Source organism: Nicotiana sylvestris, chromosome 7 (assembly GCF_000393655.2).
Source record: "Nicotiana sylvestris chromosome 7, ASM39365v2, whole genome shotgun sequence".
NCBI lineage: Eukaryota > Viridiplantae > Streptophyta > Magnoliopsida > Solanales > Solanaceae > Nicotiana > Nicotiana sylvestris.
The window spans coordinates 6436226-6508314 of NC_091063.1; the positions used below are offsets into that span (position 1 = coordinate 6436226).

Consider the following 72089-nt stretch of genomic DNA (forward strand, 5'->3'; position numbering starts at 1 on the left):
CCTCCATGGATGACCTCATTGAGGACTTCTCTAAGCTCACTGAAAGATTCTTCCTGATGCCTGATACTTTGCTCTTGAACAACTTCCAATTGCTCATGTCGATCAGTGAAGCTGGAGATATCCATGGAGATCTTATGTAGAGCACTCACAACTTCATTCATTTCACTCGCCATAGATACACAGAGCCAAGAAAGAGCTCTGATACCACTGATACGAAGAGGCAATCGAACAATAAAAAGAGAAGAAAAAGGCAATGAAACAGTAAAAAGAAAGAAGAAAACTAGGGCAAAACAAAAGAGAATGTTTTTCTGATTGATTTTCGGATAAGAGCAGAAATTACAATTACAATATATAGAATGAGAGAGGAAAGATTCCATAGCTGGCACTCGAGTGTACTCTGCCATTTCCTAACCACTTGACCTGGACCTCTCGTATAAGAAACAAACAAAATTGTAGGGCTAATGTGTAATTACCTGAAACTATAACTTAAAATATAAATGGACTAAACTAAACATCTTCCAAACTTTTTCTCAGCCTTCATACCAACTAACTTAACATCCTCGTATCACTTAACAAGCATAAGGTACCACTTTCGGAAGTTATGCGTATTATCACGGCCCCTCAAGATAAAGCTTCAGTCATCGTTAGAATCCCGAGGTGGGCCAAATTACATAAAGAAACTTCAGTTTTATGTTGATTTACTGTGGATGAATATGGAGAAGCTAGATCTCTAGCCAAATAGTGATGGTAATTCTTCAACAAGAAAGATAGTAAAAACCTCACTTTTTCTAGCTCATAGAATATATATTTTACTCAACAGAGTATAATTGATAATTTTTAGTTTTTAGATCAATAGTTGAAAAGTAAGAAGTACTGAAGTAATACTATTTAAAACCGCAAAATCAACAATGCAAATTCCACATAAGCTACAACCAACAATAGTGAAAAATGTACTAATACTTTATACCTGTAAACCGACTAAAATGGAATCATTGACAACCAAAAAAACGTTGAAAGAGCGTGTTTTCAACGACAAATCAAAGCGATGACGATCGTAAGTGTAAGCACGTGATTTTTGCCCTATATGAGAATTACTCCCAAAAATTCCAAAAATAAAATAATTTTTTGTTTGTTTGCAATTGTTGTGAATTTTGTGCTATTTTTCTTGTATTGTTTGCATTTGTTTGTGCATGTTTATTTTCTAAATTAATAAAAAATACAAAAATATGTCGCATTTGTATTTAGGATTTAATTTTGCAATTATGAGTAATTAATTTTGTTTTACAAGAATAAAAATTACAAAAATAGGCATCTTTTGCATTTTTAGTCTTTAATGTCCAAATTGTGTGATTGTATTTTAATTGTCATTTCATTTTATATGATAATTGTTGCTAGGAATTAATTAGTATTTTTAATAAGTTAATTTAGTTTGTAACTTAATTTAGAATTTTAGTTTTAGAAAGTAAAAGAAAAGAAGCAATAAAAGAGGAGGAAAATCGGATCGGCCCACCTTCTAATTTAAATCAACCATGGCCCAAATCAAATAAACTCCTACCGGATCGACCCGACCCGGTCCGCCCCATAACCCCAAGCAAACACCTCCCACCCTTTCTTCCATTTGGATTTTGTTTTGAAAAAAAAACCCTAAAAAACCTAAAAGCTACCCGCCCCCCTCTCTTCTTCTTCTTCTCCAAACCAACCCCCATAGCCCCAATGACCCCTGCCATGGCTGCCCTTTCTCCTGCAACAACTCCAAACGATCTCACCTCCATAGTTGCCCATCATCTCCCATGGCTGCGTTGCTGCTCCTTCTTCTTCGTCACGTCCAGCAGCTTCCCCCCCCCCCGCTGCTTCTTCCATGCAACCAACGAACAGCCATGAACGACCTCAACAACCACCATCACTGCTGTTTTTTCTTCTTCCTCCCCCTCACGTCCCAAACGACCATCTGCTGAACGACCTCACGTCCAAACGGCCCCCAGCCACGCCGGAAAAACCAGTGTCGCTGCCCTCCCCGTTCGCCATTAACGAGCAGCAGTGCTGCTGCGTTGCTGCTCCTTCTTCTTCGTCCCCAGCTCAACCATGAAAGACCACACATAGTTGCTGCTGCTTCCACGACCATACGCACACACACGGAGGAAAAGCGAAGCAGTCCGGTTAAAGTCACATGAATCCTATAGGCATGCTTTCTACTCTTTTATGCAAACATTCGAATATACCCGTTTCCCCAATTTCACTAACACCCTGAATTGTTTGTTATTACAAGTTATGACAGGCCCAAAGAATATTACATGTGAATAAACTACAGGCCCAAGAACAAGGCCTAAATGAAGAATAACCCAGCGATTTTAACAAGCTCAACTTCCACAACTAGCATGCCCAGATCCAATAATTTCACAAACAGGAGACTATGCCCATAAGCATAGCCCAAAGTCACAAAGGAACTCATGCCTAGCAAAACAGTTACACATGACCCCAAATAAATTATAGAATCACACAAAATTCACTTAAGCAACCCAATTTGGCCATTCAACAGGTAGAATGAGAAAAAAGCTAAGTGTTAGAGATAGCTTAAGTCCCAACAGCAAAGAAAGTGACCAAAAGACCCCCAAATCCTAGTGTGTCAGTGTTCACAGGAATTTCAAATGGACCCCGAGTAGTGCTCACACTAGGGAGGTCATTGAAGTCGAGATCCGTTAGGTCATTGGCAGTCTTGGTTCGAGTTTTTCGTTTCCGTTCGAGTTCGTCGTTGGTCATTTCCGGTTAGTTGGTTTAAGTTTCATTTCTGTCCGTATTTTGTTTGATATTCTCGGATCTGAAATCAGTATATGTTTAATTCTTTTCTTGTTCGTTATTTATCATCTTTGATTATTTCTTCAGTTTGTTTTATGTTCTTGTTTAGTTTAATATAGAAATTATTGGTTGTAATGTTGTTAGATTTAATTTGAAGTTCAATTGATTATTGAGTTTAGTGATTTGAATCTACTTGTTTGTTATGTTCAATTTGTTACTGTTATTGAATCTGAAAGTATGTTTGTTGTTAAAAATGTTGTTCAGTCAAAAATATTGAGTTTCTAGCCTAAATTTGTTCATAAAATTTGATTAGGAATTGGTTATAGCTGATGTATTTTGGTTAGAATTGATTAGGTGAATTGGTTATAGCTGATGGGGTAGAATGGTAAATTGCAGTATTTTCAGTGGTAGAATGGTAATTTCAGTAATTTCATAGGGGTATTTTTGGAATTGAAAATTTGAACAATTATTTAATCTGAGTGTTCCGTCCACTATGTACTAATAATATTAAAATAATACGTAGTGGGGGACAAGACATAATGGTGGGGAATTTATACATTGTTTAATATAGTGGGGGACAAAAAATGTGGTAGTGGGGCAATAAGTGATTTAAATAAGGGAAAGATATGTGTTAGTGGGAATTAATACATTGTTTAATATAGTGGGGGACAAAACATTAGGTAGTGGGAAGTTAAAGGGGGATGGGTAGAAGATAGTGGGATTTAATTTTAAATGGTAGAAGTTGGTAAATAAATAGAGGAGCTTGACACAAATAAATGGGGGATTCCAAAAATATTGAAAGGGGGTAGGAGATTGGCTGAATATTGAGAAAAATTTCGAAGGAGATTCGAAAGAGAGTAGTATACACCCGATATACAATTTGCATACACTATACATACAGAGGGGTCAAGATTTAAGGGTTAAACATTAACTAGTCTTTCAATCTAAAAAGATTCACTTTGTTTCTGCCCATTGATTGTTGTTGGTGTTTCGGGATTTTCATTTGATTTGTTTCCTTGAGTTTGGTTGGTTATTTGCTACTACTTCACTGGTTGTTGCTGGATTTCTGCTCGGTTTTTTAAATCTGTTGCTGGGTGTTGCTGTTGTTGTATGCTACTGCATTTCTGCTGATCTTCCTCTTCTTTTGCTTCCAATATCAGGTACACAATTAACACGCTGGTTACTGTAAACTGAAACATGAAGCATGAATATGAAATGAAGAGTTGAAGTTCTGAATTATCTTAGTTATATTCTGAATTTTATTTGTATATGTACATTATTTAGCTTCCTAATATCAGAATCATGTAGTTGTTTAATATATATAATGGAATATTTGACAGTAGCTTAGTGGACGAATTGTCTATGTATTGCTAAAAATAAATAAACGGTGTAGTAACTCTGTCCAGTTAGTTCGTTATTGTTTGATGATTATCATGTCTCAAAAAATATGTTAGCTGATTTAGACTATTCTTAAACATTCAACAGTTAGCTCATTAAACGAATAAACCGTTTCGAAACTTGTAGGAATATTGTTTAGCTAGATATTGTTGGTTAATTTCAGCATGTAAATGGTTTAGGATTAAAATTAGATTGCCAAGTTTTTTTTTTAATTTGACAAACTGTGAGCATGCATAGTATAATGTAACTAAGTAGTAACATGTGAATGAGATGACCCAGGTCCAGTTTTGTGCTATACACGTTGGGCCTGGGTCCACGTTGGCCAATGGGCTGTCCATATTATGTTTACATTCTGATTTAACAAATTGCGTTCGGAACCCGACTATAACAACTCGTAAGCATGTAAATAAATTAGGACCCTTTCTCTTTCATTTTTTAGAGACAAATTTAATAGAAAAAAATGTAGGCACTTTAGGATTATCCTTTTAAAATAAATGAGATGAGCCTCGCCCAATAAAACGCACAAATTGTGGGGCCCTCGATAAATGTTTAATTGAATACTTAGACTTCGGGATGGGCCGTTTAGCCAATTTCACGGCCTTCCCCAAAATAATAAAGTGTTAGACTCTTTAGGCACGATTTTAATAATATTACATCACTAAACTCGGGTGCGCATTTATGCGACCCAAATCCAAATCTCAACGGAGTCAAAATGTGTCAACAACCACGGGTGCATTGATTGCGACGTGGTTTGAAACGCAGTTTTACGACGTTGCAATTCTATTAAAAATAATAATAAAAGCGGTTTAAAGTTGATAAACGCACATAAATTATAATATGTATTAAAATCAGATATTTAGTCATTACAACAGTTTAAGCTATCGTGCTAGAACCACGGGATTCGGGGGTGCCTAACACCTTTCCTCGGGTCAACAGAATTCCTTACTTAGAATTTCTGGTTCGCAGACTTCATTTGGAAAGTCGAATATTTTCCTCAATTCGGGATTCAACCGGTGACTTGGGACACCATAAATCTCCCAAGTGGCGACTCTGAAATAAATAAATAAATCCCGTTTCGATTGTCCTTTAATTGGAAAAAACTCCCTTCCGCGCCCCTTTTGCGGCGGCGCGGGCGAAAAAGGAGGTGGGACAGCTCTGGCGACTCTGCTGGGGACTATACCCAGAATCTCTGGTTCAGGGTTCAGAATTCGAGCTTAGATAAATTGTTATATTTGGCTTTATCTGGTTTTGTTACATGTTTGGGCCTAATGTGCAAAATGCTGCTTTTACCGCATTGATATTATCTGAACTGTATATAAATTGTGCCGACTCCTTTCTCTCTTCACCTACGGGGATGTGCTTACTGGTTGAGACTCCCTATTCTGTTAGTGTCATACCTTGAAATAAGAAAGATGCTCGGATAAGTTACTAAGCCGGATGGCCTTTTGGTTCCCGGAAAGTTGCCCCCTCTTTGGCTCGAGTTGTCCGTTCGGGTAAGCCAGGTCTAGAATAAACACCCAGGATAAACCTAGTATAACAAAACCTCATGTCGGATCCCTAGTATGAACGTTTATGTGCATCATGTTGCATTTGACTTAGGGGACTCAACACAGGGGTTGGGTCCGTCTAGGACAAGCAACCTGAAATGAAAAAAGACCATCCTGCTGCATCCTGTTTGTTTTGCACATTTATTTGCTTCAGATCTGCATGTTGACCGGCTTCAGAAATCGGGAATTTTTTGAAAAATTGTGAAAAAAATATATATAGCAGTATAGGGAGATAACTACTTATTTTTAGAAAAATAAAACCAATGTCCAAGTAGTGTCAAAATCCTGCCAAAATTTTGAAAAATTGTCATTTTTAGTTTGATTTATTTGGAAAAAAAGAGTCTTGTTTACAAGATTCAAAAATATTTTTCTTTTCTTTTGTAGTATTTCTTTCATAAATTCAGGCTAATAGTCCAAAATATTTCCTTTTTATTTAGAAGATTTTTCGAAATGTCAAAAAAAAAGAAGAAGTTAAAATTCAAAAAAAAAAATTCTTTAGTCGTCGTTTCTTTTCAAAAAAAACAAATCGAAATCCAAAAATATTTTCTCTTTTCTTTGTAAGTATTTTATTCGGAAAAAAAAGTTAGTTTATTTCCTTTATTCCTGATCGGCCCGAACTACGCCGGTTGATTCTTACAAGATGTGAGATACGTAGGCAGCCCTCATCGGGTCCAACCTCCCCTTTTGCTAAAATAGCCAAAAAAATATGTCAAATTTTAATTTAATCATAAAGAAGTCGGGTGACGCTGTTTTGTCAAAACATGGCCGAATGTTCCCGAAAGGGACGCCGGAAGGCTGACTTTGCATAAACAACCACCTTTAGGTCATTTTTTTAGATTTGGTCCAATTGACCCACACAGCCTTAAAATTCTTCGTCCCCGAGGCGCTGAAAGGTCGTGTTTGCAATATTGAGTTTTCTATTTTGAAAAACAAGAAAAGGTCATAAATATGTCGGGTTACGCTATTTTGTCAAAACATAGCCGAATGTTCCCGAAGGGACGCCGGAAGGCTGACTTTGCATAAACGGCCACCTTTGGGCACTTTTGACCGATTGACCTACACAGCCTTAAAAATTTACGTCCCCGAGGCGTTGAAAGGGCGTGTTTGCTATATCGGGTTTCCTATTTTGAAAAACAAGAGAAAGAGTCATAAATAAGTCTGGTGATGCTATTTTTGTCAAAAATAGCCGAATGTTCCCAAAAAAGACGCCGGAAGGCTGGCTTTGCATAAACGGCCACTTTTGGTCATGTTTTTAGGATTTTGGTCGGTTAGCTAATGCAGTCTTAAAATCTTCGTCCCCGAGGTGCTGAAAGGCCACGTTGGCAAAACCTGGTTTTTTATTTTTAATTTGAAAAAAAAATAGTAAGAAAAAGAGTCAGTGGTCAAGAATACCGTTTAGATTTTTGGTCAAAATAAGCCGAGCCAACTTTGGCGGTGTCTTAAACCGTTCTTGCCAAGATAGCCTTAGAAGTATCTTTCAGTTTTTAAAAGGCTATTTTCGTAAAAGAACGGACAAGTTTGTGAAATGTCATAAAATAATCTTCCCGGCCTCAAAATTCATGTGAAATTGGGAAGGGGCCATGTTTGCAAGAACAACCGTTTGGTCAAAATTGGCATATAGGGGAAGGAATCTGTCATTTTATTTTGCTTGAGTTTGTATTTCTTTTGATTAGAGAATGTGGGCTGTTTGACTTTCGAGTCTGTTGTTCGTCTTTAAATAATTCCAAAAATGTTTTATTGTTGTTTACCTTTTATGTGTCCGAACTACGCAAGGTCTGATTCATGCGGGGACATGATACGTAGGCAATCAACATAAGATTCGACCACCATTAAAAAAAAGAGCACAATTACAAGAAGCCGGAATGACGCACGTAACTGAAGCAAATGCATGATAGAAAGGGTTAACGGCCTAGTTACATTGCATCCTCAATGTGTGTTTTTCCTATCTGTGAAAAACCCTAACGCTAACCGGTTGCTCTCATTTTTGTTCCCTTTTCAATCTTTAGAAAGATGGTTGGTTGTGGTTCTGAAAGTAATGCTTCCCTGCAACACAAAGGCAAAAGGCAATGGCAGAGAACAACAGAGCTAAATGGGTTGGTACCGATGCCCGAAAGCGGCTGGCTGAACAGGACTATGGATTGGTAGAAGAGGTAAAAATATTGAGACAGCATGTGGCAGACATGTATCAGTCATGGATGACTGGGAAAGCACCCCCCCCCCGCCACCGCCTAGCTTCTTGAACTCTGTCCTTACCCAAGCACCCAACACCATAACGGATGATCCCCATACTCTCCATCTCAACCCACTTATGATAGCTTTCTCAGCCACCCGAGTAGCTCCATCACTCATCAACGCTACTCCCCTCCCCAACGCCATTTCTCTCCACGAAACTCCCAAAGACATGCTTCGCTTTCCAAATACCCAGCTCCACAAAATGCCTATCCACCCTCACAAGCCTACCGAAAGCCCTCTGGATCAGGTTTTCGGCCCAATCAAGCATTTAGGAATGAGAGGTTGCTGAAACGAGAAAAAGCTCTCACCCCACTTGGAGAATCTTATGCAAGTCTATTTGAAAGGCTAAAGCATGATGGCCTGATTGAGCCGCTCCCCGGATATACTCCAGATCCACGTGCAAGAAGCTTTGATCCTACTGCATGATACGCATACCACTCCAATGTCCCAGGCCATAACATTGAGATTTGTCGTTCGTTGAAAAGGGAAATAGAAAGAATGATTCACAAAGGTGTGATTACGATCGATAATAGTAATAAAGAGCATGGGATATTGATTAAAGCTGAAGATGTTGAAGCGGATGGTAGTCTTAGCAATATTGATGCGAAGCTCAGTGGCTAAGATGCCAGGTTTGATAAGTGGGAGGACACTCCGTTCCTTGGTTAGCAAGAAAGAAGCTTTTGGTGGCTTATCTTGTTATCATTTCTGTTGTCTGGATTATTCTTAGGGTTGTAATTCAGATATTGTCTTGTGTCGAACTTTCTTATCTTTCCATTTTTGTCATAGCGGTTTGTTTAGTTTTGTCCAGGTTTGTTTCGGGATTTTATTCTAGTTTGGTTTTGTTTGTTTTATTATTCAAACCATTTCACCGTTAGTCTAATGCAAAATCCGGTCTTTTATTATTTCCAGTCATCTTTTGTTTAGTTCTTTTATCATTTTATTTAGCGCCGATTCTAGTGACATGACATGCGCACACGGTTTGGGCCTAATATTAAAAGTTAATCATAAAACCATTGAGAAGTGATCAGAACATTTAAAAGAAATAAGGACGGTTTGAGATTATTCGGAGCTCGAGTCATGTGGAACTGGGGCAAGTAAAACATAAAGAAAACCGTTTAAGGCAGGATTCGCCAAATTGACATGAGGGTCGAGAGTGAGAGTGTTGCCCAACGGTGCTTTAGAGATGATAAATGAAAAAGTAAATGTGTGAATATAATGGTCAAGTCCACCACCATCAGAAGAGGCTACAAATCTTTGTTTAATTGTGCTGTTTGCACTTGGCATGTTTTGAAGACTAAAATGACGAAGACATTTTGTTCTGCTACCTAAACACTTTATCCTTCGTTACCCCTTTTGAGCCTTATTGGTTTTCTTTCGTACCCCTCGTTCGGAATCAGTAGCAAAGATTAGAAAACACAAGCATGGAAGATAAAGACAAAAAAAAGGAAAAGAAAGCAACAAAAAAAACAAAGGAGAAAGAAAAAGAAAATAATAGGTAAATGAAAAAATAAAGAGGAATTGGGAACTACGTTTGACCTGATTCCTCAAAGAGGATACGTAGGCGCCTCACAGCTCGGCCATAGTGTGCATAGTGTGCATAGTGTAACATAGTGTAACAAAAATAAAAATCCCCAAGCAAGAAACTGGGGCAGAAGTTGTGCTTGATGTAAAGAAATCCGGTTCCGAAGGTTGTAAATTTTGAACCCAAATTGATTTATTTTGAGCCTCTAAAAACTTTTTTTTAGCCTATCCAAAATCCTACATTACAGTCCAAAGAAAAACCTTCTGATCAGTCTTCAAAAAATGCCAAGCTAGACAAATGAGAGAATCTTACCGGTGAACACTCTGATCTCTAGCAGAAAAGACTCTGATCCCTTCAGAAAAGAAATGTGAGAGAGTCTAGCGGTAACACCCCAGTCCCCAGCTGGAAAGTGATATAAATGAAAGAGTCTTATCGGTGAAAATCTTCACGGACACCATAAGGCGATGAAAGCTGAGAGAAAAACCAAAATGAGAGAGGCTTGACAGTGAAAACCCTTCGGGCATTACAAGTCGAATAAAGATTGAGAATCAGATGAAAATCACCAGACGAAAGTTGTGAAAGGCGATTAACGACGGAGGATAGGCCATGTATGCATGACATGACCATTAGAGTTGGTATCCGCATTTGATAGGTTTTTTATTTTATAGTTTCCTCATTAGAGAGTCATCTCTTTCCTTTGTCTTTTATTCTATTCCTTTTTATCTTTCTCCTTCCCTAGAAAAAAATTCCCCAGTAGAGTCTGTTTGGTCAGAACAAGTGAGAAATGACTTCAAAATCTGCCATCAGCTTTCTAATTATGCAAGACGAGATCTGACTAGTACATCCAAGTGGTATAGTCAGCAAGGAACAAGCGCGAGGCCAGTGTCAAGAAAGATATCCCCAGCAAGAGGGAATTGATAAAATGATGGACGAGTGTCAAGAGGGATATCCTCGCCGAAATCAAAGGTTATAGACCTCAAGGCCAATGCTCGTGGACAAATCAAGAAAGAATAACGCGGAGAGCAATGGGCATGATTTGGGAAGTTCATATGAGACTAAAAGGTCGGGGAAATGCCAGTTTCCGAGCTATGCCACAAAAGAAGAGGGATATCCCCAGCAGAAAAGGTTGTTTTCAGTGACACGAATAAACCAAGAAAGTGGTTAATCAATGAACATGCAAGATCTTCAAGTGAAATCAGCTGTCATGAAAATACATGAGGTCAAATAAGGAGACTGGGAAAATGGTCAAGAGGTTTAGGAATAAGGAATCATCAAGAAGGTCGGAAGGTATCAGCCCAAGCTTCAAGATGGACAGACAACGCATAGATGGAGAATGGTTGATGGCATCCCCAGCAGGAGTATCACAACCAACCACCACATTCTAAACTGACCAAATTTTCTTTGATTTGAAGCAGGGACAGGGAATGCTACCGATGACGGAAAGATGCGCCACAAGAAAGATTGTCAAACTGGGGCAAAAAAATTTCGTTCATTTCGAAAATTTTCGGGAAGTATAACACAGGTTTGGTGAAAAGCGGTATCCCCAGCAATTTTTCGGGAAAAGGCAAAACGAGTTTTAATGGAGGTAGTCTTCGAAGGAAGAAGATAACAAAACAAAGAAAAAAAATTAATAAAAAACTAAAGAAAGATTTTTTTAAAAAAAGAAAAAAAAAAGAGAAAGACCAGTTTTGCAAAAGGAAACAGTTTGCAGAGGAATGAAATATCCTACTTAAAGGAAGTAGTCTTGGAAGGAGTAAGATAACATATTTTACTCAGCAGTGTTATCCCCAGCAGTGTTACTCAGCGGTTTGCAGTGTTATCTCCAGCAGTCCACAAAGAAGACAGTACAAGTTTTAAGGTAAGTAGTTTTGAAGAAAGATAATTCAAGTTAGAAGGAAAATGTTGTTGAGGTCAGGAGCCCCCATAAAGAACAGAATGATGATTTACTTTTTTGAAGTTGTTGAGGTCAGGAGCCCCCTGAAGAACAGAATGACGATTTATTTTTAAAGTTGTTGTCGAGGTCAGGAGCCCCCTTGAAGAACAGAATGACGATTTATTTTTCGAAGTTGTTGAAATCTCGCCCACCTGAAGAAAGGAATGACGATTTATTTTCAAAGTTGTTGAGGTCAGGAGCCCCCCTGAAGAACAGAATGACGATTTATTTTTTTGAAGTTGTTGAGGTCAGGAGCCCCCCTGAAGAACAGAATGACGATTTATTTTTAAAGTTGTTATCGAGGTCAGGAGCTCCCATAAAGAACAGAATGACGATTTATTTTTTTGAAGTTGTTGAGGTCAGGAGCCCCCTGAAGAACAGAATGGCGATATTTTAAAGTTGTTGTCGAGGTCAAGAGCCCCCCTGAAGAACAAAATGACAATTTATTTTTCGAAGTTGTTGAAATCTCGCCCACCTGAAGAAAGGAATGACAATTTATTTTCAAAGTTATTGAGGTCAGGAGCCCCCCTAAAGAACAGAATGACGATTTATTTTTTTGAAGTTGTTGAGGTCAGGAGCCCCCCTGAAGAACAGAATGACGATTTATTTTTCGAAGTTGTTGAAATCTCGCCCGCCTGAAGAAAGGAATGGCGATTTATTTTTCAAAGTTGTTGTTGAGGTCAGGAGCCACCCTGAAGAACAGAATGACGATTTATTTTTCGAAGTTGTTGAGGTCAGGAGCCCCCCGAATAACAGAATGGCGATTTGTTTTTAAAGTTGTTGTTGGGGTCAGGAGCCCCCTAAAGAACAGAATGACAATTTATTTTTCGAAATTGTTGAAATCTCGCCCGCCTGAAGAAAGGAATGACGATTTATTTTCAAAGTTGTTGAGGTCAGGAGCCCCCCTGAAGAACAGATTTATTTTAAAGTTGTTGTCGAGGTCATGAGCCCCCCTGAAGAACAGAATGACGATTTATTTTTCGAAGTTGTTGAAATCTCGCCCTCCTGAAGAAAGGAATGACGATTTATTTTTTAAAGTTGTTGTTGAGGTCAGAAATCCCCCTGAAGAACAGAATGGCGATTTAAATTTCAAGTTTTGAAGTTGGGAGCCCGCCCATATAACAGAGGAATACGTTTGAGTCTTTAAATTTAAAGTTTTGAAGTTGGGAGCCCGCCCATATAACAGAGGAATACATTTCTGTCTTTAAATTTCAAGTTTTGAAGTTAGGAGCCCACCCATATAACAGAGGAATACATTTCAAGTCAGTAAAGCAGAGGAATACATCCGAAATCCCCAGCAGGAAACAACAAGAATCCCCAGCAGAGGAAGGAAGTCCAAGACTCGATGGAAAAAATAATACGAAGCTCCCGAAAAGGAAATAAGCAGTTCGAGATCGGCAATCAAGGGAGAATACAAGACAAATCGGAAGTAAAGAAATACCAGAGGAGTCACCGAGACATCAAAGCAACAAGAGACACAAGAGCATGATCTAGATAAGATTTTATAATTCATAGACTATGGTCTAGTCTAGCTTCTTGTTTTCTTTCAGCATGGTGTAATGAGGAGGTCAGCAAGCAGTAAAAACAGCATGCAACAGCAGTAACATTGCAGTCCCATGGTAGTCTCAGCTACCAAAATTTCCCGAACTACATTAACCTGATTCCCTTCTAGCCAGGGATATGTAGGAAACCTTTGAAGCAAAGGTTCGGTTAAATCTTTTTAAAAAAAATGCTTCACACGGAGTACTCGGATGGGCAAAAATCGCTCACTTTATCTTTGCACGAAAACTCTTTGTGTTTTCGAACAAAGAGGGGCAGCTGTAGCCTATAAGCACGTGATTTTTGCCCTATATGAGAATTACTCCCAAAAATCCAAAAATAAAACAATTTTTTATTTGTTTGCAATTGTTGTGAATTTTGTGCTATTTTTCTTGTATTGTTTGCATTTGTTTGCGTATGTTTATTTGCTAAATTAATAAAAAAATACAAAAATATGTCGCATTTGCATTTAGGATTTAAGTTTGCAATTATGAGTAATTAAGTTTGTTTTACAAGAATGAAAATTACAAAAATAGGCATCTTTTGTATTTTTAGCTTTTAATGTCCAAATTGTGTGATTGTATTTTAATTGTCATTTCATTTTATATGATAATTGTTGCTAGGAATTAATTAGTATTTTTAATAAGTTAATTTAGTTTGTAACTTAATTTAGAATTTTAATTTTAGAAAGTAAAAGAAAAGAAGCAATAAAAGAGGAGGAAAATCGGATTGGGCCACCTTCTAATTTAAATCAACCATGGCCCAAACCAAATAAACTTCTATCGGGTCGACCCGACCCGGTCCGCCCCATAACCCCAAGCAAACACCCCCACCCTTTCTTCCATTTGGATTTTGTTTTGAAAAAAACCCTAAAAAAACTAAAAGCTACCCGCCCCCCCTCTTCTTCTTCTCCAAACCAACCCCCCCAACCCCAACGACCCCTACCATGGTTGCCCTTTCTCCTGCAACAACTCCAAACGACCTCACCTCCATAGTTTCCCATCATCTCCCATGGTTGCGTTGCTGCTCCTTCTTCTTCGTCACGTCCAGCAGCTGCCCCCCGCTGCTTCTTCCATGCAACCAACGAACAACCATGAACGACCTCAACAACCACCATCGCTGCTGCTTTTTCTTCTTCCTCCCCCTCACGTCCCAAACGACCATCAGCTGAACGACCTCACGTCCAAACTGCCCCCAGCCACGCCGGAAAAACCAGTGTTGCTGCCCTCCCTGTCTGCCATTAACGAGCAGCAGTGCTGCTGCGTTGCTGCTCCTTCTTCTTCGTCCCCAACTCAACCATGAACGACCACACATAGTTGTTGCTGCTTCCACGACCATACGCATACACACTAAGGAAAAGCGAAGCAGTCCGGTTAAAGTCCGGCGAAGTTCTGTCAAGGTTTCGTTTGGTTTTTGAGTCTGTTATTGTTCGTCGTTCGGTGAGGTCCAGTTTGAGTTCGTCAAGGTTAAAAGAGAAGGTGGGTTTTCATTGAAGTCGAGATCCGTTAGGTCGTTGGCAATCTTGGTTCGAGTTTTCCGTTTCCGTTCGAGTTCGTCGTTGGTCATTTCCGGTTAGTTGGTTTAAGTTTCATTTCTGTTCGTATTTTATTTGATATTCTCGGATTTGAAATCAGTATATGTTTGATTCTTTTCTTGTTCGTTGTTTATCATCTTTGATTATTTCTTCAGTTTGTTTTATGTTCTTGTTTAGTTTAATATAGAAATTGTTGGTTGTAATGTTGTTAGATTTAATTTGAAGTTCAATTGATTATTGAGTTTAGTGATTTGAATCTACTTGTTTGTTATGTTCAATTTGTTACTGTTATTGAATCTGAAAGTATGTTTGTTGTTAAAAATGTTGTTCAGTCAAAAATATTGAGTTTCTAGCCTAAATTTGTTCATAAAATTTGATTAGGAATTGGTTATAGCTGATGTATTTTGGTTAGAATTGATTAGGTGAATTGGTTATAGCTGATGGGGTAGAATGGTAAATTGCAGTATTTTCAGTGGTAGAATGGTAATTTCAGTAATTTCATAGGGGTATTTTTGGAATTAAAAATTTGAACAATTATTTAATCTGAGTGTTTCGTCCACTATGTACTAATAATATTAAAATAATACGTAGTGGGGGACAAGACATAATGGTGGGGAATTTATACATTGTTTAATATAGTGGGGGGCAAAAAAATGTGGTAGTGGGGCAATAAGTGATTTAAATAAGGGAAAGATATGTGTTAGTGGGAATTAATACATTGTTTAATATAGTGGGGGACAAAACATTAGGTAGTGGGAAGTTAAAGGGGGATGGGTAGAAGATAGTGGGATTTAATTTTAAATGGTGGAAGTTGGTAAATAAATAGAAGAGCTTGACACAAATAAAGGGGGGATTCCATAAATATTGAAAGGGGATAAGGGATTGGCTGAATATTGAGAAAAATTTCGAAGGAGATTCGAAAGAGAGAGTAGTATACACCCGATATACAATCTGCATGCACTAGACATACAGAGGGGTCAAGATTTAATGGTTAAACATTAACTGGTCTTTCAATCTAAAAAAATTTACTTTGTTTCTGCCCATTGATTGTTGTTGGTGTTTCGGGATTTTCATTTGATTTGTTTCCTTGAGTTTGGTTGGTTATTTGCTACTACTTCACTGGTTGTTGCTGGATTTCTGCTCGGTTTTTAAATTTGTTGCCAGGTGTTGCTGTTGTTGTATGCTATTGCATTTCTGCTGATCTTCCTCTTCTTTTGCTTCCAATATCAGGTACACAACTGACACGCTGGTTACTGTAAACTGAAACATGAAGCATGAATATGAAATGAAGAGTTGAAGTTCTGAATTTATCTTAGTTATATTCTGAATTTTATTTGTATATGTACATTATTTAGCTTCCTAATATCAGAATCATGTACATGTTTAATATATATATAATGGAACATCTGACAGTAGCTTAGTGGACGAAATGTCTATGTATTGCTAAAAATAAATAAACGGTGTAGTAACTCTGTCCAGTTAGTTCGTTATTGTTTGATGATTATCATGTCTCAAAAAAATATGTTAGCTGATTTAGACTATTCTTAAACATTCAACAGTTAGCTCATTAAACGAATAAACCGTTTCGAAACTTGTAGGAATATTGTTTAGCTAGATACTGTTGGTTAATTTCAGCATGTAAATGGTTTAGGATTAAAATTAGATTGCCAAGTTTTTTTTAATTTGACAAACTGTGAGCATGCATAGTATAATGTAACTAAGTAGTAACATGTGAATGAGATGACCCAGGTCCAGTTTTGTGCTATACACGTTGGGCCTGGGTCCACGTTGGCCAATGGGCTGTCCATATTATGTTTACATTCTGATTTAACAAATTGCGTTCGGAACCCGACTATAACAACTCGTAAGCATGTAAATAAATTAGGACCCTTTCTCTTTCATTTTTTAGAGACAAATTTAATAGAAAAAAATGTAGGCACTTTAGGATTATCCTTTTAAAATAAATGAGATGAGCCTCGCCCAATAAAACGCACAAATTGTGGGGCCCTCGATAAATGTTTAATTGAATACTTAGACTTCGGGATGGGCCGTTTAGCCAATTTCACGGCCTTCCCCAAAATAATAAAATGTTAGACTCTTTAGGCACGATTTTAATAATATTACATCACTAAACTCGGGTGCGCATTTATGCGACCCAAATCCAAATCTCAACGGAGTCAAAATGTGTCAACAACCACGGGTGCATTGATTGCGACGTGGTTTGAAACGCAGTTTTACGACGTTGCAATTCTATTAAAAATAATAATAAAAGCGGTTTAAAGTTGATAAACGCACATAAATTATAATATGTATTAAAATCAGATATTTAGCCATTACAACAGTTTAAGCGATCGTGCTAGAACCACGGGATTCGGGGGTGCCTAACACCTTTCCTCGGGTCAACAGAATTCCTTACTTAGAATTTCTGGTTCACAGACTTCATTTGGAAAGTCGAATATTTTCCTCGATTCGGGATTCAACTGGTGACTTGGGACACCATAAATCTCTCAAGAGGCGACTCTGAAATAAATAAATAAATCCCGTTTCGATTGTCTTTTAATTGGAAAAAACTCCCTTCCGCGCCCATTTCGCGGCGGCGCGGGCGAAAAAGGAGGTGTGACAGTAAGCTTTAGAAACCGTTGTCATGTTAGCAAACGCTGCAGTCTGCCACTCCATTCATCTCGAATTTATAACAATGGGGATATCTATAACTGTAAATTTTTCTATGTAATTGAAGAATTGGCGAATGATCAATCGATCAGTGAAGAATAATTTAGGTTTGGATTTTGATTTGTGCTTGTTGAATCTCAAAGTTTTTGAATTCAATTGAGGGGATGAGATGAAAGAGCAGTGTATTTGAAAAGAAAGTTGGGACTGAAATTTGCGGGCAGTTCTGATATAAGAAATATAACGATCGCCTTTACAATGGGCGACTTAAGAGGGTATATGAGGCAACCTTTACAATATGCGACTTAAGAGGGTAGTTTGTCAATTAGAAGAAATATGAGGGTCGCCTTTAGGATAAGCGACTCTACATGCGGATGCTGGAGGAATTTGAGAGGGTAATTTTGTCTTTTAAAAGAAATATAAGAGTCGCCTTTATGATCCGCGACTTAGAATTAGGAGTGTACAAATCGAACCGGAAAACTGCACCAAACCGAAAAGCCAAACCAAACCGATTTAAAAACCCGACTAGATTTGATTTGGTATTGAATAAAAAAATTGAACCAAACCGACATATAAATATATAATTTTTATATATACTTTTAAGCTTTTTCATAGATTTTTCTTTAAAAATGTGTAAAAATATTTGCGATTCTCTTATGGGATGTTTTAGCTAAATATGAAGTGCTCTATTTTTATTAACTTTAAATAATGGGTAATGAGTTGTATGATCACTTTCTTATCAAGTATGAGTGAATTGCGTCAATCTCTTTGTTCTTTCATATTCATATGTCAAAATCTATTAAATTTTTATATCCTTTTCGAATTTGAAGTGGTATTTCGATAATTTAAAATTAAATAGAACATAGTATTATATAGGTAGCATATTGATTTTATATTTAGTTATTAAATTCAGTTAACCTTGAAAATGTACATCAACGAAAATTTATTGTAAGACGACTAAAAAATAACTATTATATATTACTACAAAAATTCTCCCATAAGAATATGTTAATAGATCATATGTTTGTTCATTTTTTTTAATTTTTACTAAACATAAATCTACTTATTAAAATTTTTAACAAAGTAAAATTGAAATAATATTCATATAACAAAAAAACCCGACAAAATCGAACCAATCCAAACCCGATAAAGTTGGTTTAGTTTTGATAAAAGTCGAACAATCCGATCCATGTACAATCCTACTTAGAATTCTAGACGAAAATGATCCCTTATGTTTGAGGTTAGGATCAAAATAATCCCTTAAATACGAACTAATTAATTTTAGTCTTTTAAATTTGCTAAAAGTTTAACATTTTTGATTTCTATCAAATATTTACTGCCAAATACTTTCCCAAGATTATAATATTACCCGATAACCAAACGACACTAGGATATTTATAACCTGTTTGGCCAAGCTTCTCAAATCCTATTTTTTTTTCAAAGTTGAAGTGCTTGACCAAGCTTTTGAAAGTAAAAAAAGTTCTTTTGAGGAAAAGCAGCAACAGAAGCGCAGAAGCAAAAAAAGTAGTTTTTCTCCGAAAGCATTTTTGAGAAAAAATACACTTAGAAGTCGTTTTTAAAAGTTTGACCAAATACTAATTGTTGCTCAGAAACACTTTTCAAATTAATTAGCCAAACTGCTTTCATCAGAAATATTTTTGAGAAAATTACTTCTAAAAAAACACTTCTCAAAATAAGATAATTTTTGCAGCTTGGTCAAACGACGTATTAATTTCTTCATTTACTATAGATCCAAAATAGTTAGATCACTCAACACAATAAAAGGTTAGTGAACAAACAGAAAAACTTAAAGGACAAAAGAGGAAAAACACATGAGATTATATACAAGCACAACACAATAATCTGCGCGAAATTACATTACAAATAAAATCAAGAGAGCTCCTGGGTAATAATCTACCCACCACTCTATGTTTCGAAGCTCATGTAATAATCAACCAGCTCGAGAAGACACACAGAGTCATATACATGTTCGCTCAGTTCTTTACAGAATTTGAATTTTTCCAAATTGAAAGCTCTGATATATGCTTCTTCTTCGCTATAAAGAACCCTAGGGTTTTGTTATTTATTGGTTGAGTTTGAGGCGAAATTGAATGGCGAGTGTGTACATTCCAGTACAAAATTCCGAGGAGGAAGTTAGGGTATCATTGGACCAACTCCCAAGGGATGCTTCTGACATTCTTGACATTCTCAAGGCTGAACAAGCTCCTCTTGATCTCTGGCTTATTATCGCTGTACGTTCAATTCTCTCTCTCACCCACTTATGAAATTGTTAGGGTTGAAATTTCACATGTAGGAAATTTATTTTGCTTTGTGTATTATCAGCTCACTTTTGTTTGACCTTTTGTTGCAATGTTCAATTTAGTGGCATGCGAATTTTTGTTGCATTAAATAGAATTTGTGCTTGAACATTTATGTTGTAGAGGGGATAAAAGCAGTTTTACAAAATTTAAATAGAAAACTTGCATGGTAAGTCTCACGTTTCGCAACACTTGATTTTTGTTTCTCTAAAATTTTTCTGTGCCCCCCCCCCCCCCCCTCCATCTATGATGGATTTTGCAGAGGGAATATTTTAAACAAGGGAAAATCGATCAGTTTCGACAAATATTGGAAGAAGGTTCTAGTCCAGGTACTTATGACACGTTTAAGTGCATCAAATGGGTATTTGTCCATTCTTATTGAGAAGTCAGAGAATTTAAAGTTGCTGTCTTTCTTTCTTTAAAAAGACTAATTCCTATTACACATTGTTATGGTGCAGAGATTGATGAATATTATGCAGACGTGAGGTATGAGAGGATCGCCATTCTAAATGCATTGGGTGCATATTATAGTTATCTTGGGAAGATTGAGACGAAACAAAGAGAAAAAGAGGAGCACTTTATTATGGCAACTCAATATTATAATAAAGCATCTAGAATTGACATGCACGAGCCCTCTACTTGGGTTGGAAAAGGTGATCATTATTTCATTTCTTTAGTATAAATATTACTGCTTGAAACAAGTAATTTGATGCCTTTTTGCGGTTGAATTTAAAATCATTTTGCTGATGCAATAGAATGACTGTAAGCTTCTTCTGAGAGGGTAAATCTGTAAGTTGTCATGGACGGCCAATCTAGGTTTATTTTCATTGTTGATCACCTTACTGTCTTGTTATTTATATTCTGCTTTTATATTGCTTTTTGGTACTATCCTTTCTTGTCTATATTTTCATTATTGTGGTGCTTATGCTTTCCTGAGCCGAGGGTCTATTGGAAACAACCTCTCTATCCTCACAAGGTCGGGGTAAGGTCTGCGTACACACTACCCTCCCCAGACCCCACGGTGTATAATACTGGGTATGTTGTTGTTGTATTGCAACAAGTCTGTGGACCGATGTTGAGTTACCCGTATGCATTTAGTTGACACCTGCAACAGGTAGGATATTCTTTGTCAAGGCTTTAAAAGATAAAATTTTAAAGAGATGTGATAATTTTGCCTAATCATTTGGTTAAGTCTACAGTATGTGCCCGGGGCTGAATGGATGTTATTTCACCAGTTTTTCAAACTTCTGTTTTTTCCCCAGTTATTCACATTGGAAAAAGGGTTGCGTAAAATTACTAAAAACAAATAGGTTATGCCATGTTAGTTTGCTTCATTGACTACTGGATCTTATACTGTTTCTTGAGTTTCTCAAGAGGGTTTTCAAACATCTGAAGTTTCCCGTTGCTATTCACTTTGGGAAAAGGGTTCCTAGACTTATTAGGAACTTATAGGCTATGGCCAACCATATATGTTGAGTTTCTGACTAGTGCTTGAGGGATTATGCTTTTCATCATGCTTGTAATAAACACTACTTTGTCAACACTTTTCTAGAATATAAGGTTGTATTTTATTGTTAAGCTGGAATAAAAAGGTGTCATAGTACTCATGTAATTGTTGACCAGTTGGATGAGCATGCGCATCTGCTTTACAGGTCAGCTTTTACTTGCCAAGGGCGATATAGAGCAGGCATTTGCTGCTTTCAAGATTGTACTTGATGGAGATCGTGATAATGTTCCTGCTCTCCTGGGTCAGGTAAGCCTATTCCTTGCTTGTTTTCGTTTCAGAAACCTTTAGCATGTTAAAATTTTATTGGCGTTATGGAGTTAAGAACTGTCTTCTAAAAATGATGGTGGTTGGTCAGCTTTAAACATTTCAATATGCCCGGGAATGAAATTAATTTACTGTCCTAGAATTGTGACGTTGATGACCATGGTAACATGTGAAGGATAATTAACTGAAGAACTGCATCTATCAGCTGACGTAATTTTCGCTTCTTGTGCTCTGGTGCAAACCATTGTAACTATAGGCTAATTTCAAGTTTCAAAATCTTGTATTGACTCTCATAGCAACTGCCTTCTCCAATCTTTTGCAGGCCTGTGTTCAGTTTAGCCGTGGACGATATTCTGATTCACTGGAGCTATATAAGGTTCGACGTCCATCCATAACTTTATAGATGGGTTAATTTGTTGTCCTTGGATAGGAGAATGGGCGTAGCTACCCCTCTTCGCACCAAATGAAAAATAATCCAGTTGGGAGACATCAAAACTCATCTATCATGGAAAATGTTTTATAATTCTCTAAATATTGTTAGAAGAAGCGATATTGACTCTATGATGCCCTTTTGTGGCTCACATGTATTTGGTAGAGGGCCTTGCAAGTTTATCCAGAATGTCCTGCTGCGGTAAGGCTCGGAATAGGTCTCTGTCGATACAAGTTGGGCCAAGTGGAAAAGGCAAAGCAGGCTTTTCGTCGTGTATTGGAGGCAAGTCAAAGATTTTGTGTTAATAATTTTGTTACAATTCGTTGTATTATTTTTAACTGATATGACTTTCTTGTAACTACTTCTAAAACTGTAGTTAGACCCAGAGAATGTGGAGGCTCTGGTGGCACTAGCAATTCTGGATTTGCAAAACAATGATGGTCAGTTCTGTCCCTTAGATTGATGTGTGGAGTCTATATATGTGACTCTAATTTAATTCTGCACATTCCAGGCAGGAGATATAATTAAAAGTCAGAAGATATAATTAAAAGTCAGATTGCTGTAAAGCCTTGAAGGTGCAAAAGTGACCAATAAGATCAATTTTGCTTCTTCGGAGAAATTAGTTCTTACTCGCATATCTAGAAGAGTCATTGTGAAATACCTTATCTTGTTTAGAAAGCTCTGGTTGAGATTTCTCAGGGATTATAGTTTGTGCGAGTCTCCTGATTTTAATCATTTAAAAATAGAGTTTTTAACAGTATGATGTCTAATTTGGTATCAGCTCTTTATATACAGCGTCTGGTATTAGGAGAGGAATGGAAAAGATGCAAAGAGCTTTCGAGACATATCCCTACTGTGCAATGGCTCTAAATTATCTGGCCAATCATTTTTTCTTCACTGGTCAGCATTTTCTAGTGGAGCAATTGACTGAGACTGCACTTGCTGTAACCACACATGGGCCAACTAAGTCTCATTCGTACTACAATTTGGCACGCTCATACCACAGCAAGGTCTGAAGAAACAAAAACCTTTGATAGCATGATCCTTATTTATGATCCCCCTAAAGCTTCAATCTGATGATATTCATTTTGTTTCCCATGACTGAAGGGTGACTATGAGAAAGCTGGAATGTACTACATGGCATCTGTAAAAGAAAGCAATAAGCCGCATGAATTTGTATTACCCTATTACGGTATGTTTTCTTTGTGTTGTCTGTCACTAAGTATTTGCTTTTATTTCTCTTTTCATGGTTTTCGTTGCTTTGAATTTCCATTTAGAAAATTGTAGTGATCCAAGGTTCATAAGTTTTAATCTATGGTAGATGGCGAAATGGCAAATGACTTTCTAAGTAGGTTTCTCTAATCGGCAGGTGTAGCGTGAAAAAATGAAAAAGAATAGATATAGGCAACTAAGGGTCATTTGGTTACCGGGATAGGGATACTAATCCGGGATAGAATATGCGATTGTACTTATCCCATGTTTTGTATTAGTTAATGGTGGGATAAATTTTTTACCAAAATGAGAGGATTAGCTATCCCATATAGAAGGTGGGATAGCTAATCCCATGGGATATCCCAGCCCATGGAATATCCTTGTCTATCCCACATATGAACCAAACGACCCTTAAAAGAATTGCCGCGCTTCTGGGCATCTTTCTTCCAAGTTGGTCCTGGGTGGCCTGAAACTGAAAAGTTGTCTCCTTATAACCACCTTGAGTCCCTATATGACTTAGATGATAAATTCATCAGATATTGGAGGATCATTAACATACCTGCCAAGAATGATTATTAAAAAAAGGTGCTTCAAATGACTAAAATTCCCTTGAGAGCACACGTCTTGCCTCCTCTGAAACGGGTTAATTGTGGTGGTTGGAGAATGCAACGTGCAACAAAAGGTTTCAGGCTTTCAATTGGGAAAGTAAAACTTGCTAACTAAATCGTGCTTTGATCTGTTTTACCATTTTGCTTGTCTAACTTAGGATTGGGACAAGTACAGCTGAAGTTGGGAGATCTTCGGAGTTCGCAGGCAAACTTTGAGAAAGTTTTGGAGGTTTACCCTGAAAGTTATGAGACAGTGAAAGTGAGTTGATACTTGATAGAGTATTTTGTTGGGAGGGAATATTGTCAACATTTAATTATTGTATAAAAAAACTTGATAAATTCTTATGTTCATTGTTTTCAGTTCTGACTATTTTCAACATTTTGTTTTTGTTCTTTGAATAGTTTATTTTTTGTTGTTCTAGGCTCTTGCACACATTTATGTGCAGCTTGGCCAGACAGAGAAAGCTCAGGAATACTTGAAGAAAGCCACTAAAATTGATCCTCGTGATCCCCAGGTCTTTTATTGTCACTTATTCTATATAATAGTTTCTAGAAGACCTTTGTAGGTGCAGGGAACTAAAAAGAGGGGAAAAAAGGCAAAATGAACAAATAAAAGATAGTTTCTGAAAAAAGGGCATGTGATGCGGATGCAATCCTTTTAGTCTCTTGAGTAAAAGAGAGTGGGAGTTTAAATTCTGTTAGTATATGATTTTAAAATGTCATACCACTGTCCTGCTGCTTATTGTTGATGAAATAAACTCATTGGCTCTTTTTATCGAAATTGTTTCTGTGCCACTCTATCTCCATGATTTTTGTTTTTTTCTTCATGTTACTGGCAATTAAAAACTGAAAAATCTTCTCTTTTGCATCTTAACAGTATCCTGATTTTCTATTCATGTACCAGATTTAGTGAGTTTGTTAACTTCTATTTACTCCAATATGTGTATGATAGTGACAACTTGATGTGATTGAGCTACATACTTTTTAAAGTGCTTAACGCCATGTTTGGTGTAATTCATGATATGACTTTGACTTCTTTAAAATGATGCGAACAAACTTGTCCAACCATGAAAACATCTTAATAATAGGTAACCTCTACTTTAGATGTTCAAGATGAGAATTTGAAACTTAGATACTCAATACTTATTATTAGGTTAAGATTATTTTTTGCGTATTCTCACTTCATAAGTAATTTTTTGAAGTTTATCTACTAGGGAAACTATTATTGAGAAGATATAATACAAAATAATTTAGACGATTTTAGGTCCCACAGGCGCAGACTGTAATTGTCAAAGGATATTGTTGGTTTGTCATTTTTACAGATCAACATTGATCACTTAATTTCTAAATCATGAGTTCAGTTTTTATTTGATTTGGTTCACTAGGTTAAGTCAGTTTACTACATTTAGTGGAACTGACATAAGGAGGGTGGAGTTCAGCTTTGAATGTATAAAAAAAAGGTCCAGTATTGAATTTAATTGAAGATTTGTCTTTCCTACGCTTTTCATGGATACTGGTAACTGATTAGGTTTTTCCCTATCCCTTTTCCAATATAGTGATTTATGATTGCTGACCTATGCTATTGTTCCATCTTATGTCACCAGATACAGAACTTTCAGCCATTTAAAATTAGACTGGGAGTTAGGATGGTACTACAGGGATTTCCCAACATTGATAAAACCATTTACTTCACAAAAAAATATTGGACTTAGGATGGCATGATATCTTGAGTCAGATACTGTTCTCTTCCTGAGATCTGCTTTATTTATCTTCTCATGCGTCTATGCAGGCCTTTTTGGATATAGGAGAACTGTTAATCTCAAATGATCCTGCTGCTGCTTTAGAAGCCTTTAAAACAGTAAGGGCCTCGAATATTTCCATTTATCTCTGTATATTTGCTCAGTTGACTTAGTTATGCTTTCAGAAGTAGAATGTACTTCTGGTTTCATGAAGGAGTGAAGGGGAGAACATCTGTTGTTTTAGAATTGATTTAGCAGATATAAGCTGGGTATTTTACTGATAAAAAAGGGTATTCTTGATGGAAACATCTACTAATTAAGCAGTCTTTCTGATCTTCAATACTTTGAGGACCCATCTCATTCTGTTTGACCTCTGTCTCTCTCTCTAAGTTCTATTTTAGCTGAAATGAAGAGTTTAAAATTATCTGCTCCATAATTTTCCGCCTTCCAAAACTTGTAAGTTTGCTTAAATTTCATGCATCTTTCTTGTTTCTTTGTTCCTTCTTTTGGGTTGCAAGTCTACTATTCATTTTCATCTGTTCAAAAAATAAAAATCTAGTATGTACTTTCATTTTGCAGATGTTTTAGCTCTTACTTTACTCTAGTAGTAAGCTGTTGGAAATCTTATTTATCAAAAGAGTTGGTACTTGGTAGCTGGAAATACCTTTTGTCTGATTGAAGACATAGAGTTCCAAACAGCTTAGATGCAAATATGGCATGCTTTATATGTGAGTAGCTGGAGATTGAGCATATAGAATTGCTTTCTGCAGTTACTGCTTTGTGTAACATCAGTGTTTTAAATTTCTCTTGATGGTACTATGAACAGCTTAGGTGGATTAAGAAAACTGCACCAAAAAAATGATCATATTTGAAATTCATTAGATTTTAAGCTCTCTGAAAGAAGATTTTGGTATACATAACTAAGGTAAGACCTGATTAATTTTGCAGGCGCGGAATTTACTTAAGAAGTCAAATGAAGAAGTACCAATTGAGTTACTCAACAACATTGGCGTCCTCCATTTTGAAAGGGGAGAATTTGAGGTCTGTAAAGTTTCTTTTTGTCATCGATTTCAACCTGCTTGCATGTTTAGATAATATGCCATTCAATAATGGCATATTATCTAGATCGCTAACCTCTATTGATTAATGATTTCCAGCTTGCTGCACAAAGTTTCAAGGAAGCCCTAGGTGATGGTATATGGCTTAAATTCCTTGATGCTAAAGGACAGTCTGATGATCCAACTTCTGAAGGGCATTTATATTCCAATGGTGAAGCACGATCTGATATGTTTAAAAGTGCACAATATCCAATCAATGCCAGTGAATCTGTTCAGCAATACAAGGACTTCCAGCTGTTTCATAGACTTGAGGAACAAGGAATTTCTGTGGAACTTCCTTGGAATAAAGTTTCAACACTCTTTAACATGGCAAGATTACTGGAGCAGTTGCATGACACAGAAACTGCTAGCATCTTTTACCGCCTTATCTTATTTAAGGTATGCATACATGTCCAATTGATTATGAGCTGGCTTATTGGTAACTCCTAACATTGATGAAGCTCAGTTTTTGTTCTTGGTTGTTATATGATTAAGATGGTTAGACTTTTGAGAAGTACTGTCCTTCAATTTTCTCCCTATGCATTCATAGACTGTTATGTGGAAGGTCTGGGTATTTCAAAGGGGAAAAAATTGAAATAGTATGAGTTGCAAAGAGAAAAGACAAAGAAAAAACCCAATCTAATCTTGACTTTTAAAAGATTAAAAAAAGAAAAGAAATACATGAGCCGTCACATCAAGGTGAAAAGAACGTAAGATAGTATTACTCTATGTTGGTTTGAATGCTTAATTAATTATATGTGGTATATAGTACTTTTACATAGTTTTGATTTTTTTTTAAATTATAAAAATTATGATATGTAGTACTTTTACATAGTTTCTAAATTAGTTTTATTTTACAAACAGAAAGCAATGTTGGGTTCACATTGAAAATTAGATGAGATAATGCTTGTGCGTGGAATCCTGTTAGTCTTTTTGGAACAGAGGAAGCATTAATTTGAACTCCTTAAATTTGTGAATTATTTATAGCATCTATAATTGGTGTATAAAGTTGTTGACTGAAAGACTTATCCATTTATTTATCAAAACGATGTTAAATGAAAGATCAAAATTAAAGAATATGGATACGTTCATAGATTCAATAAATTTGATTGGTGGCCAATTTGATTATTTGGAAAAGAATAATTTATTTAATTTATTTAAATGGATGGAGATAAAAAGAATTTCATATTTTAAATTTGATAATCTTCATTATAAAATGTGTATCGTTTAACAATTTTTCACAGAAAATAATACGCCTACTAATTATTTAAAAATTCAATATTATTTTTTTGCAAGCTTATTGATAACCTATCCTCAACCAAAAATAGTAAAATAGTCACTGGCTTTTGGTTGTATCATTGCATAAATGTTTCTGAAATCCTATAAAAGATGTTATATACAAAGTGGTTGCATGAAGTCAAAAGTAATAAGAAGTAATGGTGGTGAAGGAGTAACTCCCCATCTCAATGGGAAGGGGAAAATTTTCAATTCTCAGCTGCTTCTTTAGCCACTACCTGTTACGCGGCGCCTTCCTGAGATTCCTTGGAAGGGCGACGTAAGGCTAAACAACTGATGTCAGTGCAGTTACTGTCCGCCAACTGAGGTCCCCTCCGTACGCTAGACGAGATTGTCAGTGCCGTACGGGAAAACCAATGTCAAGAGCAATTGAGAGAACAAAAATGAGAATTGAGAAAGAAAGAAAGCTTGATTGCATTAATGAAAGCTATTACAGAAAGGCAACGCGGTGTCGAGGGGGAGAGACACCGGTAGAGAGAATTGTTTGCTTGCTAGAAAGTTTTGAATGCTTGATCCCCCTAATAATGCTTAAAAAAAGAAACCAAAGCTACAAAACTAGACTTGACTAAGCTAGAGAAACATAATGGAATTACATGAAATAAAACTACTCTATATTTACAACGAAAAGGACTTAGTTTTCTACAAGGCAGAAACAGGTCCGTTGTCAGCAGCATTGTCTTTGGCATCACGGTCTGCGCGTGCGGCGTTGTCTGCGCGCACGGCGCTTTTGGCATCTGCTTGCGGCTGGGTGCTGGTGAGGGATATCGGTGGGGCGACAGAGGCACATGCGCTCTTGTCACTTGGCGCGGCCAAGACCACGGGGCCGTCCGTGGCGCTAGGCATTGGGAGGCTTGCTAGGACGCCACGGGGCACGCCCAAGGGGTCATGGGGCATGGCTGGAAAACTGCCCATGACATACCTTTTGCCAATGTAATCATGAATAAAGGTAGGGAATATCACAAATAGGAGGAGCATCCCTCTTGTCTTAATCGGAGCAAGTGCAGAAAGGAGAATGGTGGCTGGTTTTCCAGAGACATCAGAGAACAACTTTAGGGAGAGGGTGAGAAATTTATGTTGGTTACACTCTTCAAATCTCGGTTCTTCCACATTTAGATATGGGGATAAATTAAGGTAGATATGCAGATCTTTATAGCAACGGATACATCTGTTGTCTAAGTAATTATGTATAGCTTTCTGAAAAATTAGTAGTAGACTCATAATGGGCTATTTTACGACTTGAATCAATTAAGGCCTTTCGGAACTTGCTCAAACTTTCCCATTGAAACAAACTTGCTTGAACTTAATTAAACCGAAGAGTCACAGTCTTTTGATGCCCAATACAGATGGCTTTGTATAATTCTAGTGATGATGCCTCATTAGCTTTAAATAACACCATTGGAGGAGGATTTTGCTGTCCCAAAGTTAGTTAAATGATTTCCACTATTTGCAGCTTTAAAGCCAGTAAGATTAACATGAATATTGTTGTGGGGATATTATATAACTGTTGTATCTTTTTGCACTGTCTTTATTTCATCCTAAGCTATCCCGTATGACCTCTTTTCCTGAATTTCAGTATCCAGGTTATGTAGATGCTTATCTGCGGCTTGCTGCCATTGCAAAAGCTCGAAATAACGTGCAGCTAAGTATTGAGCTGGTTGTTATTTCTCCCCTTGTATCCTTATGTGCATACTATCCTCTGTGTATTCTCGCTACCCAGAAGCCTTCTTACAATAGATTTTCATTGATCACAGATTGGTGATGCACTCAAGGTGGACGAGAAGTGTCCAGATGCACTGCTAATGCTTGGTGATTTGGAACTTAAGAATGATGATTGGGTCAAGGCAAAAGAAACTTTTCGGGCTGCTAAAGATGCAACTGATGGAAATGATTCTTATGCTACTCTTTGTCTGGTGAATATGTTTGTTTTGAGCTGATTAAATTTTCTCGTCTCATGATTTTTTGTCATTAGTTGGTGAAATATATAATACCCCCCCCCCCAGCATGTTTTTATTGTCACCCTATTGTATCTGGTTGTTTCTTGAGTTTAAAGTTGCATGGACTTATGACTGGCACAACTTATGTCCTTACTAATTAAGCTAATAGTAGAACCTGGAACATCTGCTTATCATATATTTTCTTGTATTGTAAAGGGAAATTGGAACTACTTCGCGGCGATTCGGAATGAGAAAAGAGCTCCAAAGTTGGAAGCTACTCATCTAGAGAAGGCTAAAGAACTCTATACAAAGGTATTGTTCTTCTCCCAATGCAATTTAAAAACTCAGGTTCCTCCCATCCCAATAATCCCACCCAAGAGGATCAAGGATATTCTCACTTACCATCCGCGTGACTACAACCTCCTCCTACTGTTTGGTGGTGGAGGTGCTCTGCTACTATTGCAAACCTCACGCATCTGACTCAGTTTAGCTAATAAACTATGTGCGCTCTAATTCATTGTAAGTTGCTAGCTGTTAAAGCTGAGCAGTAACTGATATGTTTTTGACAATTGGCTTCAGTGAAGTAGTAATACTATACCTTAGATGAAGATAGCAAAAGATAAAACCATGATTGCTATTGAAGCCGAATATTTGCCTTGAACTTTTACCAGGTTATCCCGCTTTAAGTGGATAACGTGTGTTAAGTGAATTCATTTACTGCAACCTGGAGTTTTCATTTTTAAATTTCTCTATTTGGGATCTTTGCATCTCCCTTGGGCACTTCCCAAATATGTTTGTCTCCAAGGCACAATGATCTTGCTCAATGCTTTTTTTGGTTGCCTGTCCGAGATCGTTGTGTCTTTGAAGTGTCTCAAGTGCGTGAAGTGAATTTGTCAGTTATGTTTTATGTTTCTTTTTTAATTTTTGGAGATTAAAAGTATACAGATTTTTGTGTATATGTACAGGAGAGCATATACACACTTGTCTATTGGAAACAGCCTCTCTGCCCTATTGGGTAGGGGTACACACTACCTTCCCCAGACCCCACTTTGTGGGATTTTACTGGGTCGTTGTTGTTGTACAGGAGAGCATCGAAAATTGCTGTGAATGTACTAAGTGAGATAATGGCATAACTTTGTATAGTGCATATATAAGATTCTTGTTTTGGCATATATGTTTAGGTGTTCTCTTTAGATATTTGTACGTTAAAGGAAATAAATAATCCCAATAGAAACAGTGTATTTGATGTGTCATCGGTGTGTTTTGTATGCCATACTATCTTTTGAAATAGTCATCATGTCCCTGTCATGTGAACATGTGCTTCTGTGTAAGCTTCAGACTTCCTTTTTGGATTTTGTCTGTTTGCATTTTGATAAAACCCTCGGTTGAACTTTCAGTTGCCTGATGTGCCAATACTGTTTACTCCATCAGGTTCTCTTTCAGCATAATGCAAATCTCTATGCAGCAAATGGTGCTGGTGTTGTTTTGGCAGAAAAAGGCCAATTTGACATTTCAAAGGATCTTTTCACACAGGTCCGTTAACTTTTTCTACTTCTACCCAGTCGAGGCAAAACTTCAAGTTTATGTAGTGTCTGCTGAACATTCTTCCTTATAGGTTCAAGAAGCTGCCAGTGGAAATGTTTTTGTCCAAATGCCTGATGTGTGGATTAATCTTGCACATGTTCACTTTGCTCAAGGGAACTTCGCATTGGCTGTGAAAATGGTATGTTCTTATTCTCTCTTCATTTTTAGCTATTTCTCATGTTTGATACTTCCGCATCGCTGAATGTGTTGATGGGCTTGTATCTTGCAGTATGAAAATTGTTTGCGGAAATTTTATCATAATACCGACAGTCAAGTGCTCCTCTATTTAGCAAGAACACATTATGAAGCTGAACAGTGGCAAGATTGTAAAAAGACTTTATTAAGAGCCATCCACTTAGCACCTTCAAATTATACATTGAGATTTGACAGTGGAGTAGCACTACAGAAATTTTCAGCCTCAACGTTACAAAAGACTAAGCGGACTGTGGATGAGGTACTTTGAGATGAGCTTCTCCCTTCTTCCTCTCCTTCCTCCATCCTCCCCGTGGTCAAACTGAAATGAATGAATTTCTTTGATTAGTCCCTGTTAACTGCTCTTCCTTGGTCACATTCTTAAATATTTATCATATGTTGTGATGATTTTGTAAATTTTCTTGATAAATAACGTTTTTCCTTTTAGCTGCGAAGATTTCATGATTTTCTAGATATGATGCAAGTCCATCATGTTGTGCGTATGATAACTGCTCAACAGGCTTTTAATGAGATATGTATGCCACTGATATCTTGATTGAACCAAAATAGTCTGTGGAGCCAAAAATGATAGATACGCGCGGGGGGGGGGGGGTTGTATGTTCTTTAATGAAGCATCTACTACATGGACATATCAAGCGCAAAGAAAAAATAGAGCCTAGCTGAATGCCCGGAAGAAGATCTGTGACAGCTGAATCTGGATTAAACCCAAGCTGTTAAAGTTATATTTGGAGAACCAAGAAGGCGGACTTTTTCAAGTCAGGTTACCTGTGCCTGGTTGGAGAATGGTGATCACTGTAGTCGTATATGTCCAACTGGTTGTCTTTGGGAAATATAGTTGATCTCTGCCAGGATCATCTTGGCACCTAGATTCTCATATATTGATACTTTGACTATACCTTTCTTTGGCTGGGGATTAATGTTTAAAACTTCAAAATTCATCAGGGTAGCTGCAGATTGTCTCGTTTGACTGTGTATCTGAACATAAGTAACATGGCTTCCCTCTTTGTTTGGGATGCGCGGATGGGGTGGTAGTGTGTTTTTGTGTGTGTGTGTGTGTGTGGGGGGGGGTGTTCTTAAGTGAATTTGCTGTTTTTTTCAGATTTATTATATTGACTACTCAATTTACAGGTATTTTGAGTGCTATATTTTACCATGAATTATACATGAGAAAGAAAAAGTGGCATCTCTAGTTCTTATGTTTGTATTTTTGTGATGGCGTAGGTGAGAGCAACGGTTGCAGAGCTGAAGAATGCAGTTCGCTTATTCAGTCTATTGTCTGCAGCTTCAAATCTTCATGTTCATGGATTTGATGAGAAAAAAATTGAAACTCATGTTGGATATTGCAAGCATTTGCTTGAGGCTGCAAAAGTTCACTGTGAGGCAGCTGAGCGTGAAGATCAACAGAATAAGCAGAGACTGGAACTTGCTCGTCAGGTCATATTGGCTGAAGAAAATCGTAGAAAAGCTGAGGAGCAGAGAAAATATCAAGTTAGTTCTCTATGGCATTGTGTCTTCTGGTTATTGCTTTTGCTGCTTACTTTTACTCACATGCCTCTGGAAACAGTTAGAGAGAAGGAAACAAGAGGATGAACTCAAGCAAGTGATGCAGCAAGAGCAGCATTTAGAGCGCATTAAGGTATATTTTGTCATTTGTCAGTGCTATACATCACAATTTTAGTGAGGGCACATCAGCTTTATACTCGGAGAAATTACTTTAGTAGATTTCTGAGCACCAAAGGAGGAGATTTAGACTATCTTCACATAAGCAGTGTCTCACACTTCCTCCAAAATGTGTATCATTTCAGGTTCTAGTCCTCAAATTTCTCACTTTGGGAAATGGAAATTATCTAATTTAAAAATTTTCACCTGAACACTTTTGGATAAAAGGAGTGTGTTTGTAGAAAGGAGAGATGGTGTTGGCATCTCCCCAAACAGGGATTGGAACAGCCTTCGGGCTTTGCCTGTTACCGGACTTTTGAGTAAAAAGAGTGACTTGGGTTTAAGACTAAAAAAATTAAAAAAATGGAATTTACAATTTTTTGATTTGATTAACCAAGGATTGTCAGATTATTTTATTGTTTAGGTGATGGCATGACGGCTTAGGTATGATAGAAATACTAAAAGAGAAGTTATAGCACTTTCCAGGATAACATACTAAAATAGAGGCGTAAGAAACAGTTAACTGATCTCTAAACAGCAAGGTCAAACGTGTACTTCGGTTTACATATCATTGCTGTTCGTCTTTCTTCTCTGTCCTCCAAGGATAAGAATTTTCGGTTACACTTAAAGTTCAAGAAATTACATATTTTGTCGCTAGGAACAATGGAAGAGTAGTACTCCTGCCTCTAAGCGAAAGGACAGGCCCCAGACTGAGGATGACGAGGGCGGGCATGGTGAGAAGAGGAGGAAGAAAGGTGGGAAGCGGAGAAAGAGGGACAAGAAATCTCATTACGAATCTGAGGAAGCAGAAGCGGAGATGGATGATCAGGAAGAAATGGATGATGGTGACCGTCACAGAAATTATGAAGAACCTTATTATCCAACAAATGATCATGATGAGCAAGCAGAGGATAATCCACAGGATCTACTTGCAGCAGCCGGGCTTGAAGATTCGGATGCCGAGGATGACACTGTAATCTCTCTTTCTCTGTGTGTGTGTGTGTCTATATATATTTGTACTCTCCTTATACTGTTACACTATTTGGTTCAAGGGATGGAGAGGTAAATTTGGAGTGTACTTATTGTGCAAATGTCATTTCCCTTTTGGTGATTTGGTAGAAATGGAGAGGATGTAAAAGGCATTTACTTCCTCCTTCCTATCTAAACTCGAGTACTTGGAAATTCTGTTCTATCCTGAAAATAAGAAACTTAACCTTTATGATTCCTCTTTTACTTCCCTACTGCTCCACTTTCCAACCAACCAAACGGCAATATGTTTGGGTCACACTAGAATACTACAACAACATAGCCAGTATTATCCCACACCGTGGGGTCAGGGGAGGGTAGTGTGTACGCAGACTTTACCCCTACCTTGTGAGGATAGAGAGGCTGTTTCCAATAGACTTTTGGCTCAGGAAAGTATAAGCATCACATTAATGAAAATATAGACAAGAAGGGACAGCACCAAAAAGCCATATAAAAGCAAAATAAAAACAACAAGATAGTAAGGTGATCAACAATGAAAAAAAACAACAGTTAGTCATAAAAACCTACTACCAACAGAAAGTGAGACTGCGTGTCAATACTACTGTTATGAACACTCTGGATTACCTACTCTACTACCCTAATCCTCAATCTCTATACCTTCCTATCAAGGGTCATGTCCTCGGTCAACTGAAGTTGCACCGTGTCTTGCTTAATCACCTTTCCCCACCTCTTCTTTGGCCTACCTCTACCTCTCCGTGGGCCCTCCAATGTCAACCTCTCACACCTCACCGGGGCGTCTATGTCCTCCTCCTCACATGACCAAACCACCTAAGTTGCGCTTCCCGCATCTTGTCCTCAATAGGGGCCACACCCACCTTGTCGCGAATAACCTCATTTCTAATCCTATCTAACTTGGTGTGACCGCACATCCGTCTCAGCATCCTCATCTCTGCTACCTTAATTTTCTGGACATGAGCGATCTTGACTGGCCAACACTCAGCCCCATACAACATTGTCGGTCTGACCACCACTCTGTAGAACATACCTTTAAGTTTTGGCGGCACTTTTTTGTCACACAAAACACCGGAAGTGAGTCTCCATTTCATCCATCCCGCCCCAATACGATGGGTGACATTTTCATCAATCTCACCGTCCCCTTGAATAATAGACCCAAGGTACTTAAAACTTCCTCTCCTAGGGGTGACCTGCGAGTCTAGCCTCACCTCCCCCCCCCCGAGTCTCACCACTGAACTTAGTCACTTACACTCCAAGTATTATGTCTTGGTCCTGCTCAACTTGAAACCTTTAGATTCCAGGGTCTGCCTCCATACCTCTAACTGCGCGTTCGCACCGCTTCGCATTTCGTCAATCAATACAATATCATCTGCAAATAGCATGCACCACGACACCTCCCCTTGGATATGGCGCGTCAGTACGTCCATCACTGGGGCAAACAAAAAAGGGCTGAGTGCCGACCCCTGATGCAACCCCATCATAACCGGAAAATGGTCTGAGTCCCTACCCACCGTCTTCACTTAGGTCTTTGCTCCATCATACTTGTCTTTAATCACCCTAATGTAGGCAACAAGTACACCTCTAGCCTCCAAACATCTCCACAAAACCTCCCTTGAAACTTTATTGTACGCCTTTTCTAAGTCGAACATCATATGCAAGTCCTTCCTCTCCCTATACTGCTCCATCAATCTGCTAACAAGGTGGATGACTTCAGTAGTCGAACGCCCCGTCATGAACCCGAACTGGTTCTCGGAAATAGACACACTCCTCCTTACCCTTAGCTTTACTACTCTCTCCCAGATTTTCATAGTATGGCTAAGCAGCTTGATACCCTGATAGTTATTGCAATATTGGATATCACCCTTGTTTTTGTATACAGGAACCATCATGCTCCACCTCCACTCTTCGGGCATCTTCTTCGTTCTAAAAATGACATTAAATAACCTAGTGAGCCACTCCAAGCCTGCCTTGCCCGCACTTTTCCAAAACTCCACCGGGATTTCATCCGGCCTGGTCGTTTTGCCCCTGCTCATCTCACGCATAGCCCTCTCCACTTCATCAACTCTAATCCGCCTACAATACCCGAAGTCACGACGACTCCCACAGGGTTCCAAATCACCCAGTACAATGCTCCTGTCCCCCTCCTCGTTCAAGAGACTATGGAAGTAGGTCTGCCATCCTGGACGGATAAGCCCCCTATCCAACAGAACTCTACCTTCTTCGTCCTTGATGCACTTCACTTGGTCCAAGTCACGAGTCTTCCTTTCTCGCGCCTAGGTTAACCTGAACAACCTCTTATCCCCGCCTCGGCCTTCGAGTTCCTCATACAACGACTAAAAGCTGCAGTCTTGGCTGCCGTAACTGCTAGCTTTGCCTCTTTCTTAGCCAACTTATATTGCTCCCTATTCCCCTTCTTCTCCTCCTCGTCTACACTTTCCACTAGCTTCAGATACGCTGCTTTCTTGGTTTCCACTTTTCCTTGCACCTCTCCATTCCACCACTAGTCTCCCTTGTGATCACCGGGGTAACCCTTTCAGAGACCCCCTAATACCTCTCTCGCGGCTTCCCTAATGCACTGTGCAGTCGTGGTCCACATAGCGCTGGCGTCCCCACTACTACTCCAAGCCCCCATAGTCAGCAACTTGACCTCCAACTCCTGCGCTTTAGGTTCTGCCTATGAAGGGTCGCGAGGTTCTCACTCGGGATGACCTTGCAATCCGTGCAAAGACCTCTATCAGACTTCCTGCAGAGTAAATAATCAATTTGAGTCTCGGCCACCGAACTCCGGAAGGTGACCAAGTGCTCCTTCTTCTTTAGGAAACTCGAGTTTGCTATCACCAAATCAAATGCTCTAGAAAAGTCCAGAGACGTTCCTCCTCCATTTCTATCTCCAAAATCAAAGCCACCATGCACATCATCATACCCCAAGACGTCGCTCCAATCTGGCCGTTGAAATCCCCTCCTATGAAAAGCTTCTCGATATGCGGGATACCACACACCATCTCATCCAAATCCTCCTAGAAACGTCTCTTGACTTCCTCATCCAAGCCTGCTTGGGGTGCGTACGCATTGATTTTGTTCAAAGTAAAACCTCCAACAACTAGCTTAATAGTCATCAACCTGTCATTCACCCTCCTAACCTCCACCACTAGTTCACGGAGGTCCTTATCAACCAAGATACATACCCATAGTTTGAACTTGTCCACATCTCGCACCTTATCTTCTACCCACCTAGTCTCCTGTACACAAGCTATATTAATCTTCCTTTTCTCGAGATCTTCGCTAACTCTACAGATTTTGCAGTCAAAGTTCCTATGTTCCAAGACCCCACTCTCAGCCTAGCAACTCCCTTAGCCCTCTTACCCCCACACCCCCTCCCCGGCGATGACACCCCCGAGGTCAAGACCTTACCCTACCATCGTTCACCAAAGCTACTATAATCTAGGAGTCACTACGCAAGCACTATCTCGAAAACAAGCGACAAAAATAAAATGAATAACCAAAATATAATCTACCACTAAAGGTCGCAAAACAGGTGAAGAACTAAAATAAAGGAACTAAAGGAAACTATAATCTACAACTAAAGGTTAGAAAAACAGGTGAAGAAATAAAATAAAGGAACTAAAGGGAACTATAATCTACAACTAAAGGTTAGAAAAACAGGTGAAGAAATAAAATAAAGGAACTAAAGGGAACTATAATCTACAACTAAAGGTTAGAAAAACAGGTGAAGAAATACAATAAAAGAGCTAAAGGGGACTATAATCTATAACTAAAGGTCAAAAAGAAAATGTGCAAACCTAGAGCAGAACTACTAGGGGATATATTAAATAAAAATTCAAAATAAAGATGTAAACAGATAGATAACAATATAAACAAGTAGGCAAGCTATCACTAATGCAATTAATTTGACAATAATAGGGTAAATACTAATTAAAGATTCAAGAATAACTTTAGACACCAAAGTAATTCTCAAGGAGCAAAATGCGAAAACCTTTTTTCATCTTGCCTTGTGAACAATGCTCCTCTGTTTATATCACGTTCAGCTCTCCAAGTTCAATATGTTCGGAGATCCAATAATTTTTCTCGGCGGACCTTCTTGCAGACCTTTAAACTGTCATCCAGATGTGGTAGAATGCTACTCCTTTTGTCCCAATTTATGTGATACTCTTTCCTTTTAAGCCTGTCCCGAAAAGAATTACACCTTTTTATATTTATAAAAATTCAACTTTAAATTTTCCTTTTTACCCTTAGTGAGATGATTTCTAGCCACATAAATTTTTAAATTTATTTTAGACCACAAGTTTCAAAAGTCTTCCTTTATTTCTTAAACTTCGTTTCAGTCAAACACCTTCACATTAATTGAACGGAGAGAGTATATGAAATAAAAACTACTTGACAAGTTTCTTTTTATCTGATATGTTGCGACTATAATGTAACTCCTGCATAGTATGTTTTGGTCACTGATTCTCTTTCTGATTGCTGTCCTCGTCTGATTTCTAGCCGCACAAGTTTCTATGATTTGTGTTAGACCACAACTTTCAAAAGTCTTCCTTTATTTCTGAAACTCCGTGCCCAGTTAAACACCTTCACATTAATTGGGACGGAGGGAGTATATGAAATAAAAACTACTTGACAAGTTTCTCTTAGTCTGATATGCTGGACTATAATGTAACTCCTGCATAGTATGTTTTGGTTCCTGATTCTCTTTCTGATTGCTGAAGGCTGCACCATCAGCAAATGCAAGTCGGCGAAGGCAGGCATTGTCAGAATCAGACGAGGATGAGCCATTGCCGAGGCAGGGAAGTGATGGAGAAGGCGGAGGCGATGCTACTGTTGATGATGATGAGTGAAGATGAAATACCATTACAACTCCTAATTTGCTGGATGTCAAGATTACCAACATTCATTCCCTTTATGCCAAACACACTGGGATTTCTATTGGCTCTTTCTTGGCCTGCCTGCTTTGTTGTTTTTGCTTCCTGGGCTAGTCTAGCCTGAGTTCCTTGTAGGAAGAAAAGGTAGCTGTAGCTCAAGTCATAGAAGAACAGATGATGTACTGTAAATGCATAATGTTTATAGAGAAATGTTTCAGATGAGTTAACTTTTTTGCCAAATCCAAATCGACCTTGAACTCCTATAGAATTGATATAATGCTCTGTTATTCTTTCATATCCTAATTAAAGATTAGAACAGACTTGCTATTCAGAACATTATATTTGGATAAAAGAGCATATTTTGCATCAGGAGTTGGGAGTTCATTTATTTATCAAACAGACACTGACTGAAAAATCAGACAGCTTAGTTGATCTTTTCATGGTCCATTCACTAAGGTCTGGAGATGATCCATACGAGCTTGGTTAGGTCAATATCTATGCCATCACTACGTTTTTCTTTGTATAATTAACATTCTTTAATCACTTACTTTCCCTAGTTTTATTAGCATTTCTTTGTGACCACTTATCCTAGCTCGGCACTGATGAATATTATGAGTAATTGAGTTTTTTAACTAGTACAGAACTAAACTTGTTTCAAATGCTAATTCCTGTCAACAGGTTTTGACATCCTGTTTTTTTCCATTCCAAGTATTTGTGATCTTTCACAATCAACTGTTGGTGAGCATTTTAATCCATGTGGGCTGCTGCGAATTGTCATCTTCAGCACTAAGGTAACACTTCACCTTGATTCAACTAATCTGTAATGTTGCTATTTAAGGGAATTCAGTACTTTTTTCGCGACAAAGTAACAATAATTGATATTTTAATTTTTTATGACATACTTGGACTTTCAAACTATACGCGCAATTAATGTCAAGTAGAAGTCAGAAACGGTAGAAATGTGATAATTCCACACACTAGAAAGTAGCAAAAAAAACAGTGATTGTTGAAAGGGTGAATCTGTATTGGAAGATTTCTCACCAGATGGCATTAACTTCTGTAAAATAAGTGCTGCATTGAAGGAAGTAACTGACATTTATGCAGAAGCAGAAGCAGCCCTTCAATGTATATGTAAAAAGTACCTCCTTTTTCTGAATCCATGTAGAATCCACTCAGGTATGTCTTTTTTTTTTTTCTTCTTTTTTCTGAATCCATGTACTACATACTGGCAAAACATAACAAAATTTATCATGCTACTAACATGATACAGAAAGAAAAAGAATTAACCTAAATAATTGCTTATCAAATTACTTAAATTAAAAATAATCAGCGGACGTAAATATATAAAAGACAAAGGGTGGCCCAAAAGCACGAAGTATTTCGTGCTTACGCAGCGTCCGAGAAAGTGCCGCATCCCAAGAGGGTGTGATGTAGACAGCCTACCATGATGCAAGCATCAGTAACTGATATTTAGCCGGTCACCCGAATTCATGCAGATGGCGTGGATAGTCCACACCATCTACATGCATCCGGGCGAACAAACCCAAATCGCCTTAAATTTTGCCGGCCCATCAAAAAAGACCTCAGGAGCAAAAGTTATCACTTCGCCATGACCGTTCCTCGTGTTTGGTGTTTAGGGCCATAAAATTGGAGTTTCGTCGATTCTCAAATTTTTGTATGCTATAACCCATTTCATTTGCATGCATCCGACGACCGAACCTGACTCGCCTGAAAATTTTCCGGCCAATCAAAAACGATCTAAGGAACAATAGTCATCGCTTTGCCATCACCGTTCCTAGTTTTTTGACATTTTAGGGCTAAAAAATTGGAATTTTGCCCGATTCCTAGATTTTCATGTGCTATAGCCCACGCCATCTGCATGCATCGCGATCGGACCCGAATCATCTAAAATTTTACCGGCCCATCAAAAACGACCCAAGAAACATTAATCATTGCTTTGCCATGACCGTTCCTCATTTTTTTGTGTGGTTTTTTAGGGTCATAAAACTGGAATTTTGCCCGATTTTCAGATTTTTTTTGTTGTAGCCCGCGCCATCTGCATGATGGGGGCGACCAGACTAGATCGTCTAAAATTTTGCGGCCCATAAAAATAATCGAAGAAACAATAGTCATCACTTCGCCGTAACTGTTCCTCATTTTTTTTGGTGTTTTAGGGCCATAAAACTAGAATTCCGCTCGATTTTTAGATTTTTGTATGCTGTAGCCCACAGCCATCGGCAAGCATCCGGTTGACCGAACCAAAATCGCCTAAAATTTTGTGGCCCATAAAAATGACATAAGGAACAATAGTCATCCCTTAGCCATGACCGTTCCTCGTTTTTTGACGTTTTAGGGCCATAAAATTGAAATACCGTTCGTTTCCCAAATTTTGGGGTTCTATAGCCCATGCCATCTGCAAGCATCGGGGCGACCAGACCCGAATTGTTTAAAATTTTGGCGGCCCATAAAAAAGATCCAAGAAACAATAGTCATCGCTTCGCCATGACCATTCCTCATTTTTTTAGTGTTTTAGGGCCGTAAAACTAGAATTACGCCCGATTTCTGGATTTTCATCTGCTGTAGCCCATGCCATCTGCATGCATCCGGGCGACCGGACCTGAATTGCCTAAAATTTTTGCGGCACTTAAAATATACATAAGGAACTATAGTCATTGCTTCGCCATAACCGTTCCTCATTTTTGACATTTTAGGGCCATAAAACTGAAATACCTCCCGAGTCTTAGATTTTCCTATGCTATAGCCCATGCCATATGTATGCATCGGGGCGACCAGAACCGAATCGCCTAAAATTTCGGTCGGCCCATAAAAAACGGCTTAAGGAATAATATTCATCGGTTCTCCATGGCCGTTCCTTATCTTTTTAGCGTTTTAGGGCCACAATTGGAATTCTGCCTGATTCCCAGATTTTCATGTGGTATTGCTCACTCCATCTACATGCATCCAGGCGACCAGACCCGAATCGCCTAAAATTTTGCCTACCTATAAAAAAACGACCTAAGGAATAATAGCCATCACTTTGCCATGATCGTTCCTCATTTTTTGGCGTTTTATGGTTATAAAACTAGAATTCCGCCCCATTCTCAGATTTTGGTGTGCTATAGCCCACGCCATCTACATACTCTGGATGAATTGACCCGATTCACCTAAAATATCGTCGGTAATAAAAAATGATTTAAGGAACAATAGTCATCGCTTTGTCATGTCTGTTCCTCATTTTTTGGCGTTTTAGGGCCATAAAGTTGGAATTCCACCAAATTCCTAAATTTTCGTGTGTTATAACCCATGCCATTAATATGCGTCCGAATGATCGGACCCGAATCGTCTAAAATTTTGCTGGCCCATAAAAAATGACATAAGGAACAATAGTCATCAATTCGCCATGACCGTTCCTCGTTTTATGGCGTTTTAGGGCTATAAAACTGGAATTCTGCCCGATTTTCAAAATTTTCGTGTGCTATAGCCCACGCCATCTGATCGGATCCGAATTGCCTAAAATTTTGTCAGTCCGTCAAAAATGACCTAAGGAATAATGATTATCATTTCGCTATGATCGTTCCTCGTTTCTTGGCATTTTAGGGCAATAAAAATGGAATTTCGTTCGATTCCTAGATTTTCGTATGCTATAGCCGCGCTATCTGCGTGCATCGGGGTGATCGAACCCGAATCACAAATAATTTTGTCGGCCCATAAAAAACGACCCAAGAAACAATAGTCATTGCTTCGCCATGACTGTTCCTCATTTTTTTGGTGTTTTAGGTCCATAATACTGGAATTCTGTCCGATTTCCAGATTTTTATGTGCTTTAGCCCGCCCCATCTACATGCATCCGGGCGAACGGATCCAAATTGCCTAAAATTTTACGGCTCAATAAAAATGACCTAAGGAACAATAGTCATCGATTCGCCACATCGTTCCTCATTTTTTTGACGTTTTAGGGCCATAAAATCCAAATACCGCTCGATATCCATATTTTTGTATGCTATAGCCCATGCCATCTGCATGTATCCAAGCGACCGGACCCGAATCGCCTAAAATTTTGGTCGGCCCATAAAACTGACCTAAGGAACAATGGTCATCACTTCGCTATGATCGTTCCTCATTTCTTGGTATTTTAGGGTCATAAAACTGGAATTTCGCCTAATTCCCAGATTTTCGTATGCTGTAGCCTGCACCATCTGCATGCATCTAGGTGACCAGACCTGAATTGCCTAAAATTTTGCAGCCCATAAAAATGATTTTAAGGAACAATAGTCATCGCTTCGCTATGACCGTTCCTCATTTTTGACGTTTTAGAGCCATAAAACTGAAATACCGCCCGATGCCCAGATTTTCATGTGCTATAGTCCACCCCATCTGCATGCATCCGAGCAACCAGACCCGAATCACCTAAAATTTCGGTCGGCCCATCAAAACGACCTAAGGAACAATAGTCATCACTTCGCCATAAGCGTTCCTCTTTTTTTTTTTTTTTTTTTAGCGTTTTAAGGTTATAAAACTAAATTATGCCTGATTCCCAGATTTTATGTGGTATAGCCCACACCATCAGCATGCATCCAAGCAACCGGACCCGAATCACTTCGCAATGATCGTTCCTCATTTTTTCTTTTGTGTTTTATGACAATAAAACTAGAATTCTGCCCGATTCTCAAATTTTGATTTGCTATAGCCCCAACCATCTGCATGCATCCGGACGACTTGACCCGATTCGCCTAAAATTTTTTCGATAATAAAAAACGAGCTAAGAAACAGTAGTCATCGCTTTGCCATGTCTATTCCTCTTTTTTTGGCATTTTAGGGCGATAAAGTTGGAATTTCGCCAGATTTCAAATTTCTGTGTATTATAGCCCACGCCATCTGCATGCATCCGGCCGACCAGACCTGAATCGCCTAAAATTTCGGCCGGCCCAAAAAATGGCCTTAGGAACAGTAGTCATCGTTTTGCCATGACCATTCCTCATTTTTAGCATTTTAGTATCATAAAATTGGAATTCTGCCCGATTCCAAACTTTTTGTGTTGTATAGCCCACGCCATCAGCATGCATCCAGGCGACCGGACCCGAATCGCCTAAAATTTTTCGGCCTATCAAAAAATGACCTAAGGGACAATAGCAATCACTTCGCCATGATCGTTCCTCATTTTTGGCGTTTTATTGCCATAAAACTAATATTTTGTCCGATTTCTAGATTTTGATGTGTTGTAGTCCACACTATCTGCATGCATCAGGATGACCTGACGCGATTCTTCTAAAATTTTGCCGGTAATAAAAAATGATCTAAGAAACAATAATCATCGCTTTGCCATGTCTGTTCCTCATTTATTTTGTGTTTTAAAGGCATAAAGCTAGAACTTTGCTAAATTCCCAAAGTTTCGTGTGTTATAGCCCACACCATTAGCATGCATTCAGGCGATCAAACCCGAGTCATCTAATATTTGCTGGCCCATAAAAAATGACATAAGGAACAATAGTCATCGCTTCGCAATGACGTTCCTCATTTTTGGCGTTTTAGGGCGATATAACTGGAATTCTGCCCAATTTTCAAAAAATTTCGTATGCTATAGCCCACGCTATCTGACCGTACCCAAATTGCCTAAATATTGTCGGTCTGTCAAAAAATGACCCAAGGAACAATGGTAATAGCTTCTCCATGACCGTTCCTCATTTCTTGGCATTTTAGGGCCATAAAACTGAAATTCTACCTGATTCCTAGATTTTCGTGTGCTATAGCTCGCGCCATATACATGCATCTGGGAGACGACCCGAATCACCTAATCTTTTGCCGGCCCATCAGAAACGATCCAAGAAACAATAGTCATTGCTTTACAATGACCGTTCCTCATCTTTTTGGTATTTTAGGGCCATAAAATTGGAATTCCGCCCGAGTTCCAAATTTTGTGTGCTGTAGCCCGCTCCATCTACATGCATCAAGGCGACCAGACCCGAATCGCCTAAGATTTTTCAGCCATAAAAATGACTTAAGGAACATCGCTTCGCCATGACCGTTCCTCATATTTTTTTTTGATATTTTAGGTCCATAAAACTGAAATACCACTCGATGCCCAGATTCGTGTGCCCACACCATCTGTATGCATCCGGACTACCGGACCCGAATCGCCTAAAATTTGCCGGCCCATAAAAAGCGATCTATGGAACAATAGGCGCTTCTTCATGATAGTTCCTCATTTTTAGCGTTTTAGGGCCACAAAACTGGAATTCTACATGATTCCTAGAGTTTCGTGTGGTATAGCCCGCGCCATCAACATGCATCTAGGCAACTGGACTCGAATCGCCTAAAAATTTTCCGGCCCATCAAAAAGCGACTTAAGGAACAATTGTCATCACTTCGCCATGATTGTTCCTCATTTTTTGGTACTTTATGGCCACAAAACTGGAATTCTGTTCGATTCCTAGATTTTGGTGCATCTGTACGACCTGACATGATTCGCCTAAATTTTTGCCGATAATAAAAAAATCTAAGGAACAATAGTCATCGCTTTGCCAAGTTTGTTCCTCAATTTTTGGCGTTTTAGGGCCATAAAGTTGGAATTCTGTCAGATTCTCAAATTTTCGTGTGATATAGCCCACGCCATCTATGTACATCTGGACGATCGGACCTGAATTATCTAAAATTTTACCAGCCCATAACAAATGATATAAGGAACAATAGTCATGTTACACCCCATGTTTTTGTACATAAAAGTACGTCGTAAGTCGGTTGATGTAAGCTCAGAAGAAATGAAATTCCTCTACAAGGATAAGGAAGGTTTATCGAAGTCTTAAGTAAGTTAAATTGAATGGGACTTGGAAAAACAAATGAGATAATGGATACATAAACTATGGTTGCTTGCTTATTGGGATACTTGCTTGAGCTACATGCTTACCCGTCCTACTAGCTTGAGCTACTTAACATATGTCGTGATTATTAAATGAGGGCAAGATACGTGTCTAAGTGAATAAGGAAGCATGTGACACTTACTAATTAACCAAGCAAGTGACAAATAGGTGTGTCACCTATTTGCTAAAAGGGAAGGCCCAATTTAGTCAACCTCATTGGACATCTGTAGTTTAGCCAAGAGGGCCTTTTAGGGGCTGAATCAAGACACATATCCTCATAAACATAAAGATATGCATGAAATTCTCTCCCAAATTAACCTACTCCAAACCCTCAAGAAGTTGTTGATAATCTTCTTCTTCTTTCAATTCAAGTTAAAAGGTAATCTCCAATCTTGAAGGATCTGATATGAAGCAAGTTAATAGTCATAAAAGGCAATATACTACCATTGTTTCATCCCTACAAGATCTGGTCTAGGTAATAAAATCCTCCCCCTTCATATATTTGAGTTTATCTAAGTTCTAGCTAGGATGTTTGGTGAAGGACTTGTGAAGTAGGGGCTAGAAATTGAGTTGAAGTTGTTGTGGTGTAATGGATTTTTTGGAGTAGTTTCATATTATCTTATGGCTGTCACATGAGAGTATTGGCTTGTACATGTTGTGTTTAATCTTATTGGTGCCTTAAGTAAGTTTTGGGAGTAAGAATTGATGAAGTAATAATTTGAAAATCAACTTTCAGTTGTTGTAATTTGTGGAATGTTTTGAGTTCGTTTTTATGTGGTGTTGTGGCTTAAAAATTAGTATGTATAACCTGAGTATATTGTGGTTGTCATTATTGAAGTGTATTCAAGTTCTAGCTAAGTTATAGGGATGTAAAAGTGCAAAATAGCACTTGGTTGTTGTATGGGATTGTGTGGACTGTTTTGGTGATGTATTGCAATGGATATAAGGTTGGATATTGATGTAATATGTTTGTTGATATTTTGGACATGCTGGTCTTGTTGTTTGATTTGAGGAAAGGAAAAGAATAAGGGGAGGTGCTGTCAAAATACTTAAAGATGAGCTAGTCGCTCATTTGTGTAGAATTCTAGCTTCCGTAAGCTTAACAATGATCCCTTATTGTTTGTTGTAGATTGAAGTACTAACGGAATGAACCAACACCGTGAGGTTAAGTAAACGACAAAGGTATGTTAAGGCTAATCCTTTCTTCTTTGGCATGATCCAAGTAATGATACGTAAACGTAATGTTATTCCATAAATGATTCTAATCTTAGTAGTTAAGGATGCCTACATTATTCATTCCTATGAAATGTAATACAAAACATGTCTAAGTATGTTTCTAAGTCTCTATTGAGGCATACGATAAATATGTTAATGTTCATACTATAGTGTTATATTCATCTTCATTTACCACCGAGCTACGACCGGTTGGCAGTCATGCATCTTTATTTACCACCGAGCTACGATCGGTTGGACAATCATGTATCTTCATTTACCACCGAGCTACAGACGGTCGGGCAGTCATACATTTACCACCATGCTACGGTCGGTCGAGCAGTCATGCATTTACCACCGTGCTACAACCGGACAGGTAGTTACCATTGATCAGTTGGGCGGTCATGTTACGATATGGGTAATAGTCCTAGGAGAGGCATCAAATATATAATAATTAGTATGCATATCATGGCCTTCAGTGGCACTTCAGAGGTTCAGTTTGATTCTTATGTCTTTCTTACTGATGTTGACTTATTTTTATTTTTTAGTTCTGCCTTACATACTTGGTATATTATTCGTACTGACGTCGTTTTATTATGGATGCTACATTCATGCTTACAGGTATAGGTAATCAGTTTGATGATCCTTCATTGTAGACGAGGTTAATATTCAGCAAAGGATCGGTAAGACTCCACTTCATTCAGAGTGCAGCCGAGTGTATAAGTCATCGTGTTAGAGTTTTGCTACAAACTTGTGGGTAGGCAGGGGCCCTATCCCGACCACGTTTCGATGTCAAATACTCTAAGAGGCTTTATAGCCATAGGTTCATTATGTATAGTATGTCAGAGGCCTTGATGTCCCGTGCGCATTCATGTTTTAAGTACGATGGATCGTTGATACAACATTTTCCCACTTACGGTTATGCATTACGAGTTGTGGCCATGTTGGCCCATGATAGTTACAGAAGGAATGAGTTCATTCAACTCAACCTATGTATGATCTAGTTTTTGTCGGACGATCATAAGTTACAAAGTGGTTCTCTCGGGCCAGTACGACACCGGGTGCCAGTCACGCCTCCCTAGGTTAGGGATGTGACAAATAGTCATCGCTTTGCCCTGACCGTTCCTCAGTTTTTGGCGTTTAGGGCTATAAAACTGGAATTCTACCGAATTTTCAAAAATTTTCATGTGCTATAGCCCACGCCATTTGACCTGACCCGAATCGCCTAAAATTTTTCCAGTCCATCAAAAATGACCTAAGGAAAATGGTCATCGCTTTGCCATGATCGTTCCTCCTTTCATGGCATTTTAGGGCCATAAAATTAAAATTCTGCCTGATTCCCAGATTTTCATGTGCCCGTGCCATCTACATGCATCGGGGTGACCAGATCTGAACACCCAAAATTTTTTTTCCCCATAAAAAATGACCCAAGAAACATTAGTCATAGATTTTCCATGATTGTTCCTCATTTTTTGGTGTTTTAGGGCTATAAAATTAGAATTCCGCCCAATTTCTAGATTTTTGTGTAATGTAGTCCACACCTTCTACATGCATCGGGCCAATCAGACTCGAATCACCTAAAATGTTGAGGCCCATAAAAATGACCTAAGAAACAATAGTCATCACTTCGCTATGACCTTTCTTCCCTTTTTGACGTTTTAGGGCCATAAAACTAAAATACCGCCCGATGCCCAAATTTTCATGTGCTATAACCACGCTATCTGGGAGTCACATGATATAGTAATTTTAAGCAAATAAGGGAAATAGAGAGGGGATGTACATGATATATAGTAATTTTAAGAAAATAAGGTAAATAGGGAGGGGGTGTATATGATATAGAAATTTTAAGCAAATGAAAGAAATAGGGAGGGGATGTACATAAAGCAATTTTAAGCAAATAAAGGGAATAGGGAGGGGATGACATCAAATAATCCGTTAATCCATATAAGCGAAACTTCATCATGGTAAGAGCCTCAGTATATATCCAGCAGATTCGCCATGATGTCGTGCCCTGTTTTCTCGCGAAAGCAGGTTTCGACATGTGACAACTCTTTTAAACTGGTATTAAAAGAGAAGAGTCGCCACCTAACAATTTTAGGGTGCGTTCGGGTACCTATTTGCAATTAAATCTGTTTTAACTAGATCGTGTCACCAAAGATCGGGTAAGGGCTCAAATTATCTCGAAGAGAACGTGTTAGGTACTCTTCGAGGTCTACAACTGTAGGTCCCGACCGAAATTAACACTATGTGGGATTATTGGATTATAATTGTCCTATGTGACTATGTAAATTAAAGGAAGAAAGGGAATTTAAATATTCGACTACGATATAAAACAAGTGTAAAGGAAATTGCACATATGAAGGAATTAGACAATACATTAATAGATGATTAGTACAAGTCCCTGAAGATTACATGGTACAACCTAATTTATTCTAATCCCGAAGAAACAAAGGTGCGAGTAATAAACATGTGGGGGGGGGGGGTCCTAAAATTTTTAGCCTAAAGAATCACCCCGTGCAACATAAATAGTACTTCGCAACTCCCTTAAGGTAGGGGTTGCTCATATTATTTTACGGGCACAAACTATCATCTCTTGCTACCCAATTACTATGTTAAAGTTATTTACCTAAAGCGCTCTAGTTTAATTCTAAACCGTGTCCTATGCGTGCATTACCCGTCCCATGTCTGTGGTCTAGGAGGCTTTGGACCTACTATTTGGGTGGTTCTAGACTTTACCTAGGGTGCTCAAAATGATAAAACTACTAGCACATTCAAAACAGGTAGGACTGCACATAATAGCAATGAAAGGGTCAAGTTAGCCTCCATACATAAGCAACAAAAGCACACGAACAAATCTTAGGTTATGCAGTAAGGTGTCATAGGCAGTTTTTTTAAAATGAGATGTATTAAAATCATTCAAAACCTATAGGCATGGCTTCTATGCGACTACATGGTTCAATAAAATCTCATAGGCAGTACTGCCAGTTAGATTATCGAAGCTGCAGATTAAAAGCGTTATTAAAAGCCTATAGACATGATCTCTAGGTGATTCGTGCTTGGGCAATGAAACTGTTGAAAACTCAGAATTATTCATCTTTTGTCCTATATGCATGCTTTCTCAGCGAGTAGCGATATCCTACAGACATGTTTCCTAGGTGGGCAGTATGATAAGAACAATAACAACAACTGTTTAATTAATCAATTAAGGCCCTATAGACATGGTATCTAGATGAGAATATCTTAATTACTTAGTGTGATCCTATATACATGTTATCTAACAATCACACAACAATAGCACAAGTTGAGCAAATAATTAATAATGTTTGAATCCTATAGGCATGCTATCTAATATCGTGTAGAAGTGAAGCATGTAAACGAGTGAAACACTTAAGTTCTTATAGGCATGCTTTCTAATAGTGTATGGGAATAGGACATGTAAAGCAAGTGAAGTGGTTCCTATCGGCATGCTTTCTATTAGTGTATAGAAACACATCATGTCAAATAAAGTAGCAAACAAAGCATGTAGACCCTATAATTACGATTTTTACCCTTTTTTGCGAAAATAGAATGTACCTGCTCCCCATTTCACTACTTCCCCTGCTGTTTGTTTACAAATTATTACAAACCCAAAATAAAGAGTATAGATTCAAATATTACAAATTGAATGACTACCGACCCAATAAACAAAGCAGGCCCAAAGGAAAATAACACAGCACTGCCTGGGCCTTCAGTAGGCTCCCTCTTTACACGGATATCATACACACCTCAAACATGAGAATATATCAATGGCATAGCTCAGGATCATACATGGATTCATACCAGGCCCAGATGGAGGACCCACTTACTAGGCAATTACAGGTTAACCACTTAACCACATAAGTTAACAAACTACACATGGCAATTAATTAACAGATTTGAAGCCTATTAAATACAACACCTCATAGGGACAAGATTACAGAAAGCATATTGGCACTTGCCTTTTAGAAGCTAGGGTGACAAGATTGGTCAGACAAGAGGGCTTTAAAATGACAACTAGGAGAACCAGCGAAGCTCAGTTTCAACATGATGGGCTTGACCTTGTAGATTCATGATTTAGCAATTATTCAAAATGTGAAAGAGTGGAGCATGCTGAACATAAACACAACATTAGGAGAGTTGATGAGGCATGTTACTTGGGTTAACAGGGCAAGCGTACCAGACGCACACAGAGTGATCATCCTAAGTTTCCCAGAACAATAAAGTTTTAGGGTAAGGCATGATCCAGAATTAATCTAAAAGAACTTTAGACCTAGGAATCTTAATCATGAAAGTCTAACAGAGTCATAGTCAGGGGAACAACAATTTGCACATAAAAACTAGATAGTAGGCATGATCCATAACAATCGACAAATAACTTAACATGCTGAGTATACACAAGGATTCGAGGATCTAAAGAACTCATGGTAGGAAGTCATATTGATTTAAAGTTAATAAAAAAGGAAGACTTCCGGGCTTATGCCAGTTGGCCATGCACAATAGAAGAAGCTAAGTATATTGAAGCTCAATTAGAAGTTTTAGGTAGACATTAAAGAATGCAGGATTGAACAAGTCAAAAGCACACACTAGAGCTACAAATAGCATGGAAATAGATCATAGCTAACAACACAATCCCAGAAATGTAGCAGGTTGGGCATGAATGACTCAACAAGGACTAGAAACATGAGTTGGCTATCATAATAATCCAAAACAAAGCAGAGAGACAAACTTAGGACAAGCATCAGGTATTAGCGTAGACACAATAGGCTAAACAAGTTTAAGAGAAATAGAAGTCGTCTATGCTAAACACATATGATTGGCATACATCATAATTAGAACCCAGGAAAATTCAGGTGTTAAGATTATAGAACCATAAGAATACTTCAGAGCAAAAAAGGCTACAAACAAGATGGAATAGTAGGACATTGATTCATAGAGAGTTTCTGTTATGACCCAAACTGAAGGGCCATGACTAGCACCCGACCACACTTGCCGAGCACCAACGTACATTTCATCTAACCTTCATTATTATCTTTTAGGGCTGACGAGATCAATATAAATGGTAGACCTAGATCATGGACAACCAGCAATAAAATATGACGGCATGAACATACATAGCAGGGGATGACCAGACAATCAAGAAACTACATATAAGGTATGAGCTACCACGCTACTATGAAAGACTATACAACAAAAACTAGCCGACAAGGCATACCAAACTATACATGAGCCGACACCTGTCTATGAGCCTCTAAAAGAACATAAGTGTTGCAACATAGCCGGAACAGGGCCCCGACATACCCATAATGTCTATAACAAAAATTGCATACCAAGACCAAGGCAAGTCCGGAGAAGGGATCTCGCCAATCACCGCTGAACTGGACAGTCTACTGTGGTGGGGGAGCTGCACCTGCCTGTCTATCAGGACCTGCAGCACGACATGCAGCGTCCACAAATAAAAGGACGTCAGTACGAATAAAGTACTGAGTATGTAAGGCAAGGAACCATAAATACGATCAGTAATGTAAGCAAGGATAGAGAATATACAACCTGTAACATCTTAGTACCTCTGAGGGCTACTTACATGAAATGCATGATACATATGTATAAATACATAAACCTTTAAAGCATTCGCCTCTGTGGGCATCATCATCATCATATCGTACCCGGCCATAATAGGCTCGGTAAAAAAACGTACCCGGCCATCATAAGGCTCGGTAGAATCGTACCCGGCCACGTGGAGCTCGGTAAAACCCAACTGATCAGTGGTTGCACAATAGGTGCCGTACCCGGCCAACTATAGCGTGGCTCGGTAGAGTAAAATAGATACATATATATAATGCATGCTCGACTCATGGAATCACATTCTAAACCTTTCGGAGTGACGTAAGGTCGGTATCCTCTGTACACGTTATTAGGACTAACTCTTCACTATGAACCTTATAAGAATCAGGAAGTACCAACAACATTGATAACATAAGAATAAGAGAAGCAACATTAACATCAATCGTTCCATAAGAGGGAAAACAATGTAAGTACTGCTAGCTTCTAAGAGTAGAGTATCTTGGAAGCTCGTTCATTACATTATGTACAATCGGAGTCGTGCAAAAGAAGGAAAGGGATAGCCTCACATACCTTGTATATACTGCCCCAATCTCAAGCTATGCAATTGTCAAAACTCCTTAGTCTACAATAAGAGAAACGATACTATCGTTATCATTTAAGCGTCATAACTATTATGTATCGACCACAACCTATTTTACGATGAAACGGACAGCACCTCCCCTATATATATGACCTCACACCATTCAAAACAGTCACCAAACAGCCCAAACAACATCAATAATAAACATATTGAGCCTCCCAAAATAGTCCACACACAGCCTAATCACTCCATACATACGACGACCACCGTAGTCGTGTCAAACAACCTGGAAATGTTACGAATAACTATCAGCCCATAACCCTACATATATATGGTGTTTCTCCACACCCTTCCTCCTCCAAAACTCCACAATATAGTAGTAAAATACGCAGCCCAACAACAACGCAAAACAGTCCACAAAACAATAACATTACTACCAAGCCTTTCGATATATATCTCACAAGTTCTAGCTTCAATGGCTTAGCCGCAACTTGGATAATCTTAAATACATATAGAGTAAGAGGTTCCTTACCTTTATACAGAAAGAACAACTCCAATTTGACCTTAAATTTCCATGAAATATCCCTCCAATGCTGCCACAACAACAAAAAAGCGAAACTAGCGATCAATTAGTGTTTTTCGGCACTAGAATCACTTTAGAAGGCTTGAAATCACCTAGGATTGATATTAAGAACATGAGGGAGTATTTACAGAACATAAACCCTTTAAAACAACCTCCCACACGAGCTGGAACGACACAAAAATGAGCAACAACAAGAAGAACAAGAGACTTACTAGCGCCACGGAATTCCCGACACTTGATTTGTGTTGTTTGCCCTTTTTTTGGGTCTTGAATCTTGAGAGAACCTTGAGAGGATGTTCCTAGGGTTATAAGGTCTGAAAATAGTGAGAAGAAATGACTTAAAACGGGTTGGAGGCATCCTATATAGGTCCAAATATCTTAAACCGCCTTAGTGGGCCCCATAGAGAGGTGCTTGGCGCAGTCTCGCGAAAACGTGAATATCTCTCTACTCCGAGATCGTATCGATGAAAGATTTAATGCGTTGGAAACTAGACTCATAGATATTTAATTTGGTTGGTAGATCACCCCGTAATTCCTTGTAAATTATGATAAATTATTATAAACATTTGACCTAATGTTTAAGTAAAATTATGAACCTAAGTTGCGACAACCTTTGTCGACTTTTGTTTCATAACTCGTTTGACTTCAAGACTTATGATACGGATATTATATGATTAAAATACCTTAATAAATGACCTCTTGAGTGTATTAATCACCGCTAGATTACCTGAAAATACGAGTTACAACATCCTTGATTCGTTTAACTTCTAATACTGGTTAATCACCCTTATACACTCTTGTATCACTTAAGACCAATAGGATTGACTTCTTATCATCTCAAAGATAATTCCTTCTTGGATTTATGTTAACTAATATATGGCATGAACTAACACATGTGGATATGGGTTGTAACACCCTCCCCCCTTAGGAACATTCGTCCTCGAATGTAAGGGTTTATGGGGAGTTTAAATCATCGTGGATTCCAATGGAAATTTCCGATCAATTTTCCCCTATAAAATGGTCACTAGCAAAACTTGCAAGTAATTAAGCCCAACATATGGCTTCACAAGGCTACACAAAGCATTATGCGTATTTACATTATCTACATATCACCATTTTGTATTAAGGAGGAGTATTCTCAAATTATTGCTTACCTCATAGAGCCGTTTCACCTTCCAATGTATCCTGTCTTCCACCAGCATCCTTGTTATCTTCATTCTGGAATAAGTAAGGGTATTTAGACTTCATCTCCTCTTCTGCTTCCCATGTCATTTCTTCCATATTTTTGTTCCTCCACAATACTTTGACGGAAGCTACATCTTTTGTTCTCAGCTTGCGGACTTGCCGATCTAATATCGCCACTGGCACTTCTTCATATGATAGGTCCTCTGTAACTTGTACATCTTTGATAGGGATGACTCGAGAAGGGTCTCCAATACATTTTCTCAACATAGATACATGGAATACCGGGTGGACAAATTCCAATTCGGATGGCAATTCTAACTCATAAGCAACCTGTCCAATCCGTCGAAGAATTTTATACGGCCCGATATACCTTGGACTCAGCTTACCTTTCTTCCCAAAACGCATAATACCCTTCATTGGTGAGATCCTCAGGAAAACCCAATCACCAACCTCAAACTCTAGATCACGACGTCGGACATCAGAATAAGATTTTTGCCTGCTTTGTGCCGTCCTCAATCGCTCCTGTATCACTTTCACCTTCTCAATAGCTTGGTGAATCAAATCTGGCCCATATAATTCTGTTTCACCGACTTCGAACCATCCAACTGGTGATCTACATCTCCTCCCGTATAGTGCCTCGTATGGGGCCATTTTAATACTGGAATGGTAGCTATTGTTATAGGCGAATTCTATGAGTGGAAGATGATCATCCCAATTCCCCTTAAAATCTAGAACACATGCTCGTAGCATATCTTCCAGTGTCTGAATGGTACGTTCAGCTTGTCCGTCAGTCTGTGGATGAAATGCAGTGCTGGGATTTACTTGTGTGCCTAAACCCTTCTGGAAAGACCTCCAAAAGTTAGCCGTAAATTGAGCTCCTCGGTCTGATATAATAGATATGGGCACACCATGAAGCCTAACAATCTCCTTGATATACAACTTCGCATAATCTTCAGCCGTGTAAGTTGTCTTCACTGGCAGAAAATGGGCACATTTTGTAAGTCGATCAATTATCACCCAGATGGAGTCAAACTTATGATAAGAGCGAGGTAATCCAATAATGAAGTCCATATTAATCACCTCCCACTTCCAGGTCGGAATCTCTATATTTTGAAGCAATCCACCGGGTTTCTGATGTTCTATCTTTACTTGTTGACAATTGGGACACTGGGCTACAAATTCTGCAATAGACTTCTTCATATTATCCCACCAATACTGCTCCTTGACATCATGATACATCTTTGTCGAGCCGGGATGGATGGAATATCGGGATTGATGAATCTCATTCATAATCTTCTCTCGCAACCCTGCCACATTAGGCACACACAATCGGCTCTGGTATCTCAGTGCCCCGTCTTTTCCGATCCCAAAAGCCATACTTTTACACTGTTGAATGCTTTCTCTTAATCGTACTAAGATAGGATCTTCATATTGTCGTGCTTTTACCTCGGCTACCAAAGATGATTCTGATGTATTCTGTACAGTAACACCTCCGTCATCAGAGTCTAACAATCTGATTCTCATATTGGCTAGCTGATGAAGCTCTTTAATCAACCCCCATCTACCTGCCTCAATATGTACTAAGCTTCCCATTGATTTACGGCTGAGAGCGTCTGCCACAACATTGGCTTTACCGGGATGATACAATATCTCGACGTCGTAGTCTTTCAATAATTCAAGCCACCTACGCTGCCTCAAATTCAACTCTTTCTGCTTGAAGATGTATTGTAAACTCTTGTGATCTGTGTAGATGTCAACATGGACGCCGTATAAGTAGTGCCGCCATATCTTCAAAGCATATATTACTGCAGCCAATTCCAAATCATGGGTTGGATAATTCTTTTCATGCTTCTTCAATTGTCTTGATGCATAAGCAATCACATTCCCACGCTGCATCAATACGCACCCCAAACCTATACCTGAGGCATCACAATATACCACATAACCTTCTGTTCCTTCAGGAAGAGTGAGCACTGGTGCAGATGTCAATCGATTCTTCAGCTCCTGAAAACTACGTTCACAAGTGTCAGACCACTGGAATTTGGTAGCTTTTTGTGTTAACTTAGTCAATGGTGATGATATAGAGGAAAATCCTTCTACAAACCGCCTATAATATCCTGCTAGCCCTAGGAAGCTGCGGACTTCTGATGGTGTTGTAGGTCTCGGCCAATTCTTTACTGCATCGATCTTCTGAGTGTCGACACTAATACCCTCATCAGATATCACATGGCCAAGGAATGCTACTGAGTTCAGCCAGAATTCACATTTGGAGAGCTTAGCATATAACTTACGATCCTGAAGCATCTGTAATACTATCCGCAAGTGGCCCGCATGTTCCGCCTCCGAACGAGAATACACTAGAATGTCATCAATGAATACAATCACGAACACATCAAGATAGGGCCTGAATATAGTATTCATGAGATCCATAAAAGCTGCTGGGGCATTTGTTAGCCCGAACGACATCACCAAGAACTCAAAGTGCCCATATCTTGTCCGGAAGGCCGTCTTTGGAATATCCTTCTCCCTAACCCTCACCTGATGATACCCTGAACGTAAATCAATCTTAGAGAAATACTTGGCACCCTGGAGTTGGTCAAACAGGTCATCAATTCTTGGAAGTGGATACTTGTTCTTTATAGTAGACTTATTCAACTGTCGATAGTCGATACACATCCGTAACGACCCGTCTTTCTTCCGCACGAATAGGACTGGTGCACCCCAAGGTGAAGTGCTAGGCCTAATAAAGCCCTTATCCAGCAAGTCCTTCAACTGCACCTTCAACTCTCGCAACTCTGCCGGGGCCATTCTGTATGGAGGAATAGAGATCGGTTGAGTGTCAGGCAACACATCAATGCTAAACTCAATCTCCCTTTCAGGAGGAAGGCCTGGGAGTTCATCTGGGAAAACATCTGGGAATTCGTTGACCACAGGGATTGATTGTAAAGTAGGCGGTTTCGCCTCCGCATCCCTAACGCGAACGAGATGATAAATGTAACCTTTTGAGATCATTTTCCTTGCCTTAAGATAGGAAATAAACCTACCTTTCGGTGTAGCAATGTTCCCTTTCCATTCAATGACGGGTTCACCCGGAAATTGGAACCTAACCATCTTCGTACGACAGTCAACATTTGCATAGCATGAGGCCAACCAGTCCATTCCTATTATCACATCAAAATCAACCATTTCTAACTCAAATAAATTTGCCGAGGTTTGACGACTACAAATCATCACAGTGCAACCTCTATATACCCTTCTAGCAATCACAGAATCTCCTATCGGAGTAGATACCACGAGGGGTTTACTTATCAATTCAGGTTCAATGCCAAACTTATTAGCCACAAAGGGTGTAACATATGATAATGTAGATCCCGGATCAATCAGCGCATATACATCATAAGAAAACACAAATATAATACCTGTAACAACATCTGGAGACGACTCGAGATCCTGTCGACCTACTAGAGCATAGGTTCGATTTTGAGCACCACTCGAACTCGGCACTGCACCTCTACCCCTACCACGACCTGTCGACTACTGAAAACCCCGTGCTGGAGGTCGAACTGATGAGGAAGAACCAGACACAGATCCAGTCGGCTGAGCCATACCATCACCTCCTCTATTAGGACAATCCCGCATCATATGGCCAGGCTGCCCGCACGAATAGCATGCATCAGAACCTCGACGACACAGTCCAAAGTGGGCCTTGCCGCACTGATCACAATGTGGTGTTGGGGGTCTCATCTGACTAGTATCCCTGTGATGTTGCGAGCCAGATGCCCGCGAACTCTGACCTGGACCAGAATAGGATCGATCATATCGAGGCCTCTGAAACTGTGGAGGAGCACTAGCTACAGGTGGCGCCGAACTCCTCGAAAACTGTGGCCTGATGCGGCCTCTGAAGTCATCAGAATACCCTGCAAATCTCGCCCTCTTATGCTGGCCTCTATCCTGCTCCCTAACTGCCCTCTGCTGGCGCTTACGATCCTCTAGGGTCTGGGCATAAGCTTGAATACGGGAAATATCCATGCCCTCCACCAAGGAGGCTGTCGTACACTCATTTATCAGATGTGGTCCCAACCCATTCACGAACATATGCACCCTATCACTCATCTCGGCCACCATATGGGGAGCATACCTTGCCAAAGAATCAAACTGCATACTGTACTCTCGCACACTCATATTACCTTGTCTAAGGTTCAAGAACTTATCAGCTCTAGCTCGTCGTATCTCAACTGGCAAGTAGTGACGAAGAAAGGCCTCAGAAAATTCCTTCCACACAGCTGGAGGAGGGTTCAGACCCCTGGATCTCTCCCAACTATCATACCAGAGAACCGCTAAATCCCGTAGCCGATAAGAAGCCAACTCTACTGCCTCTGTATCACTAACATGCATAACCCGAAGTGTACGATGAACCTGGTCAATAAAAGTCTGTGGGTCCTCCTTGGGGTCTGATCCGGTAAACACTGGAGGGTCTAAATTAATAAAATCACGAACTCTTGTACTAACTGGTTTCTCAGCAGCACCTGTATTCTGCCTCTGAGCCTGAGCAGCTACCAAGCTAGTCAATAACTGCAAAGCACTCCGCATATCCTGGTCTGGAGTGCCAGACGGAGGAACTGGAGGCGCTGGGTGCCTTCTAATATCCTCTGGAGGAGATGGAGTAGATGAGGTATGAGAGGGCATCTCACTTTGAGCCTCACTTTGTCCTGCTCTGACTTGGGGCACCTGACTGGTACCCTCTCCCGCTGCTGTATCAAGCCGTCTACTAATCGTTTGCTTCCTAGTCGAAGGCATCACTAAAAAAAACAAGGTGAATATTAGAGACGAACACTTACGACTCAACTCTACGCACGATCTAGATTCAGGAAGAAGGTAACAACCCTAGATGTCATGTAGCCTCCTGATTATAAATGTGGCGCGCTACACATCCATAATCAAGACTCTACTAGACACGGCTCATAGACAACCCCTAGGACAAACTTGCTCTGATACCAAGTTTGTCACGACCCAAACTGAAGGGCCATGACTAGCACCCGACCACACTTGCCGAGCACCAACGTACATTTCATCTAACCTTCATTATTATCTTTTAGGGCTGACGAGATCAATATAAATGGTAGACCTAGATCATGGACAACCAGCAATAAAATATGATGGCATGAACATACATAGCAGGGGATGACCAGACAATCAAGAAACTACATATAAGGTATGAGCTACCACGCTACTATGAAAGACTATACAACAAAAACTAGCCGACAAGGCATACCAAACTATACATGAGCCGACACCTGTCTATGAGCCTCTAAAAGAACATAAGTGTTGCAACATAGCCGGAACAGGGCCCCGACATACCCATAATGTCTATAACAAAAATTGCATACCAAGACCAAGGCAAGTCCGGAGAAGGGATCTCGCCAATCACCGCTGAACTGGACAGTCTACTGTGGTGGGGGAGCTGCACCTGCCTGTCTATCAGGACCTGCAGCACGACATGCAGCGTCCACAAATAAAAGGACGTCAGTACGAATAAAGTACTGAGTATGTAAGGCAAGGAACCATAAATACGATCAGTAATGTAAGCAAGGATAGAGAATATACAACCTGTAACATCTTAGTACCTCTGAGGGCTACTTACATGAAATGCATGATACATATGTATAAATACATAAACCTTTAAAGCATTCGCCTCTGTGGGCATCATCATCATCATATCGTACCCGGCCATAATAGGCTCGGTAAAAAAAACGTACCCGGCCATCATAAGGCTCGGTAGAATCGTACCCGGCCACGTGGAGCTCGGTAAAACCCAACTGATCAGTGGTTGCACAATAGGTGCCGTACCCGGCCAACTATAGCGTGGCTCGGTAGAGTAAAATAGATACATATATATAATGCATGCTCGACTCATGGAATCACATTCTAAACCTTTTGGAGTGACGTAAGGTCGGTATCCTCTATACACGTTATTAGGACTAACTCTTCACTATGAACCTTACAAGAATCAGGAAGTACCAACAACATTGATAACATAAGAATAAGAGAAGCAACATTAACATCAATCGTTCCATAAGAGGGAAAACAATGTAAGTACTGCTAGCTTCTAAGAGTAGAGTATCTTGGAAGCTCGTTCATTACATTATGTACAATCGGAGTCGTGCAAAAGAAGGAAAGGGATAGCCTCACATACCTTGTATATACTGCCCCAATCTCAAGCTATGCAATTGTCAAAACTCCTTAGTCTACAATAAGAGAAACGATACTATCGTTATCATTTAAGCGTCATAACTATTATGTATCGACCACAACCTATTTTACGATGAAACGGACATCACCTCCCCTATATATATGACCTCACACCATTCAAAACAGTCACCAAACAGCCCAAACAACATCAATAATAAACATATTGAGCCTCCCAAAATAGTCCACACACAGCCTAATCACTCCATACATACGACGACCACCGTAGTCGTGTCAAACAACCTGGAAATGTTACGAATAACTATCAGCCCATAACCCTACATATATATGGTGTTTATCCATACCCTTCCTCCTCCAAAACTCCACAAGATAGTAGTAAAATACGCAGCCCAACAACAACGCAAAACAGTCCACAAAACAATAACATTACTACCAAGCCTTTCGATATATATCTCGCAAGTTCTAGCTTCAATGGCTTAGCCGCAACTTGGATAATCTTAAATACATATAGAGTAAGAGGTTCCTTACCTTTATACAGAAAGAACAACTCCAATTTGACATTAAATTTCCATGAAATATCCCTCCAATGCTGCCACAAAAAAAAAAGCGAAACTAGCGATCAATTAGTGTTTTTCGGCACTAGAATCACTTTAGAAGGCTTGAAATCACCTAGGATTGATATTAAGAACATGAGGGAGTATTTACAGAACATAAAATCTTTAAAACAACCTCCCACACGAGCTGGAACGACACAAAAATGAGCAACAACGAGAAGAACAAGAGACTTACTAGCGCCACGGAATTCCCGACACTTGATTTGTGTTGTTTGCCCTTTTTTTGGGTCTTGAATCTTAAGAGAACCTTGAGAGGATGTTCTTAGGGTTATAAGGTCTGAAAATAGTGAGAATAAATGACTTAAAACGGGTTGGAGGCATCCTATATAGGTCCAAATATCCTAAACCGCCTTAGTGGGCCCCATAGAGAGGTGCTGGCGCAGTCTCGCGAAATCGTGATTATCTCTCTACTCCAAGATCGTATCGATGAACGGTTTAATGCGTTGGAAACTAGACTCATAGATCTTTAATTTTGTTGGTAGAGCATCCTGTAATTCCTTGTAAATTATGATAAATTATTATAAACATTTGACCTAATGTTTAAGTAAAATTATGAACCTAAGTTGCGACAACTTTTGTCGACTTTTGTTTCATAACTCGTTTGACTTCAAGACTTATGATACGGATATTATATGATTAAAATACCTTAATAAATGACCTCTTGAGTGTATTAAGCACCGCTAGATTACCTGAAAATACGAGTTACAACATCCTTGATTCGTTTAACTTCTAATACTGGTTAATCACCCTTATACACTCTTGTATCACTTAAGACCAATAGGATTGACTTCTTATCATCTCAAAGATAATTCCTTCTTGGATTTATGTTAACTAATATATGGCATGAACTAACACATGTGGATATGTGTTGTAACAGTTTCATTGGCACAAAGCATATATACGAATGAAAGAGAATGAAATTTCTAAGGCTAAGAGACTTACCAGTGGCGTATTAACAAACACGCAAATAAGAAGAAAAATCTCAGAAGTACTCCAATCGTCAATAGCAAAAACAGCAACAGAACCCCAAAATCCCAGTTCGTCAGAATTCTCAAGGGTTTCAAGTGAACCCCCGATAGTTCTCACACTGATAAAAGAGCAACAATTGAATTTCGGTGGCCTTGGCTTTCATCCGGCCAAGGTCTCAGGTTTAGAATAGTAGAATGAGTGAGAGTGAGAGAGTAATAGCAGTAGTTAAAGTCTGATAGGGGAAACGGGGAAAAGGGTTTATATAATGACAAATAGGACAAACAAACATGGAAAACAATCAATTAAGAATAAGGAAAGAAAATATCACATGCAATCAGTAACAGAGCCGGTGAAAGAGATGATAGAAATTTCAAATCCTAGTTGGTTCCAACGGTCATAAATCGGGCCAAGAATGCGAGAACCAATTCATTGTAGGGTGTATATAGACGAAATATCGCCCAAATCTTCACAAATCTGAGTCAATCAAGCCTGTTCTTGAAAGGTAATTCTTGCCAAAAATAAGGCAAGAACTAAGTAACACCACTGGCGTGCATACAATAGCAAAGTATCACAAAATAGGTAAGTAAATCATGGATTGATTCCATTTTTAGGTTGGAATCAGAGAGAAATCAGGAGGCAACTGCTAGGGTTTTGTGAAGAAGGGGAGGGGTTTTGGAGGGGGAGGGGGGAGGGGGAGGATCTAGGGAAAGCGAACTGGTGAGAATGAGTTTAGGGTTTGGGTGAGGGGTTATAAAGAGAAGAGAAGGGCTGTTATGGGTCATTGATCATTTAAGATCAACGGCCAGGATCGAAGGGGAAGCGGCGTGGGTTATTAATGGATTGCGACCAGTTAAATTAAAGATGTTGTTTGGTTTGAGCTGCTGAAAGGTAAAATGGGATGGGCTAGGTGTTTGGGCCTGATTTTTGGTCTGAAATTAGCTCGAAATTGGGCTACAAATTAAATACACAGAATTCATAAAAAAATAAATTATGAAAAATGACTAATAAATAATAAAAGATATTATTTATTCAGTATAGTACTTGAAAATAATAGCTTAATATTATAAAAAATATTAAATGCTATTTTGGCGTAAATAATATAATAAACGCAATTATTTATAGAATATAAGCCATTATTGTAACTAGTGTAGATAAAATAGAAAAAATGCAAATATAATTATGTAAAAATGAGATAAAATATTAGAAAAATGCATGTGGGTATAAAATGATAAATTTGGAAGATTAAATCACCCTAAAATAATATAAAGGGATAATTAGTAAATATCTGACCAAATTAAATGCTAGAAAATTAATTTTAAAGATTTAAAATTAGAAAATTAGAGAAAATACTTACATGACTCTTGTAAATTGGGTAATAATGCAAAATAATATTTTGAAAGTATACAGAATATTTTATAAAATACGAAGGCAAAATTGGGTATCAATAAACATTCCTCGTTTTTTGGCGTTTTAGCGCCACAAAACTAGAATTCCGCCCGATTTCCAGATTTTCGTGTGCTATCGCCTAAATTTTTTTTCGAGCCATAAAAAGTGATCTAAGGAACAATAGTCACCACCTCGTTATGACCGTTCCTCTTTTTTTTTTTGGTGCTTTAGGGTCATAAAATTGAAATTCCGCGCGATTCCTTGATATTCGTGTGCTGTAGCTCACACTTTCTGCCTGGGCCCAGGCTCCTGTACCCGAATCGCCTTAAATTTTTTCGGGCCACTAAAAATAATCTAAGGAATAATAGTCAATGCCTCAGCATGACCGTTCCTCGTTTTTTGGTGTTTTAAGGCCATAAAACTAGAATTAAGACGAATTTCCACATTTTCGTGTTTTATAGCTCAAGCCTTCCGTAAGGGCCCGGACCCTAGGACCTGGATCACTTAAAATTTTTGCAGGCTATAAAAAATGACCTAAAGATCAATAGTCACCGCCTCTCTATGTTCCTCATTTTTTGGCCTTTTAGGGCCATAAAATTAATATTACGCCGGATTCCAAAATTTTCATATGCTATAGCCCACGCCTTCTACATGGGCCCAGGCCCTTGGACCCGGATCTCATAAAATTTCCCGGGCCATAAATAATGACCTAATGAACAATAGTCACCGCCTCGCCATGAGCGTTTCTTGTTTTTGGCATTTTAGGGCTATAAAACTTGAATTCCGCCCGATTTACTAATATTTGTGTGCTATATATCCCACGCCTTTCGCATGGGTCCGGTCCCCCAACTTGAATCGCCTAAAAATTTTCCGGGCCATAAAAATGACCTAAGGAACAATAGTCACCACCCTGCCATGATCTTTCCACATGTTTTGGCATTTTAGGGCAATGAAAACTTGAATTTTGCCCGATTCCTAGATTTTGATGTGCGATAGCCCACGCCTTCTACATTGGCCCGAGCACCCGAATCGCCTAAAATTATTCCCAGCAATCAGAAACGATCTAAGGAACAATAATCACAGCTTCGCCATGACCGTCCCTCATTTTATGGGTTTATAGGGCCATAAAACTTGAATTCCTCCCAATTCCCATATTTTCGTGTGCTATAACCCAAGCCTTCCACATGGGCATGGGCCCCCAGACCCGGATCACCTGAGATTTTTTCAGGCCATCAAAAACGACCTAAGGAACAATAGTCACTGCTTCGCGATGACCATTTCTCGGTTTTGGCGTTTCAAGGCCATTAAACTAGAATTTCATTTGATTCCTTGATTTTTCGTGTGCTACAGTCCACGCCTTCTACATGGGCCCTCGGATCCGGATTGCCTAATATTTTTTATGCCATCAAAAATGACCTAAGGAACAATATTCACCATCTCGCCATGACCATTCCTCGTTTTTTTTGCGTTTTAGGGCTACAAAACTTGAATTCCTTTCGATTCCCTGATTTTCGTGTGCTATAGCCCATGCCTCCGTATGGGCCTGGGCCCTTGGACTCGAATAGCCTAAAAGTTTTCCGGACCAAAAAAATGACCTAAGGAATAATAGTCACCGCCTCGCCATGACTGTTCCTTCATTTTTGGCATTTTGGGGCCATAAAAATTGGAATTTTGCCCGATTTTCAGATTTTCGTGTGCTATAGCCCACACCTTTCGATGAGCAGGGCCCCTGACCCAGATCACCTAAAAGTTTCTCGGGCCATAAAAAACAACCCAAGGAACAATAGTCACTGCCTCAACATGACCATCTCTCGTTTTTTGGCATTTTAGGGACCAAAAACTGGAATTCCCCACGTTTCCTAGATTTTCGTGTGCTATAGCCCAAACATTCCACATGGGCCGGAGCCTCCGGAACCGGATCACCTAAGATTTTTTCGGACAATAAAAAATGACCTAAGGAACAATAGCCACTGCCTCGCCATGATCGTTTTTCGTTTTTTGGCGTTTTAAGGCCATAAAATTGGAATTTCGCCCAATTCCCTGATTTCGTGTGCTATAGCCCATGTCGTCCGCATGGGTATAGGCCTCTGGACCCGGATAGCCTAATAGTTTTTCGTGCCCTAAGAAATGACCTAAGGAACGATAGTAACTGAGTCGTCAAGATGGTTCCTCATTTTTTGGCATTTTAGGGCCATAAAATTGGAATTTTGCCTGATTCCCAGATTTTCGTATGCTATAGCCCGCGCCTAAGGACCCGGTTTGCCTAAAATTTTCTCGGTCCATTAAACACGACTTAAGGATCAATAGTCACCGGCTCGCCATGACCGTTATTTATTTTTGGCATTTTAGGGTCATAAAACTGGAACTTCGCCCGATTCTTGATTTTCGTGTGCTATAGCCCACTCCTTCCGCATGGGACCAAGCCCCCAGACCCAGATCGCCTAAAATTTTCCCGGGCTAGAAAAACAACCTAAGGAACAATAGTCACCGCCTCACCATGTCCGGTCCTCATTTTTTGGCGTTTTAGGGCCATAAAAATTAGAATTCTGCCTGATTCCCTAATTTTCGTGTGCTATCCGCATGGTCCTGGATACCGGACCCTGATCACCTAAAATTTTCTCAGGCCATAAAAAATGATCTAAGGTAATATAGTAAATGCCTCGCAATGAGCGTTCCTCTTTTTTGGCGTTTTAGGCCTATAAAACTAGAATTTCGCCCTATTGCCAAATTTTCTTATGCTATAGCTCACGCCTTCCTCATGGGCCTGGGCCCCCGGAACAAGATCTGCTAGCATTTTTCGGGCCATAAAAAATGACCTAAGGAACAATATCCACCGCCTTTCCATGACCGATTCTCATTTTTTGGCTTTTAGGGCCATAAAACTAGAATTCTGCTCGATTCCTAGATTTTCGTGTGCTGTATCCCACACCTAAACCCATGGGCCCTGGCCCTTGGACCCAGATCGCCTAAAATTTTCTCACTCCATTAGAAATGACCTAAGGAACAATTTCATCGCCTTTCCATGATCGTTTCTCGTTTTTGGCGTTTTAGGGCCATAAAACTAGAATTTCGCCTGATTGCCTCATTTTTGTGTACTATAGCCCACGCCTTCTACATGGGCCTGACCTTTGGACCTAGATCTTCTAAAATATTTTTGGGCTATTAAATATGACCTAAGGTACAATAGTCACCGCCTCGCCATGACTATTCCTCGTGTTTTGGCATTTTAGGGTCGTAAAACTGAAATCCCGCCCAAAGCCCATGCCTTCTGCATGGATCGGGCCTCTGTACCCGAATAGCCTAAATTTTTCAAGTACATCAAAAAGAAGACCTAAGGAACAATAGTCACCACCTCGCCATGACCGTTCCTCATTTTTTGGCATTTTATGTTCATAAAACTGAAATTATGCCCGATTCCAAATATTTTGTGTGTTATAGCCCACGCCTTCTACATGGGCCCAGGCCCTCGGACCCAAATCGCCTAAAATTTCTTAGGCCATCAAAAATGGCCAAAGGAACAATAGTAATCACCTCGCCATGGCTGTTCCTCGTTTTTAGCATTTTGGGGCCATAAAACTGGAATTCCATCCGATTTCCTGATTTTCATGTGCTATAGCCTACGCCTTCCACATGGTCCCGGGCCTCCGTACTCGGATCGCCAAAAATTTTCCTGGGCCATCAAAAATGACCTAAGGAATAATAGTCACCACCTCGCCATGAATGTTTCTTGTTGTTAGGCATTTTAGGGTTATAAAATTGAAATTCTGCCCGATTCCAAGATTTTCGTATGCTATAGCCCTTGCCTTCGCATAGGCCTGGGTCTCCGGACCTGGATTGCCTAATATTATCTCGGGCCATAAAAAATGACCTAATAAACAATACACACTGCCTTGTCATGACCGTTCGTCGTTTTTAGGCATTCTAAGGCTATAAACTAAATTCTGCCCGATTCCTAGATTTTTGTATTCTGTAGCCCACGCCTTGCACATGGGCCCGAGCCCCTGGATCCGAATCACCTAAATTTTTTTCGGACAATCAAAAATGACCTAAGGAACAACATTCACCACCTTTCCATGACCGTTCCTTTTTTTGGCATTTTAGGGCCATAAAACTGGAATTTCGTCTGATTCCCAGATTTTCATGTGCTGTAGCTCACGCCTTCCACATGAACCCGGCCCCCCGAACCCGGGTCACCTAAATATTTTTTGGGCCATCAAAAATTACCTAATAAACTATAGTCACCGGCTCGCCATTACCGTTGCTCGTTGTTTGTCATTCTAGGGACATAAAACTAGAATTCTGCCCAATTCCCATACCAGGAATAATAGTCACCACCTCGCCATGAATGTTTCTCGTTGTTAGGCGTTTTAGGGTTATAAAATTGAAATTCTGCCCGAGCCCCCAGATTCGGATCGCCTAAAACTTTCTTGGGCCTTTGAAAATGACCAAAAATGACCTAGAGAACAATTGTCACCACCACACCAGGACCGTTCCTTATTTTTTTGGCATTTTAGAGCGATAAAGTTGGAATTCTGCCCGTTTCCCTAATTTTCATGTGCTATAGACCATGCCTTTCACATGGGCTCGGAACCCCGGACACGGATCACCTAAAAGTTTTTCGGGACATAAAAATGACTTAAGGAACAATAGTCACCGCCTTGCCATCATTTTTTGGGCGTTTTAGGGCCATAAAATTGGAATGCCGCCCGATTCCCATATTTTCGAGTGCTATAGCCCACGCCTTGCGCATGCCCTGCCCCCTGGACCTGGATCGCCTAAAATTTTCTTGGGCCATCAAAAATGACCTAATGATTAATAATCACCACCTCGCCAGGACGATTCCTTGTTTTTTTTGGTGTTTTAGGGCAATAAAACTAGAATTTTACCAGATTTTCAGATTTTTGTGTGCTATAGCTCCTTTCACATGGTCCCGCGCTCCCGGATCGTCTTAAATTTTTCCTGGCCATCAAAAATAGCCTATGGAACAATAGTCATCACCTCGCCATAAATGTTCCTCATTGTTTGGTGGTTTAGGGCCATTAAATTGAAATTTCGCCCGATTTCCAGGTTTTTATGTGTTATAGCCCCCGCCATCGCATGAGCCCGGGCCACCGGACCCGGATCACCTAAAATTTTCCTGGGAGATAAAAAATGACCTAAGGAACAATAGCCATCGTCTCTCCATGACCGTCCTCATTTTTTGGCATTATAGGGCTATAAAAGTAGAATTTCGCCCGATTCCGAGATTTTCGTTTGCTATAGCTCACGCCTCCAGATCGCCTAAAATTTTCTTGGGCCATAATGAATGATCTAAGCAACAATAGTTACCGCCCTCCATGACCATTCCTTTTTTTTGGCATTTTAGAGCCATAAATCCACCCGATTCCTAGATTTTCATGTGCTATAGCCCCTACCTTCCCATGGGCCCGAGCCCCGGACCCGGATCGGCTTATTTTTTTTGGCCATAATAAATGAGCAAAGGATTAATAATCATCACCTCGCCATGACCGTTCCTCTTTATAGGGCCATAAAATAATAATTTCGCCCGATTTTGAGATTTTCGTGTGTTATACACGCCTTGCGCATGGGCCTGAGCCATCATATTCGGATCGCCTAAAATCTTTCTGGGCCATTTTTAAGGAAAAATTGTCACCACCTTGCCATGTCCATTCCTTCTTTTTTGGCGTTTTAGGGCCATAAATTGGAATTTCGCCTAATTCCCAAATTTCATGTGCTATAGCCCACGCCTTCCGCATGGGCCCAGGCCCCAGACCCTGATCGCCTAAACTTTTCCTGGGCTATAAAAAATGAACTAAGAAACAATAGTCACTGCCTTTCCATGACCGTTCCTCATTTTTTGTCATTTTAGGGCTATAAAACTTGAATGCCCGCCGATTCCCAGATTTTCTTATGCTATGACCACGCCTTCCGCATGGGCTCGGTCCCTCGTACCCGGATCGCCTAAATTTTTTTCGGGCCATCAGAAACGACTAAGGAACTATAGTTATCACCTCACCATGACCGTTTCGCGTTTTTTGGCATTCTAGGCCATAAAACTAGAATTTTGCTTAATTTTCAGATTTCCCTGTGCTATAGCCCACACCTTCCGTATGTGCCTGTTCCCCTAGACTCAGATCTCCTAAAATTTTTCCAAGCCATCAAAAATCACCTAAGGAACAATAGTCACTGCCTCGCCATTACCGTTTCTTGTTTTATGGCATTTTAGGACCACTTGATTCTCAAATCTTCGTGTGCTATAGCCCACGCCTTTGTATGGTCCCAGGCCTCCGACTCAGATCGCCTAAATATTTTTGTGACATCAAAAATTACATAAGGAATAATAGCCACCGCTTCGTGATGACCGCTCCTCATTTTTTGTTGTTTTAGGGCCATATAACTAGAATTCCGTCCGATTCCCATATTTTCGTGTGGTCTTGTGCAAGGGCCAGATCCCTCGGATACGGATCACCTAAAATTATCCCGAGCCATCAAAGATGACCTAAAGAACAATTGTCTATGCCTTGCCATGAGCATTCCTCATTTTTTTCGTGTTTTAGGGCCATAAAATTAGAATTAAGCCTGATTTCTAGATTTTTGCATAGGCAAAGGCCCTCAGACTCGGATTGCCTAAAATTTTTTCGGGCCATAAGAAATGACCTAAGGAACAATAGTCACCACCTCGCCTTGACTGTTCCACATTTTTAGCATTTCAGGGCCATAAAACTTAAATTACGCCCGATTCCAAGATTTCGTGTGCTATAGCTCATGCCTTCCGCATTGGCCCGGGCCCTCGGACCCAGATCGCCTAAAATTTTCTCGGTCAATCTGAAACAACCTATCAAACAATAGTCAACGCCTTGCCATGGCCATTCCCAATATTTTGGCATTTTTGGGCTATAGATTTTGTATCCGCCCGATTCCTAATTTTCGTATATTATTGCCCATGCCTTCCGCATGGTCCCCGACCCCCATCACGGATCACCTCAAATTTTATCGAGCCATAAAAAATAACCTAAGGAACGATAGTCACCGCCTCTCCATGACCGTTTCTTATTTTTGGCATTTTAGGGTCATAAAATTAGAATTTCGCCCGATTCCCTAATTTTCGTGTGCTATAGCCTATGCCATCCGCATGGTCTCGGGCCCCAAACTCGGATCGCCTAATATTTTCTCGGGTTATAAAAAATTACTTAAGGAACATTAGTCACCGCCTCACCATGATCGTTCATCGTTTTGGAGTTTTAGGGCCATAAAACTAGAATTCCGCCTGATTCCCAATTTTCGTGTGCTATCCCACACCTTCTGCTGGGTACGGGCCACCAGACCCGTATCGCCTAATATTTTTCAAGGCCATCGAAAATGACCTAAGGAACAATAGTCACCACCTCTTCATAACCGTTCCTCATTATTTGGCATTTTAAGGCCATAAAACTTGAATTACGCCCGAATCTATGATTTTCGTGTGCCATAGTCCATGCCTTCCACATGGGCCTGGTCCCTCAGACCTGGATTGTCAATTTTTTTTTCGGAGAATAAAAAATGAAGCAAGAAAATATAGTCACCGCTTCGCCATGATCGTTCCTCATTTTTGGTATTTTAGGGCCATAAAACTTGAATTTCCCCTCGATTCTCAGATTTTCGTGTGCTATAGCTCTCACCATCCACTTGGGCCCGGGCCTCCCGGCCCGGATTGCCTAATATTTTTTTAGGACATAGAAAATGACCTAAGGAACAATAATCATTGCCTCGCCATGACCGTTCCTCTTTTTTGACATTTTAGGGCCATAAAATCGGAATTAAATTTGATTCCCAGATTTTCATGTGTGCCCACGCTTCTGCATTGGCCCAAGTACCCAGACCTGGATCACCTAAAATTTTCTTTGGCCATAAAAAAAGATCGAAGGAACAATAGTGACCACCTCGCCATGACCGTTCTTCATTTCTTGGCATTTTAGGGCCATAAAACTGGAGTTTCACCCGATTTTTAGATTTTCGTATGTTATAATTGCCCACG

At 39.3% G+C, this 72089-nt stretch overlaps 1 protein-coding gene, 1 long non-coding RNA gene and 1 pseudogene across 2 annotated transcripts; all 3 read left to right on the top strand.

The window, feature by feature from the left end:
* The first annotated feature begins 19038 nt into the window (after nt 1–19038).
* On the top strand, nt 19039–39274 carry LOC104246392 (protein CTR9 homolog). Its single transcript, XM_009802202.2, has 24 exons — nt 19039–19417; nt 19746–19812; nt 19942–20136; nt 21136–21236; nt 21577–21630; nt 21850–21966; nt 22061–22124; nt 22480–22694; nt 22792–22876; nt 23663–23763; nt 23927–24019; nt 25294–25362; nt 26192–26284; nt 26401–26739; nt 29210–29290; nt 29388–29546; nt 29787–29882; nt 31002–31103; nt 31186–31293; nt 31384–31608; nt 32589–32855; nt 32932–33003; nt 33685–33999; nt 38753–39274. The coding sequence occupies exons 1-24, from the start codon at nt 19277–19279 to the stop codon at nt 38879–38881; spliced, it is 3288 nt and encodes a 1095-aa protein (XP_009800504.1). The 5' UTR covers nt 19039–19276; the 3' UTR covers nt 38882–39274.
* On the top strand, nt 33259–33408 carry LOC138874258 (U6atac minor spliceosomal RNA; annotated as a pseudogene).
* Nucleotides 39275–39987: 713 nt separating the features above from the next.
* Nucleotides 39988–47701, top strand: LOC138872468 (uncharacterized). Its single transcript, XR_011400848.1, has 3 exons — nt 39988–40081; nt 46889–46941; nt 47593–47701. It is a non-coding gene; the product is annotated as an uncharacterized lncRNA (long non-coding RNA).
* The last annotated feature ends 24388 nt before the right edge of the window (nt 47702–72089 follow it).

Bases quoted from the DNA above. Each gene is read 5' to 3' on its own strand.
- LOC104246392 (XM_009802202.2), top strand. From the start codon at position 19,277: ATGGCGAGTGTGTACATTCCAGTACAAAATTCCGAGGAGGAAGTTAGG. The intron at 33,004-33,684 runs GTATATTTTGTC...TTTTGTCGCTAG, and splicing joins AGCATTTAGAGCGCATTAAG to GAACAATGGAAGAGTAGTAC. The intron at 34,000-38,752 runs GTAATCTCTCTT...TGATTGCTGAAG, and splicing joins CGGATGCCGAGGATGACACT to GCTGCACCATCAGCAAATGC.